The 72,089-nt window shown below is 46.6% G+C and overlaps 1 protein-coding gene across 2 annotated transcripts; it reads left to right on the forward strand.

The window, feature by feature from the left end:
- Positions 1-14,238: 14,238 nt before the first annotated feature.
- Positions 14,239-48,948, forward strand: LOC143766652 (uncharacterized). 2 transcript variants are annotated; one of them, XM_077254474.1, is made up of 7 exons: positions 14,239-14,446; positions 27,360-27,510; positions 27,642-27,821; positions 27,905-28,028; positions 28,117-28,229; positions 28,414-28,504; positions 44,943-48,948. In XM_077254474.1, exons 2-7 carry the CDS (start codon positions 27,433-27,435, stop codon positions 46,625-46,627), a joined length of 2,271 nt encoding a protein of 756 aa, XP_077110589.1. In that variant the 5' UTR covers positions 14,239-14,446; positions 27,360-27,432; the 3' UTR covers positions 46,628-48,948. The 2 variants fall into 2 exon arrangements, with proteins under 2 accessions (XP_077110589.1, XP_077110588.1); XM_077254473.1 differs by lacking the exons at positions 14,239-14,446; positions 27,360-27,510 and having other exon boundaries at positions 27,533-27,821.
- The last annotated feature ends 23,141 nt before the right edge of the window (positions 48,949-72,089 follow it).

The raw sequence follows: 72,089 nt of genomic DNA on the forward strand, positions 1-72,089 counted from the left end.
GGACACACTGGGGGCAATGCTGGACACTGGGGCAGATTGCTGGACACACTGGGGGCAATGCTGGAGACTGGGGGCAATGCTGGACACTGGGGCAGATTGCTGGACACACTGGGGGCAATGCTGGACACTGGGGCAGATTGCTGGACGCACTGGGGGCAGATTGCTGGACGCACTGGGGGCAGATTGCTGGACGCACTGGGCAGATTGCTGGACACACTGGGGGCAATGCTGGACACACTGGGGGCAATGCTGGACACTGGGGCAATGCTGGACACTGGGGCAGATTGCTGGACACACTGGGGGCAATGCTGGACACTGGGGCAGATTGCTGGACACACTGGGGGCAATGCTGGACACTGGGGCAGATTGTTGGACACACTAAGGCAATGCTGGACACACTGGGGCAATGCTGGACACACTGGGGCAATGCTGGACACTGGGGCAGATTGCTGGACACACTGGGGGCAATGCTGGACACTGGGGCAGATTGCTGGACACACTGGGGGCAATGCTGGACGCACTGGGGGCAGATTGCTGGACGCACTGGGGGCAGATTGCTGGACGCACTGGGGGCAGATTGCTGGACGCACTGGGGGCAGATTGCTGGACGCACTGGGGGCAGATTGCTGGACGCACTGGGGGCAGATTGCTGGACGCACTGGGGGCAGATTGCTGGACACACTGGGGGCAATGCTGGACACACTGGGGGCAATGCTGGACACTGGGGCAGATTGCTGGACACACTGGGGGCAATGCTGGACACTGGGGCAGATTGCTGGACACACTGGGGGCAATGCTGGACACTGGGGCAGATTGCTGGACACACTGGGGGCAATGCTGGACACTGGGGCAGATTGCTGGACACACTGGGGGCAATGCTGGACACTGGGGGCAATGCTGGACACTGGGGCAGATTGCTGGACACACTGGGGGCAATGCTGGACACTGGGGCAGATTGCTGGACACACTGGGGGCAATGCTGGACACTGGGGGCAATGCTGGACGCACTGGGGGCAGATTGCTGGACGCACTGGGGGCAGATTGCTGGACGCACTGGGGGCAGATTGCTGGACGCACTGGGGGCAGATTGCTGGACACACTGGGGGCAATGCTGGACACACTGGGGGCAATGCTGGACACTGGGGCAGATTGCTGGACACACTGGGGGCAATGCTGGACACTGGGGCAGATTGTTGGACACACTGGGGCAATGCTGGACACTGGGGCAGATTGCTGGACACACTGGGGGCAATGCTGGACACTGGGGCAGATTGCTGGACACACTGGGGGCAATGCTGGACACTGGGGGCAATGCTGGACGCACTGGGGGCAGATTGCTGGACGCACTGGGGGCAGATTGCTGGACGCACTGGGGGCAGATTGCTGGACGCACTGGGGGCAGATTGCTGGACACACTGGGGGCAATGCTGGACACACTGGGGGCAATGCTGGACACTGGGGCAGATTGCTGGACACACTGGGGGCAATGCTGGACACTGGGGCAGATTGCTGGACACACTGGGGGCAATGCTGGACACTGGGGCAGATTGCTGGACACACTGGGGGCAATGCTGGACACTGGGGCAGATTGCTGGACACACTGGGGGCAATGTTGTGAATTTGCGTTTTGCTCCCTCTAGTGGTCATTGTGATTTGACACTGGAGCTTCTGTCTTCTCCTATATGCTCACCTGGGCCGTTAGTTCAGGGGCGTTGCTATATAAGCTCTCTGGACCTTCAGTTCTATGCCTGGCATCGTTGAATTCAGAGCTAATCTGTTGTGCTCTTGTCCTCTGATCCTGGTTCCTGTATTTCAAAGCTAAGTCTGCTTCTTTGCTTTTTGCTTTGGTTTTGTTTTGTATTTTTGTCCAGCTTGTTCCAATCTGTATCCTGACCTTTGCTGGAAGCTCTAGGGGGCTGGTGTTCTCCCCCCGGACCGTTAGACGGTTCAGGGGTTCTTGAATCTCCAGCGTGGATTTTTATAGGGTTTTTTTTGACCAGATAAGTTATCTTGCTTTATTCTGCTATTAGTAAGCTGGCCTCTCTTTACTGAACCTGGTTCATTTCTGTGTTTGTCATTTCCTCTTACCTCACCGTTATTATTTGTGGGGGGCTTGTATCTTGCTTTGGGGTCCCTTTCTCTGGAGGCAAGAGAGGTCTTTGTTTTCTTCTCCTAGGGGTAGTTAGATTCTCCGGCTGGCGCGAGTCATCTAGCGATCACCGTAGGCATGATCCCCGGCTACTTCTAGTGTTGGCGTTAGGAGTAGCTATTTGGTCAACCCAGTTACCACAGCCCTATGAGCTGGATTTTTGTATCTCGCAGACTTACACGTTCCTCTGAGACCCTGTCCACTGGGGTCATAACAGTATGCCAGGCCAGTATTGAATGTTTGATGCATTGCAGAAGTGGGATTATAAGAAAGAAAATTTTGAGTTTTTTTTTTTTTTTCTCTCATTTTTTTTTTTTTTTTTCTTTTCCCCTTTACCTCAGAGTGGCTTAAGCTTGCTGCAGACATGAATGTCCAGACCTTGATTACAAGTGTGGACCAGCTTGCTGCTCGTGTGCAGGGTATACAAGATTATGTTATCAGAAATCCTAGGTCTGAACCCAAGATACCGATTCCTGAACCGTTTTCAGGAGACCGATTTAAGTTTAGGAATTTCAGGAATAATTGTAAATTGTTTTTGTCCCTGAGACCCTGTTCGTCTGGAGACTCTGCTCAACAAGTAAAAATTGTTATTTCATTCTTACGGGGTGACCCTCAAGATTGGGCTTTTTCGTTGGCGCCAGGAGATCCGGCATTGGCTGATATTGATGCGTTTTTTCTGGCGCTCGGTTTACTTTATGAGGAACCCAATCTTGAGATTCAGGCTGAAAAAGCCTTGCTGGCTATGTCTCAGGGCCAGGACGAGGCTGAAGTGTATTGCCAAAAATTTTGGAAATGGTCCGTGCTGACACATTGGAACGAGTGTGCACTGGCTGCTAATTTTAGAAATGGCCTTTCTGAAGCCATTAAGAATGTTATGGTGGGTTTTCCTATTCCCACAGGTCTGAATGATACCATGGCCCTGGCTATTCAAATTGACCGGCGGTTGCGGGAGCGCAAAACCGCAAATTCCCTCATGGTGTTGTCTGAACGGACACCTGATTTGATGCAATGTGATAGAAAAACCGCAAATTCCCTCATGGTGTTGTCTGAACGGACACCTGATTTGATGCAATGTGATAGAAAAACCGCAAATTCCCTCATGGTGTTGTCTGAACGGACACCTGATTTGATGCAATGTGATAGAATCCTGACTAGAAATGAGAGGAAAATTCATAGACGCCAGAATGGCTTGTGCTACTACTGTGGTGATTCTACACATGTTATCTCAGCATGCTCTAAACGTATATCTAAGGTTGTTAGTCCTGTCACCGTTGGTAATTTGCATCCTAAGTTTATTCTGTCTGTAACTTTGATTTGCTCACTGTCATCTTATCCTGTCATGGCGTTTGTAGATTCAGGTGCTGCCCTGAGTCTTATGGATCTCTCATTTGCTAAGCGCTGTGGTTTTATTCTTGAACCATTAGAAAATCCTATACCTCTTAGGGGTATTGATGCTACGCCATTAGCAGAAAATAAACCGCAGTATTGGACACAGGTTACCATGTGCATGACTCCTGAACACCGCGAGGTGATACGTTTTCTTGTTTTGCATAAAATGCATGATGTGGTTGTTTTGGGGCTGCCATGGTTACAGACCCATAATCCAGTCCTGGACTGGAAGGCTATGTCAGTGTCAAGTTGGGGCTGTCGTGGTATTCATGAGGATTCCCTGCCTGTGTCTATTGCTTCTTCTACGCCTTCGGAAGTTCCGGAGTATTTGTCTGATTATCAGGATGTCTTTAGCGAGTCCAGGTCCAGTGCATTGCCTCCTCATAGGGAATGTGACTGTGCAATAGATTTGATTCCAGGCAGTAAGTTTCCTAAGGGAAGACTGTTTAATCTGTCGATACCTGAACATACCGCTATGCGTTCATATATCAAGGAGTCTCTGGAGAAAGGACACATCCGTCCGTCTTCTTCCCCTCTTGGTGCGGGATTCTTTTTTGTGGCTAAAAAGGACGGATCTTTGAGGCCTTGTATTGACTATCGGCTTTTAAATAAGATCACTGTCAAATTTCAGTATCCTTTGCCGCTGTTGTCTGACTTGTTTGCCCGGATTAAAGGTGCCAAGTGGTTCACCAAGATAGACCTTCGTGGTGCGTACAACCTTGTGCGCATTAAGCAAGGTGATGAATGGAAAACCGCATTCAATACGCCCGAAGGTCATTTTGAGTACTTGGTGATGCCTTTTGGGCTCTCTAATGCCCCTTCAGTTTTTCAGTCCTTTATGCATGACATTTTTCGGAACTATCTGGATAAATTTTTGATCATTTATCTGGATGATATTCTGTTTTTTTCTGATAATTGGGACTCGCATGTGGAGCAGGTCAGGATGGTCTTTAAAATTTTGCGTGAAAATTCTTTGTTTGTCAAGGGCTCAAAGTGTCTTTTTGGTGTACAGAAGGTTCCCTTTTTGGGGTTCATTTTTTCCCCTTCTGCTGTGGAGATGGACCCAGTCAAGGTCCGAGCTATTCTTGATTGGACTCAGCCCTCGTCAGTTAAGAGTCTTCAGAAGTTCTTAGGTTTCGCTAACTTCTACCGTCGTTTTATCGCTAATTTTTCTAGCATTGTGAAACCTTTGACGGATATGACCAAGAAGGGCTCCGATGTGGCTAATTGGGCTCCTGCTGCCGTGGAGGCTTTCCAGGAGTTGAAACGTCGGTTTACTTCGGCGCCTGTTTTGTGCCAGCCTGATGTCTCGCTTCCCTTTCAGGTTGAGGTGGATGCTTCAGAGATTGGAGCAGGGGCCGTTTTGTCGCAGAGAGGCCCTGGTTGCTCTGTTATGAGACCTTGCGCCTTTTTCTCTAGGAAGTTTTCGCCTGCTGAGCGAAATTATGATGTGGGCAATCGGGAGTTGTTGGCCATGAAATGGGCATTTGAGGAGTGGCGTCATTGGCTCGAGGGTGCTAAGCATCGTGTGGTGGTCTTGACTGATCACAAAAATCTGATGTATCTCGAGTCTGCTAAACGCCTGAATCCTAGACAGGCCCGCTGGTCATTGTTTTTCTCCCGTTTTGACTTTGTGGTCTCGTATTTACCAGGTTCAAAGAATGTGAAGGCCGATGCTCTTTCCAGGAGCTTTTTGCCTGATGCTCCTGGAGTCGCTGAACCTGTTGGTATTCTTAAGGATGGAGTTATCTTGTCAGCTATTTCTCCAGATCTGCGACGTGTGTTGCAGAGATTTCAGGCTGATAGGCCTGATTCTTGTCCACCTGACCGACTGTTTGTGCCTGATAAGTGGACCAGCAGAGTCATTTCCGACGTTCATTCCTCGGTGTTGGCAGGTCACCCAGGAATTTTTGGCACCAGAGATCTGGTGGCCAGATCCTTTTGGTGGCCTTCCTTGTCAAGGGATGTGCGGTCATTTGTACAGTCCTGTGGGACTTGTGCTCGAGCTAAGCCTTGCTGTTCTCGTGCCAGCGGGTTGCTCTTGCCCTTGCCTGTCCCTAAGAGACCTTGGACACATATCTCCATGGATTTCATTTCTGATCTTCCGGTGTCTCAAGGCATGTCTGTTATCTGGGTGATATGTGATCGCTTCTCCAAGATGGTCCATTTGGTTCCTTTGCCTAAGCTGCCTTCCTCTTCCGATCTGGTTCCTGTGTTTTTCCAGAACGTGGTTCGTTTGCACGGCATCCCTGAGAATATTGTGTCAGACAGAGGATCCCAGTTCGTTTCCAGATTCTGGCGATCCTTTTGTAGTAGGATGGGCATTGATTTGTCGTTTTCGTCTGCTTTCCATCCTCAGACTAATGGACAGACGGAGCGAACTAATCAGACTTTGGAGGCTTATTTGAGGTGTTTTGTCTCTGCTGATCAGGACGATTGGGTGACCTTCTTGCCGTTGGCTGAGTTTGCCCTTAATAATCGGGCTAGTTCCGCCACTTTGGTTTCGCCGTTTTTCTGCAACTCTGGTTTCCACCCTCGTTTTTCTTCGGGTCATGTGGAACCTTCTGACTGTCCTGGGGTGGATTCTGTGGTGGATAGGTTGCAGCGGATCTGGAATCTTGTGGTGGACAACTTGAAGTTGTCACAGGAGAGGGCTCATCGCTTTGCCAACCGCCGCTGCGGTGTGGGTCCCCGACTACGTGTTGGGGATTTGGTGTGGCTTTCTTCCCGCTTTGTTCCAATGAAGGTTTCCTCTCCCAAATTTAAACCTCGTTTTATTGGTCCTTACAAGATATTGGAAATCCTTAATCCTGTATCCTTTCGTCTGGATCTTCCTGTGTCGTTTGCTATCCACAACGTGTTTCATAGGTCCTTGTTGCGGCGGTACGTTGTGCCTGTAGTTCCTTCTGCTGAGCCTCCTGCTCCGGTGTTGGTTGAGGGCGAGTTGGAGTACGTGGTGGAGAAGATCTTGGATTCTCGTCTCTCCAGGCGGAGGCTTCAGTACCTGGTCAAGTGGAAGGGCTATGGTCAGGAAGATAATTCCTGGGTGGTCGCCTCTGATGTTCATGCGGCCGATTTAGTTCGTGCCTTTCACGCCGCTCATCCTGATCGCCCTGGTGGTCGTGGTGAGGGTTCGGTGACCCCTCACTAAGGAGGGGGTACTGTTGTGAATTTGCGTTTTGCTCCCTCTAGTGGTCATTGTGATTTGACACTGGAGCTTCTGTCTTCTCCTATATGCTCACCTGGGCCGTTAGTTCAGGGGCGTTGCTATATAAGCTCTCTGGACCTTCAGTTCTATGCCTGGCATCGTTGAATTCAGAGCTAATCTGTTGTGCTCTTGTCCTCTGATCCTGGTTCCTGTATTTCAAAGCTAAGTCTGCTTCTTTGCTTTTTGCTTTGGTTTTGTTTTGTATTTTTGTCCAGCTTGTTCCAATCTGTATCCTGACCTTTGCTGGAAGCTCTAGGGGGCTGGTGTTCTCCCCCCGGACCGTTAGACGGTTCGGGGGTTCTTGAATCTCCAGCGTGGATTTTTATAGGGTTTTTTTTGACCAGATAAGTTATCTTGCTTTATTCTGCTATTAGTAAGCTGGCCTCTCTTTGCTGAACCTGGTTCATTTCTGTGTTTGTCATTTCCTCTTACCTCACCGTTATTATTTGTGGGGGGCTTGTATCTTGCTTTGGGGTCCCTTTCTCTGGAGGCAAGAGAGGTCTTTGTTTTCTTCTCCTAGGGGTAGTTAGATTCTCCGGCTGGCGCGAGTCATCTAGCGATCACCGTAGGCATGATCCCCGGCTACTTCTAGTGTTGGCGTTAGGAGTAGCTATTTGGTCAACCCAGTTACCACAGCCCTATGAGCTGGATTTTTGTATCTCGCAGACTTACACGTTCCTCTGAGACCCTGTCCACTGGGGTCATAACAGGGCAATGCTGGACACTGGGGCAGATTGCTGGAGACACTGGGGGCAATGCTGGACACTGGGGGCAATGCTGGACACTGGGGCAGATTGCTGGACACACTGGGGGCAATGCTGGACACTGGGGCAGATTGCTGGACACACTGGGGGCAATGCTGGACACTGGGGGCAATGCTGGACGCACTGGGGGCAGATTGCTGGACGCACTGGGGGCAGATTGCTGGACGCACTGGGGGCAGATTGCTGGACGCACTGGGGGCAGATTGCTGGACACACTGGGGGCAATGCTGGACACTGGGGCAGATTGCTGGACACACTGGGGGCAATGCTGGACACTGGGGCAGATTGTTGGACACACTAAGGCAATGCTGGACACACTGGGGCAATGCTGAACACTGGGGCAGATTGCTGGACACACTGGGGGCAATGCTGGACACTGGGGCAGATTGCTGGACACACTGGGGGCAATGCTGGACACTGGGGCAGATTGTTGGACACACTAAGGCAATGCTGGACACACTGGGGCAATGCTGGACACTGGGGCAGATTGCTGGACACACTGGGGGCAATGCTGGACACTGGGGCAGATTGCTGGACACACTGGGGGCAATGCTGGACACTGGGGGCAATGCTGGACGCACTGGGGGCAGATTGCTGGACGCACTGGGGGCAGATTGCTGGACACACTGGGGGCAGATTGCTGGACGCACTGGGGGCAGATTGCTGGACGCACTGGGGGCAGATTGCTGGACACACTGGGGGCAATGCTGGACACACTGGGGGCAATGCTGGACACTGGGGCAGATTGCTGGACACACTGGGGGCAATGCTGGACACTGGGGCAGATTGCTGGACACACTGGGGGCAATGCTGGACACTGGGGCAGATTGCTGGACACACTGGGGGCAATGCTGGACACTGGGGCAGATTGCTGGACACACTGGGGGCAATGCTGGACACTGGGGCAGATTGCTGGACACACTGGGGGCAATGCTGGACACTGGGGGCAATGCTGGACACTGGGGCAGATTGCTGGACACACTGGGGGCAATGCTGGACACTGGGGCAGATTGCTGGACACACTGGGGGCAATGCTGGACACTGGGGGCAATGCTGGACGCACTGGGGGGCAGATTGCTGGACGCACTGGGGGCAGATTGCTGGACGCACTGGGGGCAGATTGCTGGACACACTGGGGGGCAATGCTGGACACACTGGGGGCAATGCTGGACACTGGGGCAGATTGCTGGACACACTGGGGGCAATGCTGGACACTGGGGCAGATTGTTGGACACACTAAGGCAATGCTGGACACACTGGGGCAATGCTGGACACTGGGGCAGATTGCTGGACACACTGGGGGCAATGCTGGACACTGGGGCAGATTGCTGGACACACTGGGGGCAATGCTGGACACTGGGGGCAATGCTGGACGCACTGGGGGCAGATTGCTGGACGCACTGGGGGCAGATTGCTGGACGCACTGGGGGCAGATTGCTGGACGCACTGGGGGCAGATTGCTGGACACACTGGGGGCAATGCTGGACACACTGGGGGCAATGCTGGACACTGGGGCAGATTGCTGGACACACTGGGGGCAATGCTGGACACGGGGGCAGATTGCTGGACACACTGGGGGCAATGCTGGACACTGGGGCAGATTGCTGGACACACTGGGGGCAATGCTGGACACTGGGGCAGATTGCTGGACACACTGGGGGCAATGCTGGACACTGGGGGCAATGCTGGACGCACTGGGGGCAGATTGCTGGACGCACTGGGGGCAGATTGCTGGACGCACTGGGGGCAGATTGCTGGACGCACTGGGGGCAGATTGCTGGACACACTGGGGGCAATGCTGGACACACTGGGGGCAATGCTGGACACTGGGGCAGATTGCTGGACACACTGTGGGCAATGCTGGACACTGGGGCAGATTGCTGGACACACTGGGGGCAATGCTGGACACTGGGGCAGATTGCTGGACACACTGGGGGCAATGCTGGACACTGGGGCAGATTGCTGGACACACTGGGGGCAATGCTGGACACTGGGGGCAATGCTGGACACTGGGGCAGATTTCTGGACACACTGGGGGCAATGCTGGACACTGGGGCAGATTGCTTGACACACTGGGGGCAGTGCTGGACGCACTGGGGGCAGATTGCTGGACGCACTGGGGGCAGATTGCTGGACGCACTGGGGGCAGATTGCTGGACACACTGGGGGCAATGCTGGACACACTGGGGGCAATGCTGGACACTGGGGCAGATTGCTGGACACACTGGGGGCAATGCTGGACACTGGGGCAGATTGCTGGACACACTGGGGGCAATGCTGGACACTGGGGCAGATTGCTGGACACACTGGGGGCAATGCTGGACACTGGGGCAGATTGCTGGACACACTGGGGGCAATGCTGGACACTGGGGCAGATTGCTGGACACACTGGGGGCAATGCTGGACACTGGGGGCAATGCTGGACACTGGGGCAGATTGCTGGACACACTGGGGGCAATGCTGGACACACTGGGGGCAATGCTGGACACTGGGGGCAATGCTGGACGCACTGGGGGCAGATTGCTGGACGCACTGGGGGCAGATTGCTGGACGCACTGGGGGCAGATTGCTGGACGCACTGGGGGTAGATTGCTGGACACACTGGGGGGCAATGCTGGACACACTGGGGGCAATGCTGGACACTGGGGCAGATTGCTGGACACACTGGGGGCAATGCTGGACACTGGGGCAGATTGTTGGACACACTAAGGCAATGCTGGACACACTGGGGCAGTGCTGGACACTGGGGCAGATTGCTGGACACACTGGGGGCAATGCTGGACACTGGGGCAGATTGCTGGACACACTGGGGGCAATGCTGGACACTGGGGCAGATTGCTGGACACACTGGGGGCAATGCTGGACACTGGGGCAGATTGCTGGACACACTGGGGGCAATGCTGGACACTGGGGCAGATTGCTGGACACACTGGGGGCAATGCTGGACACTGGGGCAGATTGCTGGACACACTGGGGGCAATGCTGGACACTGGGGGCAATGCTGGACACTGGGGCAGATTGCTGGACACACTGGGGGCAATGCTGGACACTGGGGCAGATTGCTGGACACACTGGGGGCAATGCTGGACACTGGGGGCAATGCTGGACGCACTGGGGGGGCAGATTGCTGGACGCACTGGGGGCAGATTGCTGGACGCACTGGGGGCAGATTGCTGGACGCACTGGGGGCAGATTGCTGGACACACTGGGGGGCAATGCTGGACACACTGGGGGCAATGCTGGACACTGGGGCAGATTGCTGGACACACTGGGGGCAATGCTGGACACTGGGGCAGATTGTTGGACACACTAAGGCAATGCTGGACACACTGGGGCAATGCTGGACACTGGGGCAGATTGCTGGACACACTGGGGGCAATGCTGGACACTGGGGCAGATTGCTGGACACACTGGGGGCAATGCTGGACACTGGGGGCAATGCTGGACGCACTGGGGGCAGATTGCTGGACGCACTGGGGGCAGATTGCTGGACGCACTGGGGGCAGATTGCTGGACGCACTGGGGGCAGATTGCTGGACACACTGGGGGCAATGCTGGACACACTGGGGGCAATGCTGGACACTGGGGCAGATTGCTGGACACACTGGGGGCAATGCTGGACACGGGGGCAGATTGCTGGACACACTGGGGGCAATGCTGGACACTGGGGCAGATTGCTGGACACACTGGGGGCAATGCTGGACACTGGGGCAGATTGCTGGACACACTGGGGGCAATGCTGGACACTGGGGGCAATGCTGGACGCACTGGGGGCAGATTGCTGGACGCACTGGGGGCAGATTGCTGGACGCACTGGGGGCAGATTGCTGGACGCACTGGGGGCAGATTGCTGGACACACTGGGGGCAATGCTGGACACACTGGGGGCAATGCTGGACACTGGGGCAGATTGCTGGACACACTGTGGGCAATGCTGGACACTGGGGCAGATTGCTGGACACACTGGGGGCAATGCTGGACACTGGGGCAGATTGCTGGACACACTGGGGGCAATGCTGGACACTGGGGCAGATTGCTGGACACACTGGGGGCAATGCTGGACACTGGGGGCAATGCTGGACACTGGGGCAGATTTCTGGACACACTGGGGGCAATGCTGGACACTGGGGCAGATTGCTTGACACACTGGGGGCAGTGCTGGACGCACTGGGGGCAGATTGCTGGACGCACTGGGGGCAGATTGCTGGACGCACTGGGGGCAGATTGCTGGACACACTGGGGGCAATGCTGGACACACTGGGGGCAATGCTGGACACTGGGGCAGATTGCTGGACACACTGGGGGCAATGCTGGACACTGGGGCAGATTGCTGGACACACTGGGGGCAATGCTGGACACTGGGGCAGATTGCTGGACACACTGGGGGCAATGCTGGACACTGGGGCAGATTGCTGGACACACTGGGGGCAATGCTGGACACTGGGGCAGATTGCTGGACACACTGGGGGCAATGCTGGACACTGGGGGCAATGCTGGACACTGGGGCAGATTGCTGGACACACTGGGGGCAATGCTGGACACACTGGGGGCAATGCTGGACACTGGGGGCAATGCTGGACGCACTGGGGGCAGATTGCTGGACGCACTGGGGGCAGATTGCTGGACGCACTGGGGGCAGATTGCTGGACGCACTGGGGGTAGATTGCTGGACACACTGGGGGGCAATGCTGGACACACTGGGGGCAATGCTGGACACTGGGGCAGATTGCTGGACACACTGGGGGCAATGCTGGACACTGGGGCAGATTGTTGGACACACTAAGGCAATGCTGGACACACTGGGGCAGTGCTGGACACTGGGGCAGATTGCTGGACACACTGGGGGCAATGCTGGACACTGGGGCAGATTGCTGGACACACTGGGGGCAATGCTGGACACTGGGGGCAATGCTGGACACTGGGGCAGATTGCTGGACACACTGGGGGCAATGCTGGACACTGGGGCAGATTGCTGGACACACTGGGGGCAATGCTGGACACTGGGGCAGATTGCTGGACACACTGGGGGCAATGCTGGACACTGGGGGCAGATTGCTGGACGCACTGGGGGCAGATTGCTGGACGCACTGGGCAGATTGCTGGACACACTGGGGGCAATGCTGGACACTGGGGCAGATTGCTGGACACACTGGGGGCAATGCTGGACACTGGGGCAGATTGCTGGACACACTGGGGGCAATGCTGGACACTGGGGCAGATTGCTGGACACACTGGGGGCAATGCTGGACACTGGGGCAGATTGCTGGACGCACTGGGGGCAGATTGCTGGACGCACTGGGGGCAGATTGCTGGACGCACTGGGCAGATTGCTGGACACACTGGGGGCAATGCTGGACACACTGGGGGCAATGCTGGACACTGGGGCAGATTGCTGGACACACTGGGGGCAATGCTGGACACTGGGGCAGATTGTTGGACACACTAAGGCAATGCTGGACACACTGGGGCAATGCTGGACACTGCGCCTGTGCGGCCGCCCTGCTTGTGAATCCCAGCCCCGCACTCTGCATAATGCATAACTCACTGTGGGGCTGGGATTACCAAGGTGGGTGGCCGCACAGGCGCAGTCTGCAAGCCTGGCTGTGACGTCAGACGGCCAGAGCTCTTTGCGCCTGCACCAAACAGCAATACACAACGCAGGCACTGGATTTCATGGGTAAACAGTGCTGAGGGGGCGGTGCCCGGCGTTGAGTGACGGCAATGGGGGGGGGGGCGCCAAACTCGGAATCAGCCCCGGGCGGCAAAAGCTCTAGCTACGCCAGTGCGCTCCGTACACCTCGTACACACACGGCTCCGCTCCGTACACCTCGTACACACATGGCTCCTCTCCGTACACCTCGTACACACGGCTCCGCTCCGTACACCTCGTACACACACGGCTCCGCTCCGTACACCTTGTACACACACGGCTCCGCTCCGTACACCTCGTACACACACGGCTCCGCTTCATACACCTCGTACACACACGACTCCGCTCCGTACACCTCGTACACACGGCTCCGCTCCGTACACCTCGTACACACACGGCTCCGCTCCGTACACCTCGTACACACACGGCTCCGCTCCGTACACCTCGTACACACACGGCTCCGCTCCGTACACCTCGTACACACACGGCTCCGCTTCATACACCTCGTACACACACGGCTCCGCTCCGTACACCTCGTACACACACGGCTCCGCTCCGTACACCTCGTACACACACGGCTCCGCTCCGTACACCTCGTACACACACGGCTCCGCTCCGTACACCTCGTACACACACGTCTCCGCTCCGTACACCTCGTACACACACGGCTCCGCTCCGTACACCTCGTACACACACGGCTCCGCTTCATACACCTCGTACACACACGGCTCCGCTCCGTACACCTCGTACACACACGGCTCCGCTCCGTACACCTCATACACACACGGCTCCGCTCCGTACACCCGTACACACACGGCTCCGCTCCGTACACCTCTTACACACACGGCTCCGCTCCGTACACCTCGTACACACGGCTCTGCTACATCCACACTGTAAACCCCTCCTGACCCCACACATAAACTTCCCCTCATCCAGCACCATGACAACCAGCACAGCAGAGTCCTGCATACACTGAGGCCCCTGATCATGTGACCCCTGACTCCTCCCCCCCTGTGACCTCATCACAGGTTCTGTGCGCACAGAGCAGCCATATATGTGGAGTGCGGCTCTGCAGGTGAAGGTATGTGGAGATTCCCCATTACTGGCGCATTAATATTAGAAATATATTGCTTTGTCTTCCTGGTAACTGCTATTTCTTAATAACATTTAGAACTGAGGAAAGGGCAACTTGAGAACGCTTTGTTATCTTCTTATATCCTTCTCCTGCTTCGTGGCCTCCACCATTGTCAGAGCTCGGCAGCTGCTTAGAACCCATGGCTGCACAAGGTTAGAGGAGGCCGGGTTTTTACAAAGCTGGGAAATTTGCTTATATATATATATACCTAAAATACAAAGGACATGTGTCATCTGTAACTTTAGGCCTTTTAGACATCATTTAATCTTTAATTTGCTTAACTGTTCACAATAACAGCAAAAAACATCTTTTACAGTTGGGATAATTATCAGTTTAGCACTTAGCAGCACATCTGCACTTTTATTATTTCCTTTTTGCACAGTAATATTGCATACACTAGTCCCATATTTTCATTTTTCTTTTTAAAATATTTTTATTAGGTTTTGTATTAAAAACGGATTAGGGAAATGAGGGAGGGGAAGGGAAGGGTTAACAGTGGACAGAGGAAGGGATCAATAAAATTAGAGAACCCTAATAACAGTCTCTAACAAACAAATACTGATTTGCAATTTGAAGAATGTTGTATGTAGATGTCATACTTAAATGTATACAATTCCGAGGAAAGAGGCACAAAATGGCAATTTTAAACCTTAACCCCTTCAAGTCGCGGCCGTTTTTGCGTTTTCATTTTTCACTCCCCTCCTTCCCAGAGCCATAACTTTTTTATTTTTCCGTCAATATGGCCATGTGAGGGCTTATTTTTTGTGGGACGAGTTGTACTTTTGAACGACACCATTGGTTTTACCATGTCTTTTACTAGAAAACAGGAAAAAAATTCCAAGTGCGGTGAAATTGCAAAAAAAGTGCAATCCCACACTTGGATTTTGTTTGGCTTTTTTGCTAGGTTCACTAAATGCTAAAACTAACCAGCCATTATGATTCTCTAGGTCATTACGAGTTCATAGATGCCTAACATGTCTAGGTTATTTTTTATCCAAGTGGTGAAAAAAAATTCTAAACTTTGCTTTAAAAAAAAAAGTGCCATTTTCCGATTCCCGTAGCGTCTCCATTTTTCGTGATCTGGGGTCGGGTGAAGGCTTATTTTTTTGCGTGCCAAGCTGAAGTTTTTAATGATACCATTTCGGCGCAGATACGTTCTTTTGATCGCCCGTTATTGCATTTTAATGCAATGTCACGGCGACCAAAAAAAATGTAATTCTGGCGTTTCGGATTTTTTTCTCTCGCTACTCTGTTTAGGCGATCAGGTTAATGCTTTTTTTTAATTGATAGATCGGGCGATTCTGAACGCGGCGATACCAAATATGTCTATGTTTGATTTTTTTTTTAATTGTTCTATTTAGGATGGGGTGAAAGAGGGGTGATTTAAACTTTAATATTTTTTATATTTTTTTCATATTTTTAAAAACATTTTCTTTTTACTTGTGCCATGCTTCAATAGCCTCCATGGGAGGGTAAAAGCTGGCACCACTCGATTGTCTCTGCTACATAGCAGCGATCATCAGATCGCTGCTATGTAGCTGAAATGCAGGTGTGCTGTGAGCGCCGACCACAGGGTGGCGCTCACAGCAGGTCGGCATCAGTAACCATAGAGGTCTCAAGGACCTCTATGGTTACTGTCCTGACACATCGCCGACCCCCGATCATGTGACAGGGGTCGGCGATGACGTCATTTCCTGCCGCCCGGCCGGATGCGTTCGTTAAATGCCGCTGTCTGCGTTTGACAGCGGCATTTAACAGGTTAATAGCGGCGGGTGAATAACGATTTCACCCGCCGCTATTGCGCGCACATGTCAGCTGTACAAAACAGCTGACATGTCGCGACTTTGATGCGGGCTCCCCGCCGGAGCCCACATCAAAGGGGGATTCATGGCATGCGCAGTACATGTACGGCGCATGTCGTGAAAGGGTTAAATTTGCTGTTCCAGATCTTCCATTTCTTAGAATATTTATAAACACTGCTATTGTTAGCCGCAAATCTCCATTCCAGAGCGCTATGTTGGTGAATTTTATCCAAAATATCTGAGAATTTGGGTGTTTCGGGTTTTTCCCACCAGAATGCCAATGCATTTCTGACAACTAGGAGGATCTGTATGACATATCTAACCGAGGGGTCAAATTGCTCCATGTCAAGGGAAAGAAGCGGCCTTTGAGGGGTGATCACAACGTTTCAGAAAAGGAGTTAATATGGCGCGATACCTGGAACCAGAGATTTTTTATTATCGGACAACCCCAAAATAAGTAAAAGAGATTACCCTGTTGTCCGCAGTCTCTCCAACATAAGGGAGAGTGTTCCTGTGTTCCTTTATATATGACAATCTGATGGGAGTTAGATGCCATCTTGTCATTATTTTAAAGTAGGACTCATGGAAAGCCATTGATATGTTTGACTGGCATGTGTTTTTTGTAGCGCTGTCCCATTGTTCAGTTCCCAAGTCTGTACCAAGGTCGGACTTCCACCTCTTCATATATACGTTTTTAGCGCTAACGTCGTCCTTGATAAAGTACAGTGCCTTCCAAAAGTATTCAGCCCCCTGGAACATTTCGACCTTTTCCCACATACCATGCTTCAAACATAAAGATACCAAATGCAAATTTTTGGTGAAGAATCAACAACAAGTGGAACACAATTGTGAAGTTGAACGAAATTTATTGGTTATTTTAAATTTTTGTGGAAATTCAAAAACTGAAAGTGGGGCGTGCAATATTATTCAGCCCCTTTAACTTAATACTTTGTTGCTCCACTTTTTGCTGCGATTACAGCTGCAAGTCACTTGGGGTATGTCTCTATCAGTTTTGTACATCTAGAGACTGAAATTCTTGCCCATTCTTCCTTGGTAAACAGCTCGAGCTCAGTGAGGTTTGATGGAGATCGTTTGTGAACAGCAGTTTTCAGCTCTTTCCACAGATTTTCGATTGGATTGAGGTCTGGATTTTGACTTGGCCATTCTAACACCTGGATATGTTTATTTGTGAACCATTCCATTGTAGATTTTGCTTTATGTTTGGGATCATTGTCTTGTTGGAAGACAAATCTCCGTTCCAGTCTGAGGTCTTTTGCAGACTTTAACAGGTTTTCTTCAAGAATGGTCCTGTATTTGGCTCCATCCATCTTCCCATCAATTTTAACCATCTTCCCTGTCCCTGCTGACGAAAAGCAGGCCCAAACCATGATGCTGCCACTACCATGTTTGACAGTGGGGATGGTGTGTTCAGGGTGATGAGCTGTGTTGCCTTTACACCAAATATATCATTTGGCATTGTTGCCAAAAAGTTCGATTTTGGTTTCATCTGACCAGAGCACCTTCTTCCACATGTTTGGTGTGTCTCCCAGGTGGCTTGTTGCAAACTTTAAACAACACTTTTTATGGTTATCTTTGAGAAATGGCTTTCTTCTTGCCACTCTTCCATAAAGGCCAGATGTAGATCTCTGCAGTTCATCCAGAGTGATCATGGGCCTCTTGGCTGCATCTCTGATTAGTCTTCTCCTTGTTTGAGATGAAAGTTAGAGGGACGGCCGGGTCTTGGTAGATTTGCAGTGGTATGATACTCCTTCTATTTCAATAAGATCGCTTGCACAGTGCTCCTTGGGAAGTTTTGGAAATCATTTTGTATCCAAATCCGGATTTAAACTTCTCCACAACAGTATCACAGACCTGCCTGTTGTGTTCCTTGGTCTTCATGATGCTCTCTGTGCTTCAAACAGAACCCTGAGTCTATCACAGAGCAGGTGCATTTATACGGAGACTTGATTACACACAGGTGGATTACATTTATCATCATTAGGCATTTAGGACAACATTGGATCATTCAGAGATCCACAATGAACTTCTGGAGTGAGTTTGCTGCACTGAAAGTAAAGGGGCCGAATAACATTGCACGCCCTAATTTCAGTTTTTGAATTTCCACAAAAATTTTAAATAACCAATAAACTTCACAACTGTGTTCCACTTGTTGTTGATTCTTCACCAAAAATTTACATTTGGTATCTTCATGTTTGAAGCATGATATGTGGGAAAAGGTTGAAAAGTTCCAGGGGGCTGAATATGTTCTCAAGGCACTGTAACTATATAGGTTACTTCGGCTCCAAATGTTTTTATTATTTAGGTTGCACAGCAGTTAAGAAAGGATTTCAAGATTCAAGGCTTTACCGGTCAGGAGTTTTTGTATACTGTCCTTTAGCATAGTAAAAAGGACCAGTTCAGAAGAGGGTAAGTTGTATTTAGATTTTATCTCACTGAATGTAAAGGTACCTTCACACTCAGCAACTTTGCAACGAGAACGACAACAATCCGTGACGTTGCAGCGTCCTGGATAGCGATCTCGTTGTGTTTGACACGCAGCAGCGATCTGGATCCCGCTGTGCCATCGCTGGTCGGAGCTAGAAGTCCAGAACTTTATTTCGTCGCCAGGTCGGCGTGTATCGTCATGTTTGACATCAAAAGCAATGACGCCAGCAATGCTTGACATGGAGCTAACAACCAGCGAGAACGAGAAGTGAGTCGCCGTTACGTCACTGGATCGCTCCTGCATCATTCTGGAGTTGCTGTGTTTGACGTCTCTACAGTGACCTAAACAGCGACGCTCCAGCGATCTAGTTTAGGTCGGCTCGTTGTCTCAGCGTCGCTGAGTGTGACGGTACCTTAAGGAATTTAATCCCATTGCGAATATTCCCAATTCTCCTAATGCCAGATTTGTTCGATGATTCGGTCAGAGGGAGATTAATTATTAAAGCTAATAAGTGTAGAGGAAATTTCATAACTTGTTCAGTTTTAATAAAGTCTTTGTTAGGTGAGTAATCGTCTGAAATGCTACCTGACTCATCTGTAGACGGGTTAGCTTTATTCTCTTGGTCACTAAGACCCTTTCTTTTATACGATTTAGAGGTGTCCATTTCCTCTGTAGGTATCACAGATGGTGTCAGTGGTTTGGTGTCTCCTTTAGTGTCACTTTTGAAAGAAAGTGAGCTGGGATTTGTTTTAGTTGTTGGTTTTTTTTTGGGCCAACCCCTTCTTTTATTGTCTTATCATATGTCGGGATATTTGATTGTTTTGGATAGGAAGGTTTTGATTCATCTCCTTTTAGTGGAGACCTAGATTTAATAGGACTTAATAGGTTTGGGAAGTCCTCATATGATTTTTTGAGAGAGCTCCCAGGGAGGTCTGTCTGTTTTTTTTGAGATATGTTTTTGAACTTCCCTTCAGCTGGCTCCATTTTAAGTTCACTGCCCCCAACAAGCCGTCAAACAGTAATTTTCACGAGAGCTGTATATGATAGTACAGTTCAGAGTATACCTATATGTAGAATTTTTAACCTGCAATATAGAATAATACAAACGAGATTTCAATATACTTGCAATAGAATTAAAATTGACAAATAGACAAGTGGGTACACTGTGACCATACAGTATTGACCAAGATGGTAGGTAGGCAGGTAGGTCAGGTGAGTGATCCCTTTAAGTAGATAGAGAGGTTGCGATGATGTAGATGGCTGTTTCCCAATAAGGAGAAACAGTATGTTGTGTGAAGATAGACAACTAGTGTTGAGCATTCCGATACCGCAAGTATCGGAATTCCGATACCGAGATCCGATACTTTTGTGGTATCGGGAATCGGTATCGGAACCATATTCATGTGTAAAATAAAGAATTTAAATAAAAAATATGGATATACTCACCTCTCCGGCGGCCCCTGCACCCTACCGCTGTTAACCGGCAGCCTGCTTTGCTTAAAATGAGCGCGTTCAGGACCTTCCATGACGTCACGGCTTCTGATTGGTCGCGTGCCGCTCATGTGACCGCCACGCGACCAATTACAAGCCGCGACGTCATTCTCAGGCCCTAAACTCCTCATTCTAGGAATTTAGGACCTGAGAATGACGTCGCGGCTTGTGATTGGTCGCGTGGCGGTCACATGAGCAGCACGCGACCAATCAAAGCCGTGACGTCATGGAAGGTCCTGAACGCGCTCATTTTAAGCAAAGCAGGCTGCCGGTTAACAGCGGTAAGGTGCAGGGGCCTCCGGACGGGTGGGTATATCAATATTTTTTATTTGAATTCTTTATTTTACACATTAATATGGATCCCAGGGCCTGAAGGAGAGTTTCCTCTCCTTCAGACCCTGGGAACCATCAGGATACCTTCCGATACTTGGTGTCCCATTGACTTGTATTGGTATCGGGTATCGGTATCGGCGATATCCGATACTTTTCGGGTATCGGCCGATACTATCCTATACCGATACTTTCAAGTTTTGGACGGTATCGCTCAACACTATAGACAACCAATCTTCTCATTGATACAGGCTAATATATCTTATTTATAAGGGTCTCAGGTGTAAGAGAGTCGAACTCTGGTGTAGTACAATGCCAGGTAGACTTTACTCCTCAAGCCATGTGGTGCCACAGGGTAAGATTTATAATGAATATGCCTTTAAGTAGACTGCAAGGTTAAGGCAATATAGACCAAGTAGAGTATCTGCTCTGGTTTATTTATATTAGGACTCGCAGAGTTAGTTATATCTCGGGTCTTTAACCTAGGCGCTCAATACAGTACTGTTGCCTCCGGTATACAGGTTAAATTGCTTCAGTGATTATCTGACTGTCATCCCAAACAGGGTGTTGTGTGAATCTTATAGGAGGAAATGCAGGCCTATTGGTTTTCAGGTTTATCCTCCCTATCAGCACTGAGCAGCACCGAGTCCCCCTTTATTCTGTTATGCTTGGGGCCTTCCCTACTCCGTCCCTCGGTTAGTCCTGCTGGGAGGGTTCCCTTGTACTTTAGGGTCTGCCGCTGCCGGATTCTTTGCATCGCTCCTTGATGGGTTGCGGTGGGCAACATTGAATCAGTCACTGACCACAGGGCTCCTCACAAGAGGCTCACTGGCAGACTCTGCAGTCTCTTCTGTGTCGTGCTGCAGCTAGAAGCGAGGAGCGCTGAGAGCTGCTGCCACGTCTGAGCCTGGGTCTGTTGCAAGATGGCGCCTGGACGCGGCCGGATCTACTTTCTGCACTTTGCGGTAAGCACAGCCCGGGGCGTTGCAGGCCTACCGCGGTTATCGAGTGAGATGCCTGTTGTGCCTCACCTTAAGAGGTTGCTGTGGGTCCCTTGATGCTGGGGAAGTCCGTCTTGTGTGTCCTCTGTGTGGGTAACGCTGGAACTATGGCGCAGAAGTGCTCCACAAAGATTAAATGATGAAAGAGAGGATCCCTCCGCCTCTGCTGCACCGCTGTTGTCCTTGGATATTAAATCGCTGTGTCTTCTGATTTCTTTGTCCAAAAACCCCGATTTTGGTATCAAAACGTTCCAGGCACGATGAGAAACTGTTCTGGATCAGGAAGGTTCAGTTAGATAATATTCTTGTAGGCTTTGTGAGTCGCATTTAAGATGTCAGGGTGGGAGCTCAGACCTTCTGCCTCCTACATAGCCAGAGCTCAAGCCACCCCACCATATCTTCATTTTTCTTAAGTGTTTATCCACACTGTAACACTTTACAGCTCACCGCTAATATTCACACACATTAATAGGCAGCTCATAGAGGAAACAGTTTCTTCACCACTCCCCCCTCTATATGTATAATGTGTTCTTTCTCATGTTTATCTCCATACATATTAGGCCCAGCACCCATTATACATTCCCTTGCCATTCTATTTACTGACGGCACATTATTAGTGATGACTAAAATGCTCGGGTGCTCGTTGCTCGGGTTGAGTAAATTGGACTACTCGGATACTCGACCGGAGCAACGAGCCCAATGTAAGTCTATAGGAGGCCCAAGTATTTTTACCGCGATTCCCCCCGTGGGTCCTTTTAAGGTCTAAAAACATCTGAAAATGATGAAAACACTGCTCAAAAGACACAGGAACATCATGGGGATCGCCCCTGGAAGAATTCCTGACTCCTTGTTCACAGCTTTAAACAATTTTTTCTGAGATTCATGCCATTTTTACTGGTGCCACAAAAAACACACTAAAACGAAACCAAAACGGATTTTGCTGGGAAATATGTCAAGGTACATCCTTTGCAGGTTAATGACTTGCCTGTAAGGCCAAATAATGAACCCCAGACCGAAAATTTCCTCCCCCACTTGGGCTTAGTTCAGATGCAGCATTTTTGAAGCGTTTTTCAACTTTAACATTGCTTTCAACCACTACAAATACATTCACTAGAAAATGTCATTGTAACATGTAACAACCCTAGCTGGCCATGTGGTGTGTGACACATAAGCAGACCCATCTTGTTTCATTTATGAAGGAGGGACTCTTAGGCTGTGTGCATACATTTAGGAATTTTCGCATTTTTTTCGCTATAAAAAAGCGATAAAACCGTGAAAAAAACGCATACATTAAGCATCCTATTATTAGATTTCATTCCGCATAGGCAGCATCAATAGTAAAAAGTTGGTCACACTTGTCAAACACTATGTTTGACAAGTGTGACCAGCCTGTCAATCAGTTTTCCAAGCAATGCTACAGATCACTTGGAAAACGCTAGCATTCTGTAAGCTAATTACGCTTGCAAAACGCTAGTGTTTAGCGGGAAAACGCATGCCAATTCCGCATGCAATATACCCCCGGCAGGAGTTGCAGAATTGCTGCGGAAATTTCCGCAGCATTTCTGCAACGTGTGCACTTAGCCTTGAAGTCACAGAGCCTGTTTTTACTGGTACATCAGGCGGCATTAATCTTCTTAAAGGGCCATTATTAAACAGTGGGTCTCCTAAACTGTTGTAGCCTACGCTGTGAGTGGATGGGCTGCCAAGAATTACAACGCACCACAATACCCGTCATAACATGTCCAGGAGGGCCTCCTGAAAAAATGTTGCATTGAATGCAAAGCCTGCCCTGCTATCAATTTATATGCACCCGAATATACCTTTGAACCCACATACTGGATGGGCCCATGCAAATTCACTTCACAATATTCATTTTGCTCTCCCGTACTCCTTTTTTTAACACATTGGCAGCAAGGCCAGCCCTGCTGCGTAGTCATATGCACTCCATTACGCCTTGGAACCAGGGGTGGATTAAGGGTAGCCAGGGCCCCAGGCTGTTTAGACACTGTGGGCCCCCGGTCATGTGATGTTTTCTAAAAATCACCATCTCTACATGTCTGACAGCCATTCCATTCACGGGTCAGTTCAATTCCAACCAAAGTACACCTCATTCTACTTAATGTGATTCGGATTAGATGATCAGCTGAACCAAGTCTTATTTAACGAGGAAAGTATAAAAAACACTGTTGTGGTCTTCACAATCCTCTTGCAATAGGACAAGCTGGATGACCAAACAAGTGCTAGAAATAGTCCAAAATTAATTTGAATTAAAAAATAATTTTTAACCATGTCAAAGGAGTTGAAAAGAAAAGTCTTGAGTGAGGAAAAGAATGGGTCAATTCTGGCTTTACTAGTAGACAGAATGTAGTCCATTACAACAAGGTCAAGCAGCAGACATTGGGGACAACAGAGCTACAGACCGGCAGAGGGTGAAAGCGACTCTCCACTGATCGGGATGACCGTCATCTTATTCGAATGTCACTCAGCAACCCCAGGATGACATCAAGTGACCTACAAAAGGAATGGCAAATGGCAGTTGGGGTGAAGTGTTCGGCAAGAACAGTTCATAGCAGACTCCTAGAGGCAGGCTTCAAGTCATGTAAAGCTAGAAAATAGCCTTTCATCAATCAGAAGCAAAGGAGAACTGGGCTGAAGTTTGCCAAAGACCCTAGGGATTGGACCATAGAGGACTGGAATTGTTGTGAATTCTGTTCTCAAACTCCCTCCTGTGGTCATGAATTGTACTTCGGAGAGTTCTGTCCATGGACTCCCTCTGGTGGCTGTGAGTGGAGCTGCTGGTTCTGAGGTTCCTTCCTCAGCTGACCTCGTTTAGTCCTAGGCTGGCTGCTGTATTTAACTCCACTCAGATCGTTACTTGATGCCAGCTGTCAATGTCCTAGTACTGGTTCAGATCTCTCTTGGATCTTTCAGATGACCTGTCTACTCCATCAGAAGCTAAGTCCCTGCAAGTTTATTTGTTAATCATTGTTTGTTTGTCCAGCTTGCTATCATGATATTGCCTTGCTAGCTGGAAGCTCTGGGATGCAGAGTGGCACCTCCGCATCGTGAGTCGGTGCGGGGGTCTCTTTTGCGCACTCTGCGTGGTTTTTTATAGTTTTTTGTGCTGACCGCAAAGACACCTTTTCTATCCTCAGTCTGTTTAGTGAAGTCTGGCCTCCTTTGCTGAAACTTGTTTCATCCCTGTGTTTGTGACTTCCATCTTAACTCACAGTCAATATATGTGGGGGGCTGCCTATTTCTTTGGGGTATTTCTCTGAGGCAAGCTAGGCTTTATTTTCTATCTTTAGGGGTAGCTAGCTCTTAGGCTGTGAAGAGGCGTCTAGGCAGAGTCAGGTACGCTCCACGGCTATTTCTAGTGTGTTGTGATAGGATTAGTGTTGCGGTCAGCAGAGCTCCCACTTCCCAGAGCTTTTCCTGTATCAATAGTTTGCTCATCAGGTCATTTCGGGTGCTCCTTACCATCAGGTCACCATAACATGGAATAAGGTAATTTTCTCTGATGCATCTCATTTTTAGCTTTGCCCAACACCTGGTCGTATAATGGTTAGACGGAGACCTGGAGAGGCGTACAAGCCACAGCGTCTTGCACCCACTGTGACATTTGGTGGACGATCGGTAATGATCTGGGGATGCTTCAGCAAGGCTGGAATTGGGCAGGTTAATCTTTGCGAAGGAAGTATGAATCAAGCCGCATACAAGGTTATCCTTGAAAACCACTTGCTTCCTTCTGCTTAGGCAATGCTCCCTTACTCTGGGGGCTGTTTTTTCCAGCAGGACAATGCCCCATGCCATACAGCTAGGTCAATCAATGTGTGGATGAAGGAGCACCACATCAAGACTCTGTCATGGCCAGCCTAATCTCCAGACCTGAGCCCCATTGAAAACCTCTGAAATGTAATCAAGAGGAAGATGGATACTCACAAGCTATCAAACAAAGAAGATCTGCTTACATTTTTGTTCCAGGAGTGGTATAAGGTCACCCAAAAGCAGTGGGAAAGACTGGTGGAAAGCATTCCAAGACGCATGAAAACTGTGATGAAAAATCATGGTTATTCCACCAAATATTCATTTCTGAACTCTTCCTGAGTTAAAATATTAGTATTGTTGTTTCTACATGAATAAGAATTTGTTTTCTGTGCATTATTTGAGGTCTGAAAGCACTGTTTCTTTTTTTTATTATTTTGCCAATTTCTCATTTGCTGAAAATAAGTACAATATTTTTAGCTTGAAATTTCAGAGACATGTTGTCACTACTTTATAAAATTAAACCGTGTACATTTTACTCAAAAAACATACCTATAAAGAGAAAAATCAGAGAAACTGAAAATTTTGCAGTGGTCTCTTAATTTTTGCCAGAGCTGCATATATAAAATTTAAAACCTAGGTGCGTCTTGTGGTCCAGTGTGTCTTATAATCCCAAAAATATGTTAATTTCTGACAATGGTGTTTTTGAAAACAAAAAAGCTTTTATAAAAGCCTCAAACATGTGTGTGAATCAGACATGAGATCTGACGTGATAGAAGATTACAGTGCGGGGAAGACTGGAAACCTTCATATAGATGGCCGGTGGTGATGGAGTCAGTGATGGACTCTGGACAAATATGTTTCTAGAGCCATAGTAGAAGATGTCGTCCTCATCATGAAGTCGTTATTTCTCCTGTCACGTGTAATAACTATATCTCCTGTAGTATTGCTAATGCCGATTCCAGCGTCTGTAAATGAGACGAGAATTAGCGTTATGGAAGATGAGTCTATGAGAAACGTATTCAGCTGCCGACTCTGAGGAACAAACTATTGGTTGTCTGTGGCCTAAACTTTATAGGTTTTATTAGTAGATGTCAGAGAAAAAACAATGTTGTAAAATAATAAAAATATACCATATTTTTCGGACTATAAGATAAACCGGACCATAAGACGCACCCCAATTTACAGAAGGAAGATAGGGAAATAAAAATGTGTCAAATTGTGGTCCGTCATTCAGTCTGAATTCAGCTTACCGTGGGAAATCAGTAGCGCTGGTGGAGGGTGGTCACAGGGGGTGTTCGGTGGTTTGGCAGTGATATGACTCCTATCGCAGACTGATGCGGTAGGTTCTGTGGTTCTCATGCTGCGGTGGCTCCTCCAACATTTTCTGAAAGCCCGGAGCACCCGCACATCCCTTGCTGTGAAGCAGTGGCCTCTGGGAAATCCCATCCCAGGCTGATGCGGCAGGTTCATCGATGCTAAGGGTTGCAAGGGCTACGCTGTCATTTTGTGAAAGCCCTCGAGCCCCGCACACCCCCACTGCTGCGATGCGGTGGCCTCCGGTAAAATGGCCTCTGGGAAAATGCCGCTGCAAATTGAGATCTCGGCTCCAAGATCTCATCTCTCGAGATCTCAATGTGTGCATGTGCCAACCCAGTGGACATTTTACCAGGGGCTACCGCATGGCAGCAGTGTGGATGTGCAGTGCTCCGGGCTTTCCAAAAATGTTGGTGGAGCCCCACACCACAGCACGCCGCCGAATCCTACCGCACCAGCCTAGGAAGGGAGTGGGATCTCCCTGCAGTGTCGGACCGCCGTAGAATCACCCGACTACTACTGCCATCACACTAATTGTAAGTATATTCCGACTAGAAGATGCACCCCCATTTTCCACCAAAAATTTTTTGGGTAAAAAGTGCATTCTGTAGTCCGAAAAATACGGTAATTGCTGCTTGGGTCCCCGCCAGATTCTGTATCTTCTGTTCTTTCCCAACGAACTTGTGATTCCTACAGCAAATTAATTGCCGAAGCAGTGAGTAACATAGCCAGTGATTGGTTGCATGGAGGAGATGTCTTACTCAGTAACTCAGCTTATGTTCCAGTCCATACAAGACTAGAGAATACAACATCTACAGGTTCTGTCTTCTGAAATGTTTCCCTTGTTATCTCCAGTAATTTTATTATTAGAATTCTTTGTAATGATTCATCCTCTCATCGACTTCCTATTCAGGTCCCGACAATATCCGATCCTTTCAGTAGACATCTTCTATATTAAGATAATTTTTATTAACTACCCATCAAGAATGGATATGAAGAGGGACAAGATGGCGGAGAGGATATTACACCTCACCCTAGAGATCCTCTTCCGTCTTACTGGAGAGGTGAGAGATTTTGATAGCGTCACATTACATAATTCTTATTTATGGCAATAAAACTGTTGGACAGAACTCAAGAGGTGAGGAATCTGGAAATGTCTGTAGTGACATTTATTAATGTGTCTCTCCTTAATCAGGATTACACAGTAGTGAAAAAAAATTCTAATGAGCGCTGTCAGGCCCCTGTGTCTGAGGGATGGGAAAGACCCCTGAGCCCAATCACGGGGCCTCCACCTTACCCACTGATATATGAGGACATCAATGACCTAAAGATCCTAGAACTCACCTACAAGATGATTGAGCTGCTGACTGGAGAGGTGACACTGCTGGGAATGCTGGGACATTATACAGTAAAAATATGAAGGGATTGGAGTGATGACGGTATCATTGTATGTGTCAGGTTCCTATAAGGTGCCAGGATGTCGCTGTCTATTTCTCCATGGAGGAGTGGGAGTATTTAGAATTACACAATAATCTGTATGAGGACGTCATGATGGAGGTTCCCGAGCCCCTTACATCACCAGGTAATAGGATTAAATACACACAGCCTATAATTATCTGTATTATCTGTATGTAAGGAATGAATTCAGTCCCTGTGTGTGTTTCCTCCAGATCTATCCAGTAAGAGGACAAGACCCGAGAGATGTCCCCGTCCTCTTCTTCCACAGGACTGTAAACAAGAAGATCCCAGTGTCTCTCAGAATCATCAGATAGATGGAGAGAAGGTATCCTGAGATCTCCCCTATGATGTGTAGATGGTGGTGAAGGTCTTGTGCTCAGTCTTGTTTTATCCACCAGTATTACATGTTTCATACTGGTGTCATGAGAACAGTGGAGATGGCAGGATTAGAGCTGATCATAGATGTGACTTTCTCCATCTGTCTGTGACTTTTACAATGTTTATTTCAGGGTGAAGATCTGACCCATATTAATACTACAGAGACATATATGAGGGGTGATGAGCAGTGTAAAGAGGAGACTCCTACTCCTCCTACTCCAGGTGAGTAGTGACCACTAACTACAGAGAAGTCACAGATTCTTCTCAGTCACCGGCTGTGGCTGCTTTATCAATGGTGTAGTTCGGGCGTGGCACAGTCATGTGATCCCCATTTTGCCGGTAGTGCATAACATTCTCCTCCATCCAAAAATGTTTAAATGGCTTTGTGAAATTGTGAAAACCCTTTTGTATAGCGCTTACAACCTGCAAGTGTAAGGCGGCCAGGGTGGTAGTCGTGGCAACGAGCTGTAGTGTTTCCACACCCTGGCTCCCCGCAGATGAAATACAGAGTCATTTCTCGTGTGTGTGTGTGTGTGTGTGTGTGTGTGTGTGTGTGTGTGTGTGTGCGTGTGATGTGTGCAGCAGAGTACTCATTTCAGTTCCCTCTGTTTCTTTCACTCCAGCTTCAGGATTCCAGGTTCCATAAAACACTGCAGTGTCACAGTCCTTTTCAAACAGTTCAACTTTACTGATAACATGGGCACCCATCACTTTTGCAGCACACTTCACACAAAGCATCATATCTTGCACTTTCCCTTCCTGCTGGGCAGACTCCATTTCCTCTATAACCTCTTCTTCTTCTGTCCTGGCAATCCATGCTATTTCTGTGGACAATCCGTGTACCTTTTGTACTTCCTGCATCACCAGCTCCTTGTCAGCCCCTTGTCCGATTCCATCTTGCAAAGGTGCCGGGAGTTCCATCTTACTGACTCCTGCCCCAGTCGTAGACCCCAGAACCGCCCTGGGGATGATCCTATTGAGCTGATGCCCGACTGTACTATTCTCCAGCCCCTTATTGCCATCCGCAGCTTTACCCCCATGACCTGTAGCTGTCTCATACACTGCATGCACCCTGCCCTTGGCAAGGCTGCCCATGTCTGTCTCTAATCAGGAAGTATCCTGATTATACTTCCCTGCTCCTTGCTGTACCTCCCCTTTAGTTAACCCCTGTGCTGCCTACCTCCTTCTCTATTCTATGATATCATCTATCACTACTGTGCCCCCCTCTATTCTAGCCCCTATTCTAGCCCCAATCCTATAAACAGTACCCATTGAGTACATTCACATTATGGTATATAAACATTACATCACATTGCAATATATGAACAGTAATACACAGTGAGGTGCCACATGTGAACGTGCGAACAGAGTCCAGGAGAGAGAAGGCACACGAGGGTCCCCGCCACCTTCTTACACAGGATCCAACTACCCCTAGGGATTAGAACACGCTGACCGTTACCTGCCCAGGTCTGTAGACTTCAAAGCCAAATAACAACGTACGTAGAATGTGCTGACAAGATATTATGATGGGCCTGTAAGAGAAAGCGGAGGGTAATGATGCTGTTGGCTTCCTATAACCCTGATATCTTATTGGATGAATCTACCTTCTCTCCCTTCTGTGCTCCTGAATGTGCTCATATGGTCCCTACAAGACCAGGTCCAGTCATTATGGACAAACTTTGCTTTTATGATCAACAACATTAAATGTGCAGTGAGGCCAAGTGTAAATTTCTGTACAATAACAGCAGAGTTTCCCTTTCTCCTGACTTTTCAATTTGTATTAAAAACTAATTTCAAGGAGGATTGTGATAAACTACATAAAAAACATTACACCTGTGCCATGATATATCTCTAAGCTGTGCGTGGCTGATGGCTGTAATATACATTTATTCACGCCTGCAGGAGATGTGTTGGCATGGCTCGATTCCTGGTTCATAGATTCACCCCACGTCATAAATTCCATTATGTTTTCAATCATAAGGAATTCAGATTACTGCACAATCTCTCCTGAAATGGGGGCACTAATACTTTCTCTACCCTTCTGTTCAGGACTCAGTAGCTCCAATGGTCCACTTTTGTGAATTCCGTTTTTGGGCTCCCTCCTGTAGTTGTGAATGATACTTTTGTGAGTTCTGCCCTTGGGCTCCCTCTGGTGGTTTCGAGTGGAACTGCTGCTCCTTGAGTTTAGCTGTAGCAGCTGCTTTCACTGATCGTCTCTCCTGGCTTTGCTATTTAACCTGGCTCTGGTCTTCAGTTCATGCCAGCTGTCAATGTTTCTGGGTTGGATTCAGATCTCTCCTTGGATTTCTCTTATGGCCTGTCCATTTCAGCAAAAGATAAGTTTTTGCTAGTTCTTTGGTTGTCCATTTGCTGTGGACTTTATTGCTCTGCTCATGTTATGTTTCCTTTTGTCCAGCTTGTCATTATGATATATTCAGGCTAGCTGGAAGCTCTGGGGAAGCAGATTTGCCCTCCACACCGTGAGTCGGTGTGGAGATCATTTTTGTAAACTCTGCGTGGATTTTTAGTTTTTAATACTGACCGCACAGTATCCTTTCCTATTCTGTCTATCTAGATTAGTATTGGCCTCCTTTGCTAAAATCTGTTTTCATTTCTGTGTATGTCATTTCCCTCTCCACTCACAGTCAATATTTGTGGGGGGCTATCTTTCCTTTGGGGGTTTTCTCTGAGGCAAGATAGCTTTCTGTTTCCATCTTTAGGGGTAGTTAGTTCTCAGGCTGTGACGAGGTGTCTAGGGAGTGACAGGAACATCCCACGGCTATTTCTAGTGTTGGTGTTAGGATTAGGAACTGCGGTCAGTATAGATGCCACCTCCTCAGAGCTCGTCCCATGTTGCTCTTTAACCACCAGGTCATATCAGTGTTGCTCCTTAACCACCAGGTCATAACAGTACAGCTGGCCCGCAATGTGTTGAATGCATCTCAAAAGAGGGGAAAAAAAAGTTCTGAGCCATTTTTTACTCTTCGCCACGACAGCACCCCACTGGAAAGAGGGATCCGCCCCGCAGGAACAGGAAACCTATTGAGAAATAAAAGGGGGCGGTCCGCCTCTCCTCCTCAGTTTAGGTTTCCTGTTCCTGCGGGAACTACAGGACTTTTACAAGGGAACATACCTGGGCTAAGCATGCCGCCTGTGCAGTATCCGCGAGAACGGCAGGGGCTGCAGCCTAGAAGCAGCGTCGGGGGAGTTCCGCTAGACGGCTCCCTCCTCGTCTGGGAATCGTGCAGATGGCTGTGTCCGGGGAGGGCTGCCCGGCATCATCTGCAGCATGCGGTCGGCAGTACGGGAGGAAGCCTTGGCCGGGTAAGAAGACGGCAGCGTTCCCATTGCGGTCCGGTGACCACTGTAAGTTAGACTACCCCGGAAGTGAAGTGGTAAACTTCTGGGGCGTCCTGGCCGGATCTGCAGGCGGGGGCGGAAGCGCACTGCGCACAGAAAGGGCGCACTAATTAAATCACTGAACGAGAGTAATTCGGCGATGCAAGATGTCATCCCCAGGTGCCATGGACCCCACAGCAGGAGATCCAGTACCCCCCGCCAAAGATAACGCCAGAGGATCCTCGGAGACCGCTCGTAAAAGCGACGGTTCCAGAACAGGATCTCGGCCTTCTGATTCGGTATTATTTGCTTCACTGGGTGAGTTGTGAACTCTGCCTATTAAGCTGACGTTGTCTCCCTACTTCTCTCTTTTCTCTTTCTCTCTCTACTTATTACGCTTAGGGCAAAAAGCGACAAAAAACGAAGCATAAGGAATGTGCCTTGTGTAGCCAGCCCCTTCCAGACTCATACCCCAAAAAACTTTGCAAGGACTGTTTTAAGGAAACAACACAGGGAGCAGCAGTGTCCGTTACGGACTTACGGGCCATTATTAGGGAGGAACTAAAAAATATGGTCCAGGACAAACCACGTAGTACTAAGTCCAAAACACCGACACCTGTGTCAGACTCCGATAGTGACCAACCTGTACTGTCAGACGCCTCCCTATCATTATGTTAATCATCATCATCATCCTCATCAGAGATCGAGGGACGCTCATGTTTTCCCTTAGAAAGTGTGGACAACTTGGTAAAGTCAATTCGAAATACCATGGGGTGTGAGGAAACTAAGGGTGCGCAAACCACGCAGGACATAATGTTCGCAGGTTTGGCAGAGAGAAAGAGGAGAGGTTTTACAGTTATACCAGCAGTGAAAACATTAATTAAAAGAGAGTGGGAGAAGCAGGATCAGAGAAGCTTTCTACCCTCAGCATCAAAACGAAAATATCCGTTTAGTGATGAGGAGCTTCTTACATGGACCAAAGTCCCTAAGGTCGACGCAGCTGTAGCCTCTACCTCTAAGCAATCCACTCTACCTGTGGAGGATGCGGGACTACTGGTCGATCCTTTGGATCGTAAGGCTGAGTCATCCCTTAAACGTTCTTGGGAAGCGGCTACAGGAATATTCAAACCTGCAGTAGCCAGCACTTGCGCTGCCCGGTCAATGATCATCTGGATTGATCAGTTAGACCAGCAAATCGAAAATAAAAGTTCAAGAGAAAAACTACGAGCGGCCATCCCCTTAATACGAGGAGCAGCGGCCTTTTGTGGCAGACGCTTCCGCCGACTCACTCAGTTTGGCAGCAAGATCTGCAGGCCTCGTGAATAACGCAAGACGAGCGCTATGGATGAAAAGCTGGAAAGGGGACGCGCAATCTAAATCTAAAATATGCGCAATCCCATGTGAGGGTGAGTACCTCTTTGGTGAAACCTTAGACGAGATACTCAAAAAGGCAAAGGACAGGAAGAAAGCTTTTCCTGATTCCTCTATTCCCTTTTACAGGAGAGCCTTTAAGAGGAGACCGTTTGGCAAAAGGAGGCAAACGGATAGGTCTACAACATGGACCGCTAAAGACGACAAGCAGAGAGGTACCATGTTTAGAAGACCCAACCCCCCAAAAGACAACAAATACTGAGGATATACCAGTTGGGGGCAGACTGAAGTTTTTCACCACTCAATGGGAAAAAATAACATCTAGCTCGTGGGTTTTAAATATCATCCGAGATGGAATTAAACTAAAATTCTCTTGTGTTCCCCACGAGTCTTATATTATAACATCCCTCAGCTCGCCTATACAACAACAGGCGCTAGAGCTTGAAATTCAAACCCTATTATCAAAAAGGGTCTTAGTCCAAGTTCCGGTGGGACAGGAGGGTAGGGGATTCTACTCTCCCTTATTCCTAATTTCCAAGCCCGACGGTTCTTTCAGGACAATCATAAACCTTAATAAACTCAATTCATTTATTGAAAACTATACATTTAAGATGGAATCCATTAGGTCCACCATAAAACTCCTCTTCCCAAACTGTATGATGGGGGACATTGATCTAAAAGATGCTTACTATCATCTCCCTATTCATAACAGATACCAAAAATTCCTCAGGGTGGCGGTAATAATCAACAACGAGATTCGTCATTTCCAGTATGCGGCCTTGCCCTTCGGCCTCTCAACAGCGCCGAGGATCTTCACCAAGATAATGCTAGAGGTGATGGCCTACCTTCGCCAGAAGGAGACTTTGATTGTGCCCTATCTGGATGACTTTTTGGTAATAGGAAATTCAGTTACTCAATGTACTGATCGTTTAACTCACGCAATTTCCTCTCTACAGGACCTGGGCTGGATAATCAATACCGACAAATCCAGACTCACTCCGCTTCCCCGTCAGGCGTTCTTGGGGTTCCATTTAGACTCCATCTCTCAAAAGTGTCTTCTGCCTCAGGTAAAGATACTACTGATCAGACTCAAAGTCCTAGCTGCAATAAATAATCCACGTATATCCCTAAGACAAGCTATGTTGTTACTAGGGTCTCTTATCTCTTGTATACCTGCAGTAAGATGGGCTCAATACCATACTCGAACACTACAACATCAAATTTTACAAGAGGATAGACGGTTATTTGGTCACCTAAATGCAAAAATAACCTTATCTCAGGAGGTTTTATCTTCCTTAGCGTGGTGGCTAGACTCAAACCATTTGATGAGTGGTGTTCCATGGGTAATAACGCCATCTCATACCATAACCACTGACGCCAGTCCTCATGGATGGGGCGCTCATATGGGGAATGATTATTGCCAAGGGTCATGGAACATGGAGGAAAGCTGCAACTCCTCTAACGTCAAAGAACTAAATGCAGTAAAATACGCTTTATACCATTTGCTCCCACAGCTTCGGGGGAAAGACGTCAGAATCCTCTCCGACAACACCACCACAGTGGCGTATCTAAACAGGCAAGGAGGTACGCGATCAGAGACTCTGATGTCTTCTGCTACAGAAATCTTAAATCTAGCAGAAAGTCACCTAACATCCCTTACTGCGCTGCACATAAGAGGAGAAAACAATCAGCAGGCAGACTTTTTAAGTCGACACACCTTGAGACAAGGAGAGTGGTGCCTAAACCAGCAGATTTTTCTGGACATAATATCCCTATGGGGCCGTACTCAAATAGATCTCTTCGCCACAAGAAGAAACAGAAAAGTCCGGAGATTTGCCTCCTTATCTCCAACGGATCATCCGGACATTCTGGACGCTCTCCAAGCCCCTTGGCAGTTCAGTCTGGCGTACGCTTTTCCTCCGATCATATTACTACCCCAAGTAATACGCAAAATCAGAGAAGAAGGAGCAAAAGTGATACTGATAGCTCCTTTCTGGCCCAAGAGACCATGGTTCTCGTGGCTACAAACCATGTCGGTCTCAGATCCTTGGGTCCTCCCCTCAACACCCAACCTTCTCTTCCAGGGTCCGTTTTTCCACCCTCAGGTGGACAATCTCCACCTGGCAGCCTGGAATTTGAGAGGCAGATGCTAAGATCGAGAGGATTCTCGGGGGGTTTGATTGACACACTTCTCCAGAGTAGAAAACCTTCCACCACAAAAATTTATACGAGATTATGGAAGAAATTCTTACAATTCCATACATCTACTAACACATCAGAAATTCCGATACAATCTATCCTGGAATTTCTTCAAAAATGGAGAGAACTAGGTTTAACTGTAAACACCTTAAAAGTTCATGTTTCAGCACTAGGGGCCCTCTATGGCCATAACATTGCGGGAGATAGATGGGTATCCAGATTTATCACAGCCTGCGAAAGAATAAATCCAGTTAACATACCTAGGATTCCACCCTGGGATTTAAATTTAGTTTTACAAGCCCTAACAGACTCTCCATTCGAACCAATAGACTCGATACCCATTAAATGTCTATCACTAAAAACGGCCCTCTTGGTAGCACTGACTTCAGCTAGGAGAATCAGTGACATCCAAGCACTCTCTATAGATCCACCTTTTTTGTTAACCTTTCAAGATAAATTAATTCTTAAACCAGACCCTTCCTACCTTCCCAAAGTAGCAAAAAAATTCCATAGGTCGCAAGAAATAATCTTGCCCACTTTCTTCAGTAATCCCTCCACTCCTGAAGAACAGAAATATCACACTCTAGACGTTAAAAGAGTAGTGTTAAAATACATTGAAAGGACCAGCAGCTGGCGACAGTGTAGGGCTCTGTTTATTTCCTTCCAGGGTCACAAGAAGGGTCATGGAGTAACAAAAAGCACCTTATCCCGGTGGATCAGAGAGTCTATCAGACTGGCTTATTCCGCGAGGAAAGAAAACCCTCCGGAAGGCATAACAGCACACTCTACCAGAGCGATGGCATCCTCCTGGGCAGAGAGGGGAGACGTCCCAATTGAAACTATATGTAAGGCGGCAACTTAGTCAAATCCTTCTACATTCTATAACCACTATAGGCTAGACCTATCGTCAACTTCTGACCTAGACTTTGGCAGGACTGTCCTCAGCACGGTGGTCCCCTCCCTAGGTGATGGTCTCTGAAAGATCTCCAGTGGGGTGCTGTCGTAGCGAAGAGTAAAAAGCCGGATTACTCACCGGTAATGCTCTTGTAGTGAGTCCACGACAGCACCCTCTTACATCCCTCCCTAGATTAATATAGTACATACTATTGAGTAAAATCCTTTTAATCATAAGCAAATAAGTTTGAAAAATGAAATAAATGATATTTGCCTAATACTGGCGGTCCTCCGGGTACTCTGAAATCAAAACTGAGGAGGAGAGGCGGACCGCCCCCTTTTATTTCTCAATAGGTTTCCTGTTCCTGCGGGGCGGATCCCTCTCTCCAGTGGGGTGCTGTCGTGGACTCACTAAAAGAGCATTACCGGTGAGTAATCCGGCTTTTTTTTTTTTCTTCCTTTGCAGCCTGTTTTGTCTTTTTTTTCCCCTTAATCTCTGGGTGGTTCAGGATTCTGGTGCAGACATGGAGGTTCAGGGTCTGTTCTCGCGTGTGGATCAACTCGCTGCAAGGGTACAGAGTATCCAAGATTATGTTGTTCAGACTCCAGTTTTAGAGCCTAGAATTCCTATTCCTGATTTGTTTTCTGGGGATAGCTCTAAATTTTTGAACTTTAAAAATAACTGCAGATTGTTTTTTGCTCTGAGACCCCGTTCCTCTGGTGACCCCATTCAGCAGGTGAAGATTGTCATTTCTCTGCTGCGTGGTGACCCGCAGGACTGGGCATTCTCCCTTGAGCCAGGGAATCCTGCATTGCTCAATGTAGACGCATTTTTTCAAGCGCTCGGATTGCTGTATGACGAACCTAATTCTGTGGATCAGGCAGAAAAAACCTTGCTGGCTCTGTGTCAGGGTCAGGAAGCGGCAGAAGTATACTGCCAGAAATTTAGAAAGTGGTCTGTGCTCACAAAATGGAATGAGTATGCCCTGGCAGCAATTTTCAGAAAGGGTCTTTCTGAAGCCCTTAAAGATGTTATGGTGGGGTTCCCCACACCTGCCTGCTGGTTTGAACGAATCAATGTCTTTGGCCATTCAGATTGATCGGCGCCTGCGCGAGCGCAAGGTGGTGCACCATATGGCGGTGTCCTCTGGGCAGAGTCCTGAGCCTATGCAATGTGATAGGATTTTGACTAGAGCAGAACGGCAGGAATTCAGACATCAGAAGGGGCTGTGTTTTTACTGTGGTGACTCTACTCATGCTATTTCTGATTGCCCTAAGCGTACTAAGAGGGTCGCTAGGTCTGTTACCATTAGTACTGTACAGCCTAAATTTCTCTTGTCTGTTACCCTGATTTGCTCATTGTCGTCCTTTTCTGTTATGGCATTTGTGGATTCAGGTGCTGCCCTGAACTTAATGGACTTAGAATTTGCCAAATGCTGTGGTTTTTCCTTGGAGCCTTTGCAGAGCCCTATTCCCTTAAGGGGGATTGATGCTACGCCATTGGCCAAGAATAAACCTCAGTACTGGACACAGTTGACCATGTACATGGCTCCAGCACATCAGGAAAATATTCGCTTTTTGGTGTTGCATAATTTGCATGATGTTGTTGTGCTGGGTTTTCCATGGTTACATAATCCAGTGCTGGATTGGAAATCTATGTCTGTGACTAGTTGGGGTTGTCAAGGGATACATAGAGATGTTCCTTTGATGTCAATTTCCTCTTCCCCCTCTTCTGAAGTTCCTGAGTTTTTGTCGGATTTCCAGGATATATATATTTGATGAGCCCAAGTCCAGTTCCCTTCCTCCTCATAGGGACTGCGATTGTGCTATTAACTTGATTCCTGGCTGTAAGTTCCCTAAGGGTCGACTTTTCAATCTGTCTGTGCCAGAGCATGCCGCTATGCGGAGTTATGTAAAGGAGTCTTTGGAGAAGGGGCATATTCGCCCGTCTTCGTCACCGTTGGGAGCGGGGTTCTTTTTTGTTGCCAAGAAGGATGGCTCCTTGAGGCCCTGTATAGATTATCGCCTTCTCAATAAGATCACGGTCAAGTTCCAGTACCCTTTACCTTTGCTTTCTGATTTCTTTGCTCGGATTAAGGGGGCTAGTTGGTTTAGTAAGATTGACCTTCGAGGGGCGTATAATCTTGTTCGTATTAAACAGGGTGATGAATGGAAAACAGCATTTAATACGCCCAAAGGCCATTTTGAATACCTTGTGATGCCATTCGGGCTCTCTAATGCTCCATCTGTGATTCAGTCCTTTATGCATGATATCTTCCGGAATTATCTGGATAAATTCATGATTGTATATTTGGATGATATTTTGTTTTTTTCCGATGATTGGGAGTCTCATGTGAAGCAGGTCAGGATGGTATTTCAGATCCTTCATGCTAATGCGTTGTTTGTGAAGGGGTCTAAGTGCCTCTTTGGAGTTCAGAAGGTTTCTTTTTTGGGTTTCATTTTTTCTCCCTCGGCTATTGAAATGGACCCTGTTAAGGTCCAGGCCATTCATGATTGGACTCAACCCACATCTGTGAAGAGCCTTCAGAAATTTTTGGGCTTTGCTAATTTTTATCGCCGCTTCATTGCTAATTTTTCCAGTGTGGTTAAGCCTCTGACCGATTTGACGAAGAAAGGCGCTGATGTGATGAATTGGTCCTCTGCGGCTGTTGAGGCCTTTCAGGAGCTTAAACGTCGTTTTACTTCTGCCCCTGTGTTGCGTCAGCCAGATGTTTCTCTCCCTTTTCAGGTTGAGGTTGACGCTTCTGAGATTGGGGCAGGGGCCGTTTTGTCTCAGAGAAGTTCTGATGGCTCTTTGATGAAACCGTGTGCTTTCTTCTCCAGCAAGTTTTCGCCTGCTGAGCGTAATTATGATGTCGGCAATCGGGAGTTGTTGGCTATGAAGTGGGCATTTGAGGAGTGGCGACATTGGCTTGAGGGAGCCAAGCATCGCGTTGTGGTCTTGACCGATCATAAGAATCTGATTTACCTTGAGTCTGCCAAGCGGTTGAATCCTAGACAGGCTCGATGGTCTCTGTTTTTCTCCCGTTTTGATTTTGTGGTCTCGTATCTTCCGGGATCTAAGAATGTGAAGGCTGATGCCCTTTCTAGGAGTTTTTTGCCTGATTCTCCGGGAGTCCTTGAGCCGGCTGGTATTCTCAAGGAGGGGGTGATTCTTTCTGCCATCTCTCCTGATTTACGGCGGGTGCTTCGGGAGTTTCAGGCTGATAAACCTGACCGCTGTCCAGTGGGGAAACTGTTTGTTCCTTATAGATGGACTAGTAAGGTAATTTCTGAGGTTCATTGTTCAGTATTGGCTGGTCATCCTGGGATTTTTGGTACCAGAGAGTTGGTTGCTAGGTCCTTTTGGTGGCCTTCCTTGTCGCGGGATGTGCGTTCTTTTGTGCAGTCCTGTGGGACTTGTGCCCGGGCCAAGCCTTGCTGTTCCCGTGCTAGTGGGTTGCTTTTGCCTTTGCCGGTCGCTGAGAGGCCCTGGACGCATATTTCCATGGATTTTATTTCTGATCTTCCTGTTTCTCAGAAGATGTCTGTCATCTGGTTGGTTTGTGACCGGTTTTCTAAGATGGTCCATTTGGTACCTTTGCCTAAGTTGCCTTCCTCCTCTGATTTGGTTCCATTGTTTTTTCAGCATGTGGTTCGTTTGCATGGCATTCCGGAGAATATTGTGTCTGACAGAGGTTCCCAGTTTGTTTCTAGGTTTTGGCGGTCCTTTTGTGCTAGAATGGGCATTGATTTGTCTTTTTCTTCAGCATTTCATCCTCAGACAAATGGCCAAACGGAGCGAACCAATCAGACCTTGGAAACCTATTTGAGATGCTTTGTGTCTGCTGATCGGGATGATTGGGTGACCTTCTTGCCGTTGGCCGAGTTTGCCCTTAATAATCGGGCTAGTTCGGCTACCTTGGTTTCGCCTTTCTTTTGTAACTTTGGTTTTCATCCTCGTTTTTCTTCGGGGCAGGTTGAGCCTTCTGACTGTCCTGGTGTGGATTCTGTGGTGGACAGGTTACAGCAGATTTGGACTCATGTGGTGGACAATTTAATGTTGTCTCAGGAAAAGGCTCAACGTTTTGCTAACCGTCGTCGGTGTGTCGGTCCCCGGCTTCGTGTTGGGGATTTGGTCTGGTTGTCTTCTCGTCATGTTCCTATGAAGGTTTCTTCCCCTAAGTTCAAGCCTCGCTTTATTGGTCCTTATAAGATTTCTGAAATTATCAATCCGGTGTCTTTTCGTTTGGCCCTTCCAGCTTCTTTTTCCATCCATAATGTTTTCCATAGATCTTTGTTGCGGAGATATGTGGTGCCCATGGTTCCCTCTGTTGATCCTCCTGCTCCGGTGTTGGTTGAGAGGGAGTTGAAATATGTGGTGGAGAAGATTTTGGATTCTCGTTTTTCGAGGCGAAAGCTTCAGTATCTGGTCAAGTGGAAGGGTTATGGCCAGGAGGATAATTCTTGGGTTGTTGCCTCCGATGTCCATGCTGCCGATTTGGTTCATGCTTTTCACTTGGCTCGTCCTGATCGGCCTAGGGGCTCTGGTGAGGGTTCGGTTACCCCTCATCAAGGGGGGGGTACTGTTGTGAATTCCGTTTTTGGGCTCCCTCCTGTGGTTGTGAATGGGGTACTTTTGTGAGTTCTGCCCTTGGGCTCCCTCTGGTGGTTTCGAGTGGAACTGCTGCTCCTTGAGTTTAGCTGTAGCAGCTGCTTTCACTGATCGTCTCTCCTGGCTTTGCTATTTAACCTGGCTCTGGTCTTCAGTTCATGCCAGCTGTCAATGTTTCTGGGTTGGATTCAGATCTCTCCTTGGATTTCTCTTATGGCCTGTCCATTTCAGCAAAAGATAAGTTCTTGCTAGTTCTTTGGTTGTCCATTTGCTGTGGACTTTATTGCTCTGCTCATTTTATGTTTCCTTTTGTCCAGCTTGTCATTATGATATATTCAGGCTAGCTGGAAGCTCTGGGGAAGCAGATTTGCCCTCCACACCGTGAGTCGGTGTGGAGATCATTTTTGTAAACTCTGCGTGGATTTTTAGTTTTTAATACTGACCGCACAGTATCCTTTCCTATTCTGTCTATCTAGATTAGTAATGGCCTCCTTTGCTAAAATCTGTTTTCATTTCTGTGTATGTCATTTCCCTCTCCACTCACAGTCAATATTTGTGGGGGGCTATCTTTCCTTTGGGGGTTTTCTCTGAGGCAAGATAGCTTTCTGTTTCCATCTTTAGGGGTAGTTAGTTCTCAGGCTGTGACGAGGTGTCTAGGGAGTGACAGGAACATCCCACGGCTATTTCTAGTGTTGGTGTTAGGATTAGGAACTGCGGTCAGTATAGATGCCACCTCCTCAGAGCTCGTCCCATGTTGCTCTTTAACCACCAGGTCATATCAGTGTTGCTCCTTAACCACCAGGTCATAACAGTCCACCATAAACGAGTGCAACTCCAGTTTAGTGTTGGAGTTCTCCCCTCGTACATACTTTTTTGGGGGGAGATGTGACATATTTTTAGTTCTGTTTTTGTTTTTTTTACATGTTCATTCTGGTTGATAGTTTGATTGTGGTAGGATCAGCCTGCCTCAGGTGAGTTTGTAAGTTTGGAACTCCCTGGTATATATATATTTTTTTAAGTCTCCATTACCTCTTCCAAATGTGCGAGATCTAAATTTGAAGATGCCCCAGCTCTGCAATATTATAAAAAGTTCTTTTTAAATGTCTAATATTTTATCTTGAAATTCATCTGATAGAAAATATTGGCCCTTACGATAGTTTAGATTGCCCAGAGCCACTGAGCCCCATACTCTAATTACTCCAGAGAGTTGATACCACTACTCATATTTTACTGATGGAGACTGTTGAGTTTGAACATTTTGATAGATGTGTTATTGTCCATAGTCAGTTTGTGACTACAGTAGTTACTGCCCAAAATACTCCCATTTTTCACATCTGACATGTCGCTTTTTGTGGTGATAACTTTGGAATTCTTCACAAAGAATAATAGGAAACAAATGGACTTCACAAATTTTTTTCAAACGTCTCTTGAATCCAACAATACCCTGTATACGGTTGTACACTGCTGTCTGGGCACATGGCAGGGTTAAGAAGGGAAGGATCGCCATTTAGCTATTTGAATGCATATCTTGTTGGAATAGATTCCAAACACAATGTATTGGTTCCCTGGCAGCTCAAAATATGGCTACCACAATCAGGTTTGGCACTATCTACTCAGCTTTGCAGATCCCAAGGATTGCCTTGCTCAACATTCTTTACATGGATCTGTTCTTACACAGAGATCCCTAGGCTTGGGCCATGGTGTTACCTGCTGTTCTGTGGAGTGAGGTGGGATGACGAATAGTCAAGTAGTTGGGTCAGATCCACGAGGACAGAGAAAATACAAAATCATAAGAAGCAAGATTAAGGAGTCACGGCAGCTTAGCACAGAGGACTGAACCAGAGGAGAACAAGGCTGTATCTGGCATCTTCCTGCAATTTGCTTTGAGCTTTAGTAGGGTAGGGTGCTTTCCAATTGGCGAAAGCAGGAAGCAGATTACTCCAGATGGACAGCACACACACCCATAATGCCTGACTGGATGGCACTACAGTTCACTGCAACCCTAATCTAAATGGCTGAACAGAGCCTGCACCATCCAGAGCTTCTGGTTCCGATATCTCCTCGATCCCCAGTGCTGCCTGCAGAATGAATGAGGCCATGCCTGGTGACAGAAGAAGGGGTGTCAGGTGCGGATCCCATGTGAGATGGTACACACCATTTTCACAAGCCTTAATATGACAAAATGCAGAAAACCAGAGCAGTTTAAAACCTCATAAAGTAACTCCATTTTGGAAATGATAATGAGTCTCCCCCAGGGCAGTGGGGTACTCTGTACCAGGTCCGGTCTCGAGGGGGAATGTCACGGTGGCTGCAACCCGGTCCATGGCCCTGGGCCTCAACGTTAAAGGGGAACAGTCTTTTAAGGGAAAAGTGTTTAAAGTCTGTTGTGACGCCACCTGTGGCGTTCGGTCAATAGTGGGACCGATGCTGCATTAAAGGAGTCCTCTGGGGGATGTTGTGGCAGCACTGATGTTACACTTCCCACAGGTGAAGCAGGGTCCTAAGATGTAAGGCGTGAATGGTATGTGCCAGTGAATAAAGATAGGACACAAGTTGTAAGTCTTTACCTGGTTTACTGCAGTTAGCTGGCCACAGTCCAGGGCACCAGGTACGGGTGGTGGTATGGCCCGGCCAGCTCAGAGGCAATGGAGGGTCCCCTTCTCAGTGTGAGGTCAGTGAGCCTTTCCTCTAGCGCCTCTTGAAGATGAGTTCCCTGCTGCCTGAAGGTTCCTACTGTGTACTCTAGTTTCCTCCAGTCCTGGGACAGGTACCTGCACGACGGGCAACTCGAGCCATTTTACAGGGACTTTATCATGCCCCGGGCTCCTTAGGTGCTGCTGCGTCTCAGGCAAGGTGTGGGCCAATTACATACAGTTCCTGGCCCTCCGGTTCTGCTCTGTGTCCTAGAGTTCCACAAAAACCCGGGCTCCCGGTACCTGGTTCCTGCGCTTCGGCTTTGAGGGTGCACAGTCACAGTTCCCCTCTGAGCCCTTTTCCTCTCCTTTGCTCCTTTCCTCTCCAGGTACTCCACATCCAACCCCCCAGGTTCTTTCTCCTTTCCCAGAGGCTGCAGCTCCCTCGTGGCTGTCCGACCTCTCTCCTGCTTTGCGGCTCTCCTAGAAGTCCTTCCACTTCAGTGTTCCTCTCCAACTAACCTAACTCCTCCTCCAGGTCAGGGTACATATAGGTGGGGGATGCTCCCCTGAATCTGGGTCTTGAGCTCCCTCAATGCATGCCCTCATCCCTATCCTTGTGTGCGCGGCCCCATCCCTATCCTTGTATGCATGGCTCCATCCCTATCCTTGAATGCATGGCTCCATCCCTATCCTTGTATGCATGGCTCCATCCCTATCCTTGTATGCATGGCTCCATCCCTATCCTTGTATGCACGGCTCCATCCCTATCCTTGTATGCACGGCTCCATCCCTATTCTTGTATGCACGGCTCCATGCCTATCCTTGTATGCACGGCCCCATCCCTATCCTTGTATCCACGGCTCCATCCCTATCCTTGTATGCATGGCTCCATCCCTATCCTTGAATGCATGCCCTCATCCCTATCCTTGTATGCGCGGCCCCATCCCTATCCTTGTATGCGCGGCCCCATCCCTATCCTTGTATGATTAGCCCCCATCAAAAAACATAAAACAAGTAAACCATTACACTTACGCACTTAAGGATTGCATGGCCGGGACATCATGCGCTGCTCACAAGCAGAGCACAGCTTCCGGAATACTCACCGCTCCCAATGCCGGAACTATGTTTGTGGGCAGTGAGTATTAATTAGCGCACACAGCGTCAACCACCAGGCGGTCATGTGTGCCGCTACTTCAGAGAAATTAATTTTCAGAATGAATATTCATCTCTGTTAAGTAACAGCACACGTGACCTCTCAGCAGCTGCAGGAGTGGCTGCTGCAGCTGACACTGCACGAGCTATTACAGAGAAATGAATATCAATTTCTTTTTTAGCAGCGGGCACCGGAGTTAGCTGGAGCAGCCGGGTCCTACCTCTGTGACCCGCTGCTCCGCCGCTGCCTGTCCCCCTCCATGTTCTGGACACCTCACTCGAGTATAAGCTGAGGGGAGTGATTTCAGCACAAAAAAAATGTGCTGAAAACCTCTACTTATACTTGAGTATATACATCAACTTACCATTTTTACAGACAGTTTTAGGAGAAATGTTCAAAAATAAAAAGTTCAAGGACATTTTATTGAAAAATAATTGGTTTTATTCTTGACAGATGACTGTACCTGGAGATCAGAGGGACAGCTGACATCTTCAATTTTAAAATCAGATGATCTTGAGATCTCACAGGATACAATTGAAGTGAATGCCATTACTCCAGATATACTATCATCCCTTCACAGCAAAGATCTGTCATCTGATTCACTACCGACTACTAAGGAAAATCCAAGACCCAAAAGAGGCATTAAAAAACAAACTGCTCATAAAGTAAGGAAGTCCTTTTCATGTTCAGAATGTGGGAAATGTTTTAATTGGAAACATCATCTTGATCGACACCAAAGAATCCACACAGGAGAAAAGCCTTTTTCCTGTTCAGAATGTGGGAAATGCTTTATCCAGAAAGAGAATCTTGATAGCCACCTGAGAAACCACACAGGGGATATGCCTTTTTCATGTTCAGAATGTGGGAAATGTTTTAATAAGAAAGAGCATCTTGATAACCACCATAGAACTCACACAGGGGAGAAGCCTTTTTCATGTTTAGAATGTGGAAAATGTTTTGTGACGAAATCACAACTTATCGAACATCAGAGACGCCACACAGGGGAGAAGCCTTTTTTCTGTTCAGAATGTGGAATATGTTTTGTGACGAAATCACATCTTGTTAGACACCAGAGACGCCACACAGGGGAGAAGCCTTTTTTCTGTTCAGAATGTGGAAAATATTTTGTGAGGAAATCAGATCTTGTTAGACACCAGAGACTCCACACAGGGGAGAAGCCTTTTTCATGTTCAGAATGTGGAAAATATTTTGTAGAGAAATATCTCCTTGTTAAACACCAGAGAACCCACACATGGCAGAAGCCTTTTTCCTGTTCAGAATGTGGAAAACATTTTAACCAGAAATCAGATTTGGTTAAGCACCAGAGAATTCACAAAGGGGAGAAGCCTTTTTCATGTTCAAAATGTGGGAAATGTTTTATCCAGAAATCGCATCTTGATAAACACCAGAGAATCCACACAGGGGAGAAGCCTTTTTCCTGTTCAGAATGTGGAAAATGCTTTGTGACGAAATCAGATCTTGTTAGACACCAGAGACTCCACACAGGGGAGAAGCCTTTTTCATGTTCAGAATGTGGAAAATGTTTTGTGATGAAATCAGGTCTTGTTAGACACCAGAGAACCCACACAGGGCAGAAGCCTTTTTCCTGTTCAGAATGTGGAAAATGTTTTAACGAGAAATCAGATTTGGTTAAGCACCAGAGAATTCACAAAGGGGAGAAGCCTTTTTCATGTTCAAAATGTGGGAAATGTTTTACCTTGAAATCGCATCTTGATAACCACCTGAGAATCCACACAGGGGAGAAGCCTTTTTTCTGTTCAGAATGTGAAAAATGTTTTGTGACGAAATCAGATCTTGTTAGACACCAGAGACTCCACACAGGGGAGAAGCCTTTTTTCTGTTCAGAATGTGAAAAATGTTTTGTGACAAAATCAGATCTTGTTAGACACCAGAGACTCCACACAGGGGAGAAGCCTTTTTCATGTTCAGAATGTGGAAAATGTTTTGTGATGAAATCAGATCTTGTTAGACACCTGAGATTCCACACAGGAGAGAAGCCTTTTTCATGTTCAAAATGTGGGAAATGTTTTTTCCAAAAATCGGATCTTCATAAACACCAGAGAACCCACACAGGGCAGAAGCCTTTTCCTGTTCATAATGTGGAAAACGTTTTGTGACAAAATCAGATCTTGTTAGACACCAGAGACTCCACAAAGGGGAGAAGCCTTTTTCATGTTCAGAATGTGGAAAATATTTTGTAGCCCTGCTCTATGTAGCAGAAGCAATCAGACAAGTGGAGCTTCTGGTCTCCCATGGGACTATTGAAGCAAGTAGATAGTTAAAAAAAAGTGTTTTTAAAAATATTAAAAAATAAAAAAATATAAAAGTTCATATCGCCCCCCCCCCCCCAAAAAAAAAAAAAAAAAAAAAAATTTATCCAATCAGTAAATGGCGTAGCGAGAAAAAAATTAAGACGCCAGAATTACTATTTTTTGGTCGCTGCAACATTACAAAAAAATGCAATCAAAAGATCGTATCTACACCAAAATGGTAACAATAGAAACGTCAGACCGGTGCGCAAGCGATAAGCTCTCATCCAGGTCCCGAAAAATGGAGACACTATGGGTCTCGGAAAATGGCAACTTTTTTTTACAAACTTTGGAATATTTTTTCACCGCTTAAATAAAAAGGTTTAGTGTCTGTGAGCTTGTAATGACCTGGAGAATCATAATGTCAGGTCAGTTTTAGCATTTAGTGAACACTGTAAAAAAAAATTAAAAAAACTGTTGTGGAATTGCACTTTTCTTGCAATTTCACTGCATTTGGATTTTTTTCCCCATTTTCCCTTACATGGTATGGTAAAATAAATGGTGCCTTTCAAAAGTATAACTTGTCCTACAAAAAACAAGCCCTTACATGGCCATATTGACGGAAAAATAAAAAAGCTATGGCTGTGTGAAGAAGGGGAGCAAAAAATGTCACGGACCGCCCCCGGCACATTAACTCTCGGCACACCGCGATCAAACATGATCGCGGTGTGCCGGCGGTATAGGGAAGCATCGCGCAGGGAGGGGGCTCCCTGTGGTCTTCCCTGAGACCCCCGCAGCAACGCGATGTGATCGCGTTGCTGCGAGGGTCTCCTACCTTCTTCCTCGCTGCAGGTCCTGGATCCAAGATGGCCGTGGCATCCGGGTCCTGCAGGGAGGGAGGTGGCTTACCGAGTGCCTGCTCAGAGCAGACGCTGGTAAGCCTGCAGTGCTCTAAGTCAGATCGGTGATCTGACAGAGTGCTGTGCAAACTGTCAGATCACCGATCTGTGATGTCCCCCCCTGGGACAAAGTAAAAAAAAAAATTTCCACATGTTAAAAAAAAAAAAAAAAAATTCCTAAATAAAGAAAAAAAAAAATAATATTCCCATAAATACATTTCTTTATCTAAATAAAAAAACACAAACAATAAAAGTACACATATTTAGTATCGCCGCGTCCGTAACGACCCAACCTATAAAACTGTCCCACTAGTTAACCCCTTCAGTAAACACCGTAAGAAAAAAAAAGAGGCAAAAAACGCTTTATTATCATACCGCCGAACAAAAAGTGGAATGAAACGCGATCAAAAAGACAGATATAAATAAACATGGTACCGCTGAAAGCGTCATTTTGTCCCGCAAAAAACGAGCTGCCATACAGCATCATCAGCAAAAAAAATAAAAAAGTTAGTCCTCAGAATAAAGCAATGCAAAAATAATTATTTTTTCTATAAAATAGTTTTTATCGTATAAAAGCGCCAAAACATTAATGAGGTATCGCTGTAATTGTACTGACCCGAAGAATAAAACTGCTTTATCAATTTTACCAAACGCTAAACGGTATAAACACCTCCCCCAAAAGAAATTCATGAATAGCTGTTTTTTGGTCATTCTGCCTCACAAAAATCGGAATAAAAAGCGATCAAAAAATGTCACGTGCCCGAAAATGTTACCAATAAAAACGTCAACTCGTCCCGCAAAAAACAAGACCTCACATGACTCTGTGGACCAAAATATGGAAAAATTATAGCTCTCAAAATATTTTTTGCAATAAAAAGCGTCTTTCAGTGTTTGACGGCTGCCAATCATAAAAATCGGTTAAAAAGTAAATCAAACCCCCCTTCATCACCCCCTTAGGCTACGTTCACATTTGCGTTGTTGGGCGTTGCGTCGGTGACGCAACGCACAACGCATGCAAAAAGCATGCAAAAACGCATTGTTTTGTGACGCATGCGTCCATTTTTAACTTGATTTTCGACGCAAAAAAAATGCAACATGCAGCGTCCTCTGCGCCCTGACGCTTGCGGCAAAAATGACGCATGCGTCACAAAACGCAAGACAACGCATGTCCATGCGCCCCCATGTTAAATATAGGGGCGCATGACGCATGCGTCGCCGAACCTGCGCCCGACGCAACGCAAATGTGAACGTAGCCTTAGTTAGGGAACAATTAAAAAATTTAAAAAAGTATTTATTTTCATTTTCCCATTAGGGTTAGGGTTAGGGTTAGGGCTAGGGTTAAGGCCACAGTTAGGGTTGGGGCTAAATTTAGGGTTTGGATTACATTTACGGTTGGGAATAGGGTTGGGATTAGGGTTAGGGGTGTGTCTGGGTTAGAGGTGTGGTTAGGGTTACCGTTGGGATTAGGGTTAGGGGTGTGTTTGCATTAGGGTTTCAGTTATAATTGGGGGGGTTTCCACTGTTTAGGCACATCAGGGGCTCTCCAAACGAGACATGGCGTCCGATCTCAATTCCAGCCAATTCTTCACTGAAAAAGTAAAACAGTGCTCCTTCCCTTCCGAACTCTCCCGTGTGCCCACACAGGGGTTTACCCCAACATATGGGGTATCAGCGTACTCAGGACAAATTGGACAACAACTTTTGGGCTCCAATTTCTCCTGTTACCCTTGGGAAAATACAAAACTGGGGGCTAAAAAATAATTTTTGTGGGAAAAAAAGATTTTTTATTTTCACGGCTCTGCGTTATAAACTGTAGTGAAACACTTGGGGGCTCAAAGTTCTCACAACACATCTAGATAAGTTCCTTGGGGGGGTCTAGTTTCCAATATGGGGTCACTTGTGGGGAGTTTCTACTGTTTAGGTACATTAGGGGCTCTGCAAACGCAATGTGACACCTGCAGACCATTCCTTCTAAGTCTGCATTCCAAATGGCGCTCCTTCCCTTCCGAGCCCTCCCATGCGCCCAAACGATGGTTAACCTCCACATATGGGGTATCGGCGTACTCAGGACAAATTGGACAACAACTTTTGGGGTCCAATTTCTCCTGTTACCCTTGGAAAAATACAAAACTGGGGGCTAAAAAATAATTTTTGTGGGAAAAAATGTTTGTTTTCTTTTTACGGCTGTGCATTATAAACTTCTGTGAAGCCCTCGGTGGGTCAAAGTGCTCACCACACATCTAGATAAGTTTCTTAGGGGGTCTACTTTCCAAAATGGTGTCACTTGTGGGGGGTTTCAATGTTTAGGCACATCAGTGGCTCTCCAAACGCAACATGTCATCCCATCTCAATTCCAGTCAATTTTGCATTGAAAAGTCAAATGGCGCTCCTTCCCTTCCGAGCTCTCCCATGCACCCAAACAGTGGTTTACCCCCACATTTGGGGTATCAGCGTACTCAGGACAAATTGTACAACAACTTTTGGGGTCCAATTTCTTCTCTTACCCTTGAGAAAATAAAAAATTGAGGGCGAAAAGATAATTTTTGTGAAAAAAAATGATTTTTTATTTTTACGGTTCTGCATTATAAACTTCTGTGAAGCACTTGGTGGATCAAAGTGCTCACCACACCTCTAGATAAGTTCCTTAGGGGGTCTACTTTCCAAAATGGTGTCACTTGTGGGGGGTTTCAATGTTTAGGCACATCAGTGGCTCTCCAAACGCAACATGGCATCCCATCTCAATTCCAGTCAATTTTGCATTGAAAAGTCAAATGGCGCTCCTTCAATTCCGATCTCTGCCATGCGCCCCAACAGTGGTTTACCCCCACATATCGGGTATCGGCGTACTCAGGACAAATTGTACAACAACTTTTGGTGTCCATTTTCTCCTGTTCCCCTTGGTAAAATAAAACAAATTGGAGCTGAAGTAAATTTTTTGTGAAAAAAAGTTAAATGTTCATTTTTATTTAAACATTCCAAAAATTCCTGTGAAACACCTGAAGGGTTAATTAACTTCTTGAATGTGGTTTTGAGCACCTTGAGGGTTGGAGTTTTTAGAATGGTGTCACACTTGGGTATTTTCTATCATATACAGGTCCTTCTCAAAAAATTAGCATATAGTGTTAAATTTCATTATTTACCATAATGTAATGATTACAATTAAACTTTCATATATTATAGATTCATTATCCACCAACTGAAATTTGTCAGGTCTTTTATTGTTTTAATACTGATGATTTTGGCATACAACTCCTGAAAACCCAAAAAACCTGTCTCAATAAATTAGCATATTTCACCCGTCCAATCAAATAAAAGTGTTTTTTAATAACAAACAAAAAAAACATCAAATAATAATGTTCAGTTATGCACTCAATACTTGGTCGGGAATCCTTTGGCAGAAATGACTGCTTCAATGCGGCGTGGCATGGAGGCAATCAGCCTGTGACACTGCTGAGATGTTATGGAGGCCCAGGATGCTTCAATAGCGGCCTGAAGCTCATCCAGAGTGTTGGGTCTTGCGTCTCTCAACTTTCTCTTCACAATATCCCACAGATTCTCTATGGGGTTCAGGTCAGGAGAGTTGGCAGGCCAATTGAGCACAGTAATACCATGGTCAGTAAACAATGAAATCTTCATCTCCATAAAGCATTTCAGCCGATGGAAGCATGAAGTGCTCCAAAATCTCCTGATAGCTAGCTGCATTGACCCTGCCCTTGATGAAACACAGTGGACCAACACCAGCAGCTGACATGGCACCCCACACCATCACTGACTGTGGGTACTTGACACTGGACTTCAGGCATTTTGGCATTTCCTTCTCCCCAGTCTTCATCCAGACTCTGGCACCTTGATTTCCGAATGACATGCAAAATTTGCTTTCATCAGAAAAAAGTACTTGGGACCACTTAGCAACAGTCCAGTGCTGCTTCTCTGTAGCCCAGGTCAGGCGCTTCTGCCGCTGTTTATGGTTCAAAAGTGGCTTTACCTGGGGAATGCGGCACCTGTAGCCCATTTCCTGCACACGCCTGTGCACGGTGGCTCTGGATGTTTCCACACCAGACTCAGTCCACTGCTTCCTCAGGTTCCCTGTTGTGAATTTGGATTCTGGGCTCCCCCGGTGGCCGCTTGTGGAATTGGACTTGTCATCCTCTTTCCTGTTTCACCTGGTTCCATCAGTAGTGGGTGTCGCTATTTAAGCTCATTTCTCTGGTGGTTTCTTGCCGGTCAACAATGTTATCTGATGCCTCTCAGTGCTTGTTCCTGCTTCTAGACAACTACTAGATAAGTTGGACTTTTGTCCATGTTTTGTTTTGCCTATTTGTTCCAGTTCACAGCTGAAGTTTTGTTACTGTGTCTGGAAAGCTCTCGTTGATCAGGGATTGCTACTCTGGCGTTATGAGTTAATGCCAGAGTTTAAGGTAATCTCTGGATGGTGTTTTGTTAGTGTTTTTCTGCTGACCATGAAAGTATACTATCTGTCTTCTGCTATCTAGTAAGCGGACCTCAAATTTGCTAAGACTATTTTCCTGCTGCGTTTGTTGTTTCATCTGAACTCACCGTCATTATATGTGGGGGGCTACTGTCTTCTTTGGAATATTTCTCTAGAGGTGAGCCAGGTCTTATATTTCCCTCTGCTAGCTATTTAGGTCTTAGGCCAGAGCTGGGCATCTAGCGATAAATAGGTAATGCTACCTGGCTATTTCTAGTTGCGCGGCAGGCTTAGTTCATGGTCAGTATAGTTCCATCTTCCGAGAGCTTGTCCCTCTATAGGCTTGCTATGATCTCTGCCTGCAGAGATCATGACAGTTTGACCGGCCAATAAAGTGTTAAAGACCCAGGTTGAGAAAGGAGAGTTATAAGAAGTCTGCTGGAATTTTTTTTTTTTTTTTTTTTTTTTTTTCCTCCAGTCTGCCTTGCTGCAGTCTTTTTTCTCTCTCTCCTCCTAATCTCTGTATGCTCTGTGTGCACCTGACAATAATGGATCTCCAGAGTGTAACTGCGGGTTTGAATAATCTCATCACGAAAGTACAAAATTTACAAGATTTTGTGGTACATGCTCCGGTATCTGAACCGAGAATTCCTTTGCCGGAGTTCTTCACAGGGAATAGAGCTAGCTTCCAGAATTTCCGAAATAATTGTAAGCTTTATTTGTCCCTGAAGTCTCGTTCAGCTGGAGACCCTGCTCAGCAGGTTAGGATTGTGATTTCCTTGCTCAGGGGTGACCCTCAAGATTGGGCCTTCTCATTGCCAGCAGGGGATCCTGCGTTACGCGATGTGGATGCGTTTTTTCTGGCCTTGGGCTTGCTTTATGAGGAACCTCATTTGGAACTTCAGGCAGAAAAAACTTTGATGGCACTATCTCAGGGGCAAGACGAAGCTGAAGTTTTCTGCCAAAAATTCCGTAAATGGTCTGTGCTTACTCAGTGGAATGAGTGCGCCTTGGCGGCAACTTTCAGAGAAGGTCTCTCTGATGCCGTTAAGGATGTTATGGTGGGGTTCCCTTTGCCTGCAGGTCTGAATGAGTCCATGACAATGGCTATTCAGATTGATAGGCGTCTGCGGGAGCGCAAACCGGTGCACCATCTGGCGGTGTCTATGGAAAAGACGCCAGAAAGTATGCAGTGTGATAGAATTCTGTCCAGGAGCGAGCGACAGAATTTTAGACGGAAGAATGGATTGTGTTTCTATTGTGGGGATTCTACTCATGTTATATCAGCATGCTCTAGGCGTACAAAGAAGCTTGATAAGTCTGTTTCCATTGGCACCATTCAGTCTAAGTTTATTTTGTCTGTAACCCTGATTTGCTCTTTGTCATCCATTGCCACGGACGCCTATGTTGACTCTGGCGCCGCTCTGAGTCTTATGGATTGGTCCTTTGCCAATCGTTGTGGTTTTGATTTAGAGCCTTTGGAGACTCTTATTCCTCTGAAGGGGATTGACTCCACCCCATTGGCTAATAATAAACCACAATACTGGACACAAGTAACCATGCGTATCAATCCGGATCACCAGGAGATTATTCGTTTCCTGGTGCTGTATAATTTACATGACGATTTGGTACTGGGATTGCCATGGTTGCAGTCTCACAACCCAGTCTTGGACTGGAGAGCAATGTCTGTGTTGAGCTGGGGATGTAAGGGTATTCATGGGGACGTACCTTTGGTTTCTATTTCGTCGTCCATTCCCTCTGAAGTCCCTGAGTTCCTCTCTGATTATCAAGACGTCTTTGACGAACCCAAGCTTGGGTCGTTACCTCCGCACCGTGAGTGCGATTGTGCCATAGATTTGATACCGGGTTGTAAATATCCAAAGGGTCGTTTGTTTAATTTGTCTGTGCCGGAACATGCTGCTATGCGGGAATATATAAAGGAGTCTTTGGAAAAGGGACATATTCGTCCATCTTCTTCTCCCTTGGGAGCTGGGTTTTTCTTTGTCTCAAAAAAAGACGGCTCTTTGAGACCATGTATTGATTATCGGCTTCTGAATAAGATCACTGTTAAGTATCAATACCCATTGCCATTGCTTACTGATTTGTTTGCTCGTATAGAGGGTGCTAAGTGGTTCTCTAAAATTGATCTTCGTGGGGCGTATAATTTGGTGCGGATCAGGCAGGGGGATGAGTGGAAGACCGCATTTAATACGCCCGAGGGCCACTTTGAGTATTTGGTCATGCCTTTTGGTCTTTCTAATGCCCCTTCAGTTTTCCAGTCTTTTATGCATGATATTTTCCGCGATTTTCTGGATAAATTTATGATAATATATCTGGATGATATTCTGATTTTTTCTGATGACTGGGACTCTCATGTCCAGCAGGTCAGGAGAGTTTTTCAGGTTCTGCGGTCTAATTCTTTATGTGTGAAGGGGTCTAAGTGCGTTTTTGGGGTCCAGAAAATTTCCTTTTTGGGGTATATTTTTTCTCCCTCTTCCATTGAGATGGATCCCGTCAAGGTGCAAGCTATTTGTGACTGGACTCAGCCCTCCTCTCTTAAGGGTCTTCAGAGATTTTTGGGCTTTGCCAACTTTTACCGCCGATTTATTGCTGGTTTTTCGGATGTCGTTAAACCACTGACTGATTTGACCAGACAAGGCGCTGATGTTGCTAATTGGTCCCCTCATGCTGTAGAGGCCTTTCAGGAGCTTAAGCGCCGTTTTGCCTCTGCCCCTGTGTTGCGTCAGCCTGATGTGAATCTGCCTTTTCAGGTTGAGGTTGACGCTTCGGAGATCGGAGCTGGGGCAGTGTTGTCGCAGAAAGGTTCCGACTGCTCCGTCATTAGGCCTTGTGCCTTCTTTTCTCGCAAATTTTCGCCCGCAGAGCGGAATTATGATGTTGGGAATCGGGAGCTTTTGGCCATGAAGTGGGCGTTTGAGGAGTGGCGCCATTGGCTCGAGGGGGCTAGGCATCAGGTGGTGGTATTGACTGACCACAAAAATTTGATTTATCTTGAGACTGCCAGACGCCTGAATCCTAGACAGGCGCGCTGGTCTTTATTTTTTTCTCGCTTTAATTTTGTGGTGTCATACCTACCGGGTTCTAAGAATGTTAAGGCAGATGCCCTTTCTAGGAGTTTTGACCCGGACTCTCCTGGTAATTCTGAACCCACAGGTATCCTTAGGGAGGGAGTAATTTTGTCGGCCGTTTCTCCTGATCTGCGGCGGTCCTTGCAAGAGTTTCAGGCGGATAGACCGGATCGTTGTCCGCCTGATAGACTGTTTGTTCCGGATGATTGGACCAGCAGAGTCATCTCTGAGGTACATTCTTCTGCATTGGCAGGTCATCCCGGAATTTTTGGTACCAGGGATTTGGTGGCAAGATCCTTCTGGTGGCCTTCCCTGTCACGAGATGTGCGAGTCTTTGTGCAGTCATGTGACGTTTGTGCTCGGGCCAAGTCTTGTAGTTCTCGGGCTAGCGGACTGCTGTTGCCCTTGCCTATTCCTAAGAGGCCTTGGACACACATCTCGATGGATTTTATTTCAGATCTGCCTGTTTCCCAGAAGATGTCTGTCATCTGGGTGGTCTGTGACCGTTTCTCTAAAATGGTCCATTTGGTTCCTCTGCCCAAGTTGCCTTCTTCTTCTGAGTTGGTTCCTCTGTTTTTTCAGAATGTTGTCCGATTGCACGGTATTCCTGAGAATATTGTTTCTGACAGAGGTACCCAATTTGTGTCTAGATTTTGGCGGGCATTCTGTGCTAGGATGGGCATAGATTTGTCTTTTTCATCTGCTTTTCACCCTCAGACTAATGGCCAGACCGAGCGGACTAATCAGACCCTTGAGACATATCTGAGGTGTTTTGTCTCTGCTGACCAGGATGATTGGGTTGCTTTTTTGCCATTGGCAGAGTTCGCCCTCAATAATCGGGCCAGTTCTTCCACCTTGGTGTCCCCGTTTTTCTGTAATTCGGGGTTTCACCCTCGATTTTCCTCCGGTCAGGTGGAATCCTCGGATTGTCCTGGAGTGGATGCGGTGGTGGAGAGATTGCATCACATCTGGGGGCAGGTTATGGACAATTTGAAGTTGTCCCAGGAGAAGACTCAGCGTTTTGCCAACCGTCATCGTCGTGTTGGTTCTCGGCTTTGTGTTGGAGATTTAGTGTGGTTGTCTTCTCGTTTTGTCCCTATGAGGGTCTCTTCTCCTAAGTTTAAACCTCGGTTCATCGGCCCTTATAGAATATTGGAGATTCTTAATCCTGTTTCTTTCCGTTTGGACCTCCCTGCGTCCTTTTCCATTCATAACGTTTTTCATCGGTCGTTATTGCGCAGGTATGAGGTACCTGTTGTACCTTCAGTTGAGCCTCCTGCTCCGGTGTTGGTTGAGGGTGAGTTGGAGTACGTTGTGGAGAAAATTTTGGACTCTCGTGTTTCCAGACGGAAACTCCAGTATCTGGTCAACTGGAAGGGTTACGGCCAGGAGGATAATTCTTGGGTCAATGCATCTGATGTTCATGCTTCTGATCTTGTTCGTGCCTTCCATAGGGCTCATCCTGGTCGCCCTGGTGGATCTGGTGAGGGTTCGGTGCCCCCTCCTTGAGGGGGGGGTACTGTTGTGAATTTGGATTCTGGGCTCCCCCGGTGGCCGCTTGTGGAATTGGACTTGTCATCCTCTTTCCTGTTTCACCTGGTTCCATCAGTAGTGGGTGTCGCTATTTAAGCTCATTTCTCTGGTGGTTTCTTGCCGGTCAACAATGTTATCTGATGCCTCTCAGTGCTTGTTCCTGCTTCTAGACAACTACTAGATAAGTTGGACTTTTGTCCATGTTTTGTTTTGCCTATTTGTTCCAGTTCACAGCTGAAGTTTTGTTACTGTGTCTGGAAAGCTCTCGTTGATCAGGGATTGCTACTCTGGCGTTATGAGTTAATGCCAGAGTTTAAGGTAATCTCTGGATGGTGTTTTGTTAGTATACTTTCATGGTCAGCAGAAAAACACTATCTGTCTTCTGCTATCTAGTAAGCGGACCTCAAATTTGCTAAGACTATTTTCCTGCTGCGTTTGTTGTTTCATCTGAACTCACCGTCATTATATGTGGGGGGCTACTGTCTTCTTTGGAATATTTCTCTAGAGGTGAGCCAGGTCTTATATTTCCCTCTGCTAGCTATTTAGGTCTTAGGCCAGAGCTGGGCATCTAGCGATAAATAGGTAATGCTACCTGGCTATTTCTAGTTGCGCGGCAGGCTTAGTTCATGGTCAGTATAGTTCCATCTTCCGAGAGCTTGTCCCTCTATAGGCTTGCTATGATCTCTGCCTGCAGAGATCATGACAGTTCCCCAAGGTCTGGAATCGGTCCTTCTCCACAATCTTCCTCAGGGTCCGGTCACCTCTTCTCGTTGTACAGCGTTTTCTGCCACATTGTTTCCTTCCAACAGACTTACCATTGAGGTGCCTTGATACAGCACTCTGGGAACAGCCTATTTGTTGAGAAATTTCTTTCTGGGTCTTACCCTCTTGCTTGAGGGTGTCAATGATGGCCTTCTTGACATCTGTCAGGTCGCTAGTCTTACCCATGATGGGGGTTTTGAGTAATGAACCAGGCAGGGAGTTTTTAAAAGCCTCAGGTATCTTTTGCATGTGTTTAGAGTTAATTAGTTGATTCAGAAGATTAGGCTAATAGGTCGTTTAGAGAACCTTTTCTTGATATGCTAATTTATTGAGACAGGTTTTTTGGGTTATCAGGAGTTGTATGCCAAAATCATCAGTATTAAAACAATAAAAGACCTGACAAATTTCAGTTGGTGGATAATGAATCTATAATATATGAAAGTTTAATTGTAATCATTACATTATGGTAAATAATGAAATTTAACACTATATGCTAATTTTTTGAGAAGGACCTGTAGACCCCTCAAAATGACTTCAAATGAGATGTGGTCCCTAAAAAAAAATGGTGTTGTAAAAATGAGAAATTGCTGGTCAACTTTTAACCCTTATAACTCCCTAACAACAAAAAAAAATTTGGTTCCAAAATTGTGCTGATGTAAAGTAGACATGAGGGAAATGTTACGTATTAAGTATTTTGTGTGACATATCTCTGTGATTTAATTGCATAAAAATTCAAAGTTGGAAAATTGCAAAATGTTCAAAATTTTCGCCAAATTTCCATTTTTTTCACAAATAAACGCAGGTAATATCAAAGAAATTTTACCACTATAATGAAGTACAATATGTCACGAGAAAACAGTGTCAGAATCACCGGGATCCGCTGAAGCGTTCAAGAGTTATAATCTCATAAAGGGACAGTGGTCAGAATTGTAAAAATTGTCCCGGTCCATAACGTGCAAACCACCCTTGGGAATAAAGGCGTTAAGGGGTTAAATAAATAATTAAAAAATCATGAGGAATAAGAAGGGGTTGTCTGTTATGATCTGGTGGCCTAGGAGCGGCATGAGACGTACTCTGGAGAAGGTGGTAACTGTACTGACCGCAGACCCTGAACTTAACACCGCAACTAGAAGTAGCCGTGGGATGTACCTACCAATCATAGACACCTCGACACAGCCGGAGGACAAATTAACCCTATAGATAGAAAAGGGAAAACTATCTTGCCTCAGAGAAAATTCCCAAAGGATAGGCAGCCCCCCACAAATATTGACTGTGAGAGGAGAGGAAAATACATACACAGACTGCCAACGTATAAAAGAAAATGGATCCGCGCTACAGTGGTGTGGAAGTGACCAAGGATGCAGATTAGTGTATATAGGGATGCCCAAGCGGTGTTGCGCCGTATAGATGCACAGTGTGTCAGCGGGAGGTTCCCCACCCCCGCCAATGAACCACCATAAACCAACCTAGATGGATATAAAATTAAATCGAATCTGAAACAGGGTTATACTCCATCCAAAGAAATACGATGCGGACTCACCGTGCTGTACTGAGGACTCGGCGTGCAGAAAGGAATGTGGTCCGGGCTGGGTGGCAGGGTTGGTCCGGCGGGTGTGCAAGTAGGCAGGTGGGCGAGCAGGGAAAAGCAGCTGCCAGGCGGCGTGTCTTTTATCACATACACAGACTGAAAACAGGATTTAGCAAAGGAGGCCAATTTAGCTAAATAGGAAAGATAGGACAGAGAACTATGCGGTCAGTATTAAAATACTAGGAAATATCCACCACAGAAAATACGAAAAACTCCACATCTAACTAAAGACATGGAGGGTATATCTGCCTCTCCAGAGATTCCAGCTTGGCTGCATAAATCCTTACACAGAATAAGCTGGACAAGAAAAAACATGCAATGCACTGAACAATGAGGCCCACAACATGTGGGCAGCAAAAAGAAGCAGACTTATCTTGTTGAAATGAACAGCAAGCAGGAGCGACCAGGAAGGGATGTGAATCTTCCAGAAACAATGAACAACTGGCACTGACTAAAGGGTGAAGCAAGACTAAATAGCCCAGTCCAAAGTGGCACACCTGATAACTGCTGTGAAGGACAAACTGCGGCACTACCACTTATAACCACCGGAGGGAGCCCAAGAGCAGAATTCACAACAGTTGTCCTAGTAGTGAACAACCCTTTTAAACATCAAAAATCCCACACAGATAGCAGTCATTATTAGCGATGAGCGAGCACTAAAATACTTGAGTGCTCGATATTTGAGTCAGCAGGTCGCATGCTCAGCAGACTTTTCCAGGAAGACTGAGGAGGCAGAAAATTGCTGAAATGGATGAAAACTGTGCTAAATTGGAATGAGAACAGCATGGGGAAGATGGCTGGATGCATCTCTGACTCTCAGGTCGCTTTTGGGATCAATGTTGTCGGAGTATTACGCCACTTTTTTTCCAAATAAAAACATTCGTTCTTGTACAGTATATAAGACAATTTAAAAGAAGAGAAAAAATAAGCTTCCTTCACCCTTTAGTTTGTGTTTACATGTAGCCTCTTTGCGGCATTATTCCATTTTCTCATTGATTTCAATGGTGAAAAAAGCATTCACTGTAAATGTAATTTTAACATTTTAATACCTTATCTGGACATGCTGTGTGTGACATAGTGAGACATATCCTGTTTAATTTATGAAGGGACTCTGAAAATCACAAATCCTATGCGGACAATGCAAGAACTTCCAAAAATTAGAAGGAAGAAGGACTCTGATACTCCCTGTATTAGACATAAAGGAGGGTCTCATAAACATTCTTTTAAAATTGTTAGGAAGTGGGACTTCTAGACTCATAAAGTCTATGCACTAAGTTGTCGTGAATCCCCAATGGCTAGGGATAGCACAGGACAAGCAAAGTATAACAAATATCGGACGAGCTCTAGGGTGATGGAACCTGGGCTGACCGCTGCCCTACGCCTGACAAACGCAACTAGAGATAGCCAGGGAGCGTGCCTACATTGGTTCTAGACGCCACGCACCAGCCTAAGAGCTAACTAGTACTGCAGAGAAAACAAAGACCTCACTTGCCTCCAGAGGAATTAACCCCAAAAGGTATAGTTGCCCCCCACATGTATTGACGGTGAAATGAGAGGAAGGCACACACATAGAGATGATGTATATAGCTTTAGCAAATAGAGGCCCGCTGAAAACTAGAAAGCAGAATGATACAAAAGGGGACTGAGCGGTCAGCAAAAAACCCTAATCAAAAAAAACCATCCTGAGATTACAAGAACCCATGTGCCAACTCATGGCACATGGGGAGAACCTCAGTCCACTAGAGCAACCAGCTAGCATAGAGACATTCTAAGCAAGCTGGACCAAAAACCAAACAACTGAAAATCAGCACTTAGCTTATCCTGAAAGATCTGGGAGCAGGTAGGCAGGAACCAAACAGAGCACATCTGAACACATTGATAGCCGGCAAGGGAAATGACAGAAAGGCCAGGTAAAATAGGAAACACCCAGCCTCTGATGGACAGGTGGAAACCAAAGGCCGCAACCCACCAAAGTCACCCAGTACCAGCAGTAACCACCAGAGGGAGCCCACAAACAGAATCCACAACAGTACCCCCCCCTTGAGGAGGGGTCACCGAACCCTCACGAGAACCCCCAGGGCGATCAGGGTGAGCTCTATGGAAGGCGCGGACCAAATCAGTCGCATGAACATCGGAGGCGACCACTCAGGAATTATCCTCCTGACCATAACCCTTCCACTTAACCAAATACTGGAGTTTGCGTCTGGAAACACGAGAATCCAAGATCTTTTCAACAACATACTCCAATTCTCCCTCCACCAGCACCGGAGCAGGAGGCTCGACCGAAGGAACAACGGGCACCTCATACCTCCGCAACAACGACCGATGGAACACATTATGAATAGCAAACGATGCTGGGAGATCCAAACGAAAAGATACAGGGTTAAGAATCTCCGAGATCCTATAAGGACCGATGAACCGAGGCTTGAACTTAGGAGAAGAGACCTTCATAGGGACAAAACGAGAAGACAACCACACCAAGTCCCCAACAAGAAGTCGGGGACCCACGCGGCGACGGCGATTAGCAAACTGCTGAGTCTTCTCCTGAGATAACTTCAAATTGTCCACCACCTGATTCCAAATCTGATGTAGCCTGTCCACCACCACGTCCACTCCAGGACAATCCGAAGATTCCCCCTGACCAGAGGAAAAACGAGGATGAAACCCCGAATTACAAAAAAAAGGAGAGACCAATGTGGCAGAACTAGCCCGATTATTAAGAGCAAATTCGGCCAGTGGCAAAAAAGCAACCCAGTCATCCTGATCAGCAGAAACAAAACACCTCAAATAAGTTTCCAAGGTCTGATTAGTTCGCTCCGTCTGGCCATTCGTCTGAGGATGGAATGCAGACGAGAAAGACAAATTAATGCCCATCTTGGCACAAAACGTCCGCCAAAATCTAGACACAAACTGGGATCCCCTGTCAGAAACGATATTCTCCGGAATCCCATGCCAAACGAACCACGTTCTGAAAAAACAAAGGAACCAACTCAGAGGAGGAGGGCAACTTAGGCAAGGGCACCAAATGAACCATCTTAGAAAAGCGGTCACACACAACCCAGATAACGGACATTTTCTGTGAAACCGGGAGATCAGAAATAAAATCCATGGAAATGTGCGTCCAAGGCCTCTTCGGGATGGGCAATGATAACAACAACCCACTAGCCCGTGAACAGCAAGGCTTAGCTCGAGCACACACTTCACAAGACTGCACAAAGGTACGCACATCCCTAGACAAGGAAGGCCACCAAAAAGACCTGGCCACCAAGTCTCTTGTACCAAATATTCCAGGATGACCAGCCAACACAGAAGAATGGACCTCGGAGATGACTCTACTGGTCCAATCATCCGGAACAAACAGTCTTTCTGGTGGACATCGATCCGGTTTATCCACCTGAAACTCCTGCAATGCGCGTCGCAAGTCTGGGGATACGGCGGACAATATTACCCCATCCCTAAGGATACCAGCAGGCCCAGTGTCTCCAGGAGAGTCAGGCACAAAACTCCTGGAAAGAGCATCTGCCTTCACATTCTTTGAACCTGGCAGGTATGAAACCACGAAATTGAAACGAGAAAAAAATAACGACCAACGAGCCTGTCTAGGATTCAAACGCCTGGCAGACTCAAGGTAAATGAGATTCTTGTGATCAGTCAAGACCACCACGCGATGTTTAGCACCCTTTTTAGTCAAATCAGTCAAAGGTTTAACAATACTGGAAAAATTAGCAATGAACCGACGATAAAAATTAGCAAACCCCAAGAACTTCTGAAGGCTCTTAACAGATGTAGGTTGTGTCCAGTCACAAATAGCCTGAACCTTAACGGGATCCATCTCAATAGTAGAAGGAGAAAAAATGTACCCCAAAAAAGAAATCTTCTGGACTCCGAAGAGACACTTTGAGCCCTTCACAAACAGAGAATTGGCCCGCAAAACCTGAAACACCTTCCTGACCTGTAGAACATGAGACTCCCAGTCATCAGAAAACACCAAAATATCATCCAAATACACAATCATAAACTTATCCAGATATTCACGGAAAATATTGTGCATAAAGGACTGAAAGACTGACGGAGCATTGGAGAGTCCAAAAGGCATTACCAAATACTCAAAATGGCCCTCAGGCGTATTAAATGCGGTTTTCCACTCATCACCCTGTTTTATCCGCACCAGATTATACGCACCACGAAGATCTATTTTAGTGAACCACCTAGCCCCCTTAATGCGAGCAAACAAATCAGTAAATAATGGCAATGGATACTGGTATTTGACTGTAATCTTATTCAGAAGGCGATAATCTATACAAGGCCTCAGGGAACCATCTTTTTTTGCCACGAAAAAAAAACCTGCTCCCAGAGGGGACGAAGATGGACGAATATGTCCCTTTTCCAAGGACTCCTTAATATAATTCCGCATAGCAGTATGCTCTGGCAGTGACAGATTAAATAAACGACCCTTAGGGAACTTACTGCCAGGAATCAATTCTATAGCAGTCACACTCTCTATGAGGAGGGAGCGAATTGAGCTTAGGCTCCTCAAAAACATCCCTATAATCCGACAAAAACGCAGGGATTTCCGAAGGAGTAGATGAAGCGATAGAAATCGGAGGTGCATCATCATGAACCCCCTGACATCCCCAGCTTAGCACAGACATTGTTTTCCAGTCCAGGACAGGATTATGAGTTTAACCATGGCAGACCAAGCACTAGTACATCATGTAAATTATACAGTACAAGGAAGCGAATCACCTCCTGATGAACGGGAGTCATGCGCATGGTCACTTGTGTCCAATACTGCGGTTTATTCATAGCCAATGGTGTAGAATCAATTCCCTTCAGAGGAATAGGAACTTCCAGAGGCTCTAGACTAAAACCGCAGCGTTTAGCAAATGACCAATCCATAAGACTCAGGGCAGCGCCTGAATCCACATAGGCATCGACGGAAATGGAAGACAGTGAAAAAATCAGAGTCACAGACAAAATGAACTTAGACTGCAGAGTATCAATGGCAAAAGATTTATCAACCCTTTTTGTGCGTTTAGAGCATGCTGATATAACATGAGCTGAATCACCACAATAAAAACACAAACCATTTTTCCGCCTATAATTTTGCCATTCACTTCTGGACTGAATTCTATCACATTGCATAGTCTCAGGTGCCTGTTCAGAAGACACCGCCAACTGGTGCACGGGTTTGCGCTCCCGTAAACGCCGATCAATCTGAATGGCCATAGCCATAGACTCATTCAGACCTGTAGGCGCAGGGAACCCCACCATAATATCCTTAATGGCCTCAGAAAGACCATTTCTGAAGTTTGCAGCCAGGGCGCACTCATTCCACTGAGTAAGCACCGACCATTTCCGAAATTTCTGACAATATATTTCCGCTTCATCATGCCCCTGAGAGAGGGCTAATAAAGCCTTTTCAGCCTGAATCTCTAGGTTAGGTTCCTCATAGAGCAATCCCAATGCCAGAAAAAACGCATCCACACTGAGCAATGCAGGATCCCCTGGTGCCAATGCAAATGCCCAATTCTGAGGGTCGCCCCGTAGGAACGATATAACAATCTTGACCTGTTGAGCAGGGTCTCCAGAGGAGCGAGATTTCAAAGAGAGAAACAATTTACAATTGTTCCTGAAATTCAGGAAGGTAGATCTATCTCCAGAAAAAAACTCTGGAATAGGAATTCTAGGTTCAGACATGGGAGTGTGAACAACGAAATCCTGTATGTTTTGAACCTTTGCCGCGAGATTACTCAGGCTGGAAGCCAAACTCTGGACATCCATGATAAACAGCTAAGATCAGAGCCATTCAAGGGTTAAGAGGAGGTAAGAAGCAGCTAGACAGCAATTAAGGGCTAAGCAGCAAAACTCTGAAGGAAAAAAAAAAAAAAATTTCCCTTGAACACTTCTTTTTCTCCTGCTTCAGCCCAAACAATTAACACTTTGTGGGCCGGCTATACTGTCGTGAATCCCCAATGGCTAGGGATAGCACAGGACAAGCAAAGTATAACAAATATCGGACGAGCTCTAGGGTGATGGAACCTGGGCTGACCGCTGCCCTACGCCTGACAAACGCAACTAGAGATAGCCAGGGAGCGTGCCTACGTTGGTTCTAGACGCCACGCACCAGCCTAAGAGCTAACTAGTACTGCAGAGAAAACAAAGACCTCACTTGCCTCCAGAGGAATTAACCCCAAAAGGTATAGTTGCCCCCCACATGTATTGACGGTGAAATGAGAGGAAGGCACACACATAGAGATGATGTATATAGCTTTAGCAAATAGAGGCCCGCTGAAAACTAGAAAGCAGAATGATACAAAAGGGGACTGAGCGGTCAGCAAAAAACCCTAATCAAAAAAAACCATCCTGAGATTACAAGAACCCATGTGCCAACTCATGGCACATGGGGAGAACCTCAGTCCACTAGAGCAACCAGCTAGCATAGAGACATTCTAAGCAAGCTGGACCAAAAACCAAACAACTGAAAATCAGCACTTAGCTTATCCTGAAAGATCTGGGAGCAGGTAGGCAGGAACCAAACAGAGCACACCTGAACACATTGATAGCCGGCAAGGGAAATGACAGAAAGGCCAGGTAAAATAGGAAACACCCAGCCTCTGATGGACAGGTGGAAACCAAAGGCCGCAACCCACCAAAGTCACCCAGTACCAGCAGTAACCACCAGAGGGAGCCCACAAACAGAATCCACAACACTAAGTGCAAGGTCTAGCAAAAATTTAAATGAGGGTGTGATGACACAACATTTTATTTTAATTAACCAGATGCCTATTTTCAGTAAGCCAGGAGGAATAGACTATTATCTATATGACGACTTTTGAATTTATGCAATTGTTCTTCAGTTGGTCAAAAAACCATACACTGTTGTCATGAGTCTTAAACATTGATTTTTGATCATTTTAAATGGCTAATGTTTGCCTCTTACATCAGCACCTACAACTTATTGTCTGCTTTCTTTGCAAGACACTGATGCAGGGTCATTGAACAATGGATGTTTGCTTTATTTATTGAATAACCATTGTGTGGGTCTTGTGGCTTGTTGACTTACAAAACAAAGGAATAAGAACTATGCAAATAGATTAAATGGTCAAACAATACTGGGATACTGCCTATAATAATATACATCCAGACAGCCAAGAGATCCAAAGAACCAGAGACTCTTTACATAACCACAGCTAGGAACACTTTACAGGATAGCTGCCAGATCGTGGCTCTCACGAGTGACACAGATCTGACATTCTCCAGGATGCCAGCCAGGATCCAGCTGAAAGAATATACATCTGCTTCATTGACCATCACTGAACCCATGAATATATTTGGGGTAGTTAGGATTTGGACCCACCGGTCACCGGAGGCCCATGGATACATTTGTGAAAGCCAGGAATGGGACTCGCTGGTCACCTGGCTCTATGGAGATGTTCGGAGAAGCCAGGTTGTGACCTTCCTGGCACCTGGCTTGTACCTCAATGGACTGTCAGCTTCCTAAGCTTGTCGTTACCTCCTCCCTGTCCGAGGGAGAGGTCGAGGTAGTTGGCCATGAAAGCTCTGAAGTCATCACAGCTGCTCTTATCCCAGCGAGTCAGTGGGTGAGACTGTAATTTGCACCATCTTGGGTATTTTGCTGGTACTGTTCTATGTGCTTATTTAGAAGTATAAAATGAAAATAGTGGCACAAGTGTTAAGGTTTTATCTGCAGCGAATAAGGCAATTACCGGAAAACTAAGTATTATGAATATTCGCGCTGATACACCTTGGTAAAATTGAAAATTGACTGGTGAACAGTGTGAGCTAGCTTTGGGCCTTGTACCTGTTCACACCAGTCAGTACAAAAAGGACCCATAAGATAGTATAACATATAGAATGATCTGTGGGCAGTGTGGATAAAGGGGGGTAGGGACAAGGATTAAAATACTGTAGACCTTGTGCCTATTCACACTAGTTTAATTTAAAAGTTAGTTGTGCATATAAATGCTGGTAGGTACTGTTAGATAAAAGGGCTGTATTCATTAACCCCTATTTCCAGAAGAAAAAGTTATGCAATTATACACAATAAAGAACAATGTAAATATATAGATCAGAGCAATAAAAGTATCGTACAAAATCTGGAAATATTTACAGGAACTCCTAATTACATGCAAAATTCGAAAAACTACTGTCTACAAAATACAAAAAGCATTTATTAAATAAATAACACCCATAAAGTAAAGTCCGTCGAGTCCGACCAGAGGATTCAAGTTCTTAAGGTAATAAGCAGTAAAATGAAGTATGTTTATGTCTTAAAAAACCTCTAGTCAGATCAATTAGCCCAAGATTGATCCTGACCAATATTGGTCACACTGTGGAAGAGGGGCTGGCAGTCCGCATCCACACTGCGACCATTATGGGTGAGGGTCAATCTTGGGCTCATTTATCTGACTAGTCGTTTTTTAAGACATACATATACTTCATTATAAGGCTTACTAGCCTTAAAGGGACTCTGTCACCTGAATTTGTCGGGCTCTGTTTACGGTCCGATGGGCGGTGTTTTCTGTGCTTTCATTCACTCCTTCCTTTCCCGCCGGCCGCAATATTGTCTTGAATTGGATTAGGTTGTCTTCGTAGTACACGCGTGCGCAATGCAATCTTGCCTTGCGCACGCGCAGTATGCTTTGCCCAACTGCGGGCAAAGCCGAAAAGCATTAGTGCGCATGCGCCGCCGCACTATGACCCGGTAGTATTTCGCTGTGTTCTGGGACATAGTGCGCCGGCGCATGCGCACTAATGCTTTTCTGCTTTGCCCGCAGTTGGGGAAAGCATACTGCGCGTGCGCAAGGCAAGATTGCATTGTGCACGCGTGTACTACGGAGGCAATCTAATCCAATTCAAGACAATATTGCGGCCAGCGGGAAAGGAAGGCGTGAATGAAAGCACAGAAAACACCACCCATCGGACCGTAAACAGAGCCTGACAAATTCAGGTGACAGAGTCCCTTTAAGAACTTGAATCCTCTGGTCGGACTTTATCAATGTGGTTTTCTGGACTCTTTACCTGTGTCCTTCTTGCTTTTGATACCCATGTGATGGTTATATGTATCTAATTGTACTTTTGTAACTTTTACTTTATCATGTGACATTGCTATTTAATAAATGCTTTTTTTGTATTTTGTAGACAGTAGTTTTGACTCCATATTTTTCGAATTTCACAATAAAGAACAATGCATATTCATTATGCTGCACACAGTGTGTAAATGGTAGATGTTGGCACGGTAAAAGCAGTGTTAGTCTGACTGCTACCGTATAGAATATGGCTCAGTCTCAGCACTGAAGGATCAAATGTCTTCCTTGGATTGTTGCCTGCCAGGCAATTGCACAAGAGAAATAGCGGAGAGCCAGTGCCAGCAAATCTCTGTTCAGTATCTTCTAAGATCAGCGGTGGGTCCCGTCACAGTGCCTCGGTGCTGCGCCTCGATACTGCGATCGTTGTGGCTAGTGCAGGTTCCGATGATGCTTCTCAGTTCCTGTGTACTCCACGTGCCGGTAAGGCAATTGCTGCGGCTGGAGCAGGGCCTGTGTGATGTGTTAGACCAGGTGATGTCTGCGTGACTTGAAAGAGGTACGGAACGTAGTAATGACCATTCAAACCAATGCATTTCGGAAAACAGGCCACCCTTTCTCTAAACATTTTGTTGAAAAACATGGGGGTCTTGCACAGAATATGGTGACTTGAAACATCTACCTTTAATAGACCCTGTGCATCATAATGAATATGCATTGTTCTTTATTGTATGTAATTGCATAACTTTTTCTTGTGGAAATAGGGGTTAATGAATACAGCCCTTTTATCTAACAATACCTACCAGTATTTATATGCATGAACAACTAACTGGGCATCTTTCACAATTAAACTAGTGTGAATAGGCACAAGGTCTACAGTATTTTAATCCTGTTCACTTCCCCCCCTTTATCCACACTGCCCACAGATCATTCTATATGTTATACTATCTTATGGGTCCTCTTTGTACTGACTAGTGTGAACAGGTACAAGGCCCAGAGCTAGCTCTACAAGGCCCAAAGGTAGCTCACACTGTTCACCAGTCATTTTTCAATTTCACCTAGGTGTATCAGCGCGAATATTCATAATACTTATCTATGTGTTATTTGCCTGTTTTGTGGTTCAATAAAGAATTGCCACATTGTTTTATCCTCATCCTGTGTTGTCTGAGTAGTATTATGCACACGGTAAAAAGAGAGCGGGTATTCAGTGGGATGAGCTCTGGTCCATGCGATTTCAGCTAGCAGACTAGAGCACCCGCTGACCCCAATGTCTCAACAGAGGGACTGCAATACACTATGGAAGACTGTGAGGGACAAAGTAAATGTCTCTCCACTCCTGAAATGTGCCCATACCCTTGGCATGCATTCCCCAGGATCATTGTTTACCTTTAATTAACTCAAGCTCTTTGAAGCTCTTGACACAATGGTGTGAAATCTTCTGCAGCTGCAAGCCAGCTGGCCCCTTTGTGTGACTAAGCACATGGTACAACAAGTCACAGCAAGCTCTGAGGTAATCTGGAAAATGATTTATAATAGAAGTATGCAATATCTCTGAGACTAGCCAAGCACATAATCCAAATCATCGTTCCTTTCCCCACGCGCCCATATTATTTAGCCACATGTAGCACTCTGGATTATGGAGTTATAAAGCATAGCTAACAGGAATTACATATGGTAGGCAAATTTAGTCTCTATGCACAGATAACATCCAGCGGAATCTAGTGGCGGTACAACCAACCCATTCAGAGCTTTGGCCACAAAGTTATGGGCCAGTCACAGTTCTGGACAGATAATCATGTTCTCAGAGATGGGAGGAGAGAGGCAGCACCACCCCGGGGTGGGAGCAGATGTGTGAGGTAGCAGCCTAGGAGAAATAAGGCAGCCCCTCATTTTGGGCTTAGTTTTTCTGATGGTCGGAGGATACATTAGCTGACATAGCCCGGAAAGCTTGTTACTAAGATTTGAACCTGTGATCCATCAGTGCCTTCCTGTGGTCACATGCTACATAAGACAGTAATTGCAACCTATCTATACCCTATCTTTGTACTACACTCCTCACTGTATATATTTGCTCTTGTATATATAACTGTAGTTTCTAGTGCTCCTCAGCGATTAAATATAAAATTAATCTTGGGCTGCTCTTTTATCTCTGTCCTCGAATCCCCATGTCCTCACGCTCAGTTGGTTATATTATAGGCTACCCCATGGTTGGTTCCTGACCCGATATAAGCCTGCTGTCGGAAGGGGCTGATTTCAAATGAAGAACTGGTGGTAGAATACCATACTGTTGTACTGTTTTACTGAGGAACTCTGGCAGTGACGTCCAGGAGGTTTAAATGTATCTCCCCAGCCTGGACTGGTGATATATTTTCCCCCTCACTGGGAGCGCCTCACTAACTTGTATCTATAATGGAAGCCTTAGCAGCGTCTATTTGCCTTCGGTGCAGTTCCCTGACTGACCTGAGGCAGGTGGTGGCGCCAGAGAGCAGATCCCTGCTGGGTCCTTCTCTGTTGTGAATTCTGCTCTTGTGCTCCCTCCGGTGGTTATAAGTGGTAGTGCTGCTGTTTGTCCTTCACAGCAGTTATCAGGTGTGTCCACTTCGGACTGGGCTATTTAGTCTGGCTTCACCCTTTAGTCAGTGCCAGTTGTTCATTGTTTCTGGAGGATTCACCTCCCTTCCTGGTCGCTCCTGCTTGCTGTTCATTTCAACAAGATAAGTCTGCTTGTTTTTGCTGTCCACATGTTGTGGGTCTCATTGTTTAGTGCATTGCATGTTTTTTCTTGTCCAGCTTAATCTGTGTAAGGATTTATGCAGCCAAGCTGGAATCTCTGGAGAGGCAGATATACCCTCCATGTCTTTAGTTAGATGTGGAGTTTTTTGTATTTTCTGTGGTGGATATTCCCTAGTATTTTAATACTGACCGCATAGTTCTCTGTCCTATCTTTCCTATTTAGCTAAATTGGCCTCCTTTGCTAAATCCTGTTTTCAGTCTGTGTATGTTTTTTCCTCTCCTCTCACAGTCAATATTTGTGGGGGGCTGCCTATCCTTTGGGAATTTTCTCTGAGGCAAGATAGTTTTCCCTTTTCTATCTATAGGGTTAATTAGTCCTCCGGCTGTGTCGAGGTGTCTATGATTGGTAGGTACATCCCACGGCTACTTCTAGTTGCGGTGTTAAGTTCAGGGTCTGCGGTCAGTACAGGTACCACCTTCTCCAGAGTACGTCTCATGCCGCTCCTAGGCCACCAGATCATAACACTTCTCTCCCCTCCACGGAGGTGAGTGAAGTCGAGGAGGGGAGAGAAGATGTAGAGGAGGGCCTTAGAATAATTTTTTGACAGTTTTAAAAAGAGTGCTCTCCCGCAGCAAGCACAGTTTATCCTGGCCTGCAGGCACGGCCTACAGCCATTTCCCCTTCCCTTACCTCACGCCTTGCACATTTTTTTTATATGTGCCTCAAATACTATACTATCCCTCCTAGAGCAACCCTCCCTATAATCAGTGCAGGTAACAGCAGTATTATCATGGAAAAGAATAGATGTAGCCCAAAAAAAGGACTTTTGGTTTTAACTTGCAGCAGCAAGGACTGTAAGGCAATAAACCCTGCCTGTATGCCTCTAATGCTAATCTATCTCTTATCCAGCAGCTAGCCCTACAATAATATAGCCTCCTCATAAAGCCTAAATACTAAGTGCAAGAGCTGCCAAAAATTAGAAGGACTAGTAAAATAACTTGTAGGAACAAGGAGCGCAGATAGTGTTTTATCTCACAAATTATAGAAGATTTACCTGTAAAATTAACTGCTCACCTGATGTAGAATATTCACAAGCATAAATTGTTGGCTGCCGCAGATCCACTGGTCAGCATGCGACCGTAGCTAAATCGCAGAATAGGAGGATTTATGGGTTATTTTCCACTCTGCCAGCTAATCCAAAACCAGACCAATTGTGTAGTTGAAATGTGGTTTATTCTACACGTTT

This window comes from Ranitomeya variabilis, chromosome 4 (genome assembly GCF_051348905.1).
Source record: "Ranitomeya variabilis isolate aRanVar5 chromosome 4, aRanVar5.hap1, whole genome shotgun sequence".
NCBI lineage: Eukaryota > Metazoa > Chordata > Amphibia > Anura > Dendrobatidae > Ranitomeya > Ranitomeya variabilis.

What these genes read in the sequence shown, in the direction of transcription:
- LOC143766652 (XM_077254473.1), top strand. Translation starts at nt 27,552, where the DNA reads ATGGCAATAAAACTGTTGGACAGAACTCAAGAGGTGAGGAATCTGGAA. An exon ending in CGAGCCCCTTACATCACCAG is followed by an intron (nt 28,029 to 28,116) that starts GTAATAGGATTA and finishes TGTTTCCTCCAG; the next exon opens with ATCTATCCAGTAAGAGGACA. An exon ending in ATCAGATAGATGGAGAGAAG is followed by an intron (nt 28,230 to 28,413) that starts GTATCCTGAGAT and finishes TGTTTATTTCAG; the next exon opens with GGTGAAGATCTGACCCATAT.